The sequence below is a fragment of the Melanostigma gelatinosum genome (assembly GCF_949748355.1).
Source record: "Melanostigma gelatinosum genome assembly, chromosome: 20".
NCBI classification, from domain to species: domain Eukaryota; kingdom Metazoa; phylum Chordata; class Actinopteri; order Perciformes; family Zoarcidae; genus Melanostigma; species Melanostigma gelatinosum.
The window spans coordinates 12,282,176-12,354,264 of NC_136653.1; the positions used below are offsets into that span (position 1 = coordinate 12,282,176).

A 72,089-nucleotide genomic window follows, 5' to 3' on the forward strand; every position below is an offset into this window, starting at 1 on the left:
TCTTTAAGTGTGTGCAAAAATCATTGATAATTTCATGAAAGCGTGGGGATTGCGTCTGCTTTCCAATGTGTGCTTTTATGTGGACTTAACAAGTGACTTCACATGAGTGGTATGAATTATTTTCTGTGGGCCTACTGGGAGAAAAGTGCAGAGGTTAGACATATTATTTGATAACATTTTCAACTAAAGATGATTGAAAAAGTCCATGCTCATGAATGTCCACTGAGTGATACAATGTATGTCCCCGGGAGGACATACAGTTAACTTGAGCATCACAAAATACTTCAGACAAACTCAGTCGGAGGGCAAGATGGCTGCAAGCAAGAAAACCATCTTGGTGAAAATGAACAAATAAAAAAAACAATATAAACCCGGGCAAAAATCACAGAAAAGGAAAACTAACTCACATTAAAGTATATACTGACTGGGCAAATGGTAACTACACAAAAAACATATAGAGATTTAGATTGTTGGATAGGGTTGCTTACCTTGAAATTGTCTCTTAGACCCTAGTTGTGTTGTACTCTGATTCATGTTTGCTCAAAGAGCCAATGAGGCAGAACCTGAAATGTCATGGCTCTTTCATTTAATATCAAATTCCTTTTGCATAGAGAGGTCAGAATGCATAATGTGCTACATAACAGCAAAAAACAAAAAAGTCATTCGTGCTTTGCTAGTCACTGGGAGCCTCGCATGCAGACTTGTAGAAAATGAATAAACAGTAAAGACCACTCTGGAAAGTGCACATAAAAAGTGCATGCAGGAACATATTTCCCCCCAAAATGTACTCCGATAGCTTCACATAGTGTTTTTGTAAACATATACAGTTACTTTTCAAGCAGTCATGGTGCAAGTAAACAATTAAATATTATTTTTTAGATAGAAAATCTTGTTCATGCCAATATGTTAAGCTATATATATATATATATATAATATAGGTTATATCATTTCAGTATCACAGTTAGGAATATAAATGCATATTTTATTATAATTTGCATTCATGTCAGTGAAGTTAGTCGTCTTTACGAGGCACAGATTCAAGCCCTTTGTGTTCACTGTCAAAACTGGACTGAACTAAAAATAATTCATATTTTCTAAAATGAGGTCTGCATTTGATTAAAGAGCTGTAACAAACCTCAAAATACAGTAGAGTGAGCTAAGAATCACTGAGATACTACAGCAGGGGGCACTTGACATGTAAAGGGGGGCACATTTTCTAACATAATTTAGCCCTTTGTGAAAAAAAACATTTTTAATGACCGAAAGGGGAGAAAGAACAAGGATCAGTGCAAAAGAAGATGCTCATCATAATACTTAAAAGAAAAGAATGAGAGGAAGAGGAGGAAAGCTAAAATAAGAGGAAAACATAAATGTATGTAGGCCTAAGTATCCCACACACATTTCAAACATCCCCCACAGTTAACTCTACGGTTGCTGTTTTTTCCTCATCAGAAATCTATGGATACTGACCGCTGTACTGCCTTTTCATGGCGTGAAAGCCGGTGGCTGGTGGTGGGAACCTCTTCCAGGTCGTCGTCCAGGTCGCATCCATTGTCCGCTGCCTCTTGCGAGTAGCTATGCTTCATGACCAAGATGCTCCTGCGATTCCCAGAGGACGGCAGCAAGGGCCGCACTGCCATGGGCGGCTGCGGGAGGTCTGTGAGCAGAGTGGCGGCCCCTGCGTCTCGGGCACTCAGGTTCCCGCGACTTCCGCGTCCACTCAGGGACAGCTGGGATATGTGGGCGGAGCCGGGGTTGGAGAAGGAGCCACAGTGGTGATCGTGGATGCAGCGAGAGGAGGCACGGCGAAGAGCGTGGTAGTTCTCAAAGTCTTCTGCCAGGTCGACTAAGTCGGCTGAGGCCGCCGCAGCTGTGGTGGCGCTCCGTAAAGTACACAGCTCATAGTGGGGCGGCTCAAAGACCTCCTGGAACATGGTGGGGTCAAAATCCTCCCGCCGCAGGATGTACTTTTTACGTGGCTGCTTGATCTGCACGATGACTGAGACGATGAGGAGGATGAGGACGATGCAGCAAGTGACACCAATTATGGTCCCGTTTGTGTTGTTCAGGTTGTCCAAGATGTTGGCTTTCCTCTTCTCTGAACATGGGTAAGAAGACATCACAATAGAAAGGGAACTTTAATGAGAACATTAACTACACGTCCCTTTGAAATGCTTGGCAAAACGTGTGAAGATAACGATCACGATGAGACAACAGAACTGTGATCACCAACTCTGTTCCCTTGGCTGAACCCCTCGCACATACAGTGGTTGTTCAATCACAGCAACCGTCATCAGGCCTTTCAAGCTGCGCATGTCTCAGGGGCTGTTGTATGAGATACTCTGTTTATAAAGAGTTTGTGTATAAAGAGTTTGGATGGTTTCTTTTTTTAACTGACTGACAGCTGAGCATGCACGCACACACACACACACACTTCATGTCACTCGTGCTATTTTTTCTCTCTTTTATATGTTATTCGGTCCAGCACCAAGTATTTTTCATCTGAATGTGCATGCTTTTGTAATTATTTTTCTTTCAACATTAAAAGTGAGCTGTTTAGTAGTTAAGGGGGGGGGGGGCTTAGCAAATGGTCAAAGATTTCATTTGCAACAGCTCAAAGAAGGAGATAACATAGCTCACATGTAAAGAAATCTCCAACAAATGGACCTCATCATGTGCAAGATTAAGGCCATGACTGCCATTAGCTATTGAAAAGACGGAGAATTGGTCTGGCATTGAAACGCTGGATGATCATGTAGCACAGCACACTGAGCTTCAATGACAGCAAATGGTTACATTAGGAATGTAGAGGAGAACGGAATGAGACTTGACATTTTACTACTAATGAGGACAAATGCGGGCACTGCAGTACCACTACGCGTTACTACTAGTGCAGAGAGAAGGTGGAAGACAGATTAACAGGCTGAAAAACATGGACTCTTCAGACTGAGTTCTGCACAATTTCAAACTCAGACTGGAGGGTGGAAAGGTATCTTAGTCTAAATGAAGAATAGGCAGTGTAGGGTTAATTAATTGAGGCAATCTTTCATTTGCCGTGCTTAAGAAAGAGTTACAGCACTGTAGCATGTCTGTGTGCAGCTTTTCTAGGTTCTAGGCCTCCAGGGGAGAGAGTGTGAATGTGCACATTGTATATGTTTGAAGCGAAAACAAAACTAGAGCACAACTTAAATGCAAGTGAAGCTCAACAGCGATACGACCATCAAAAATAAATTGTAGTTATTGTCGTACGGTGTTCTTGGCATACGGTGATGGCTCAGGAAAAGCTGAGGAACAGAAGACTAATTAATTGGCGGTATAATGCAGATGTCTTCACACATCTCAGCTAATTATTGGAACAGCATCATGTGGCAAAAGAAGACGCTGCAACAACACAATCTCAGTTTGAGGTGCAGGTAAATGATGGAGCTGCCAGTGGCTCTGTTTTCCTGTCGCTCTCCGTGGTGCTGAAACACTCAAACAGATCTCTCATGGTGTTTCTCTTCTTGATGCTAGAAAAAAAAAGCAACATCTCACCTTTACATTGGTTCTCATCCCAGGGGTAGACACAGTTCTGCATGCCATTACACACCAGGGTGTTGTTTATGCACATGTTGCTGTGACAGAAGAAGGCATCTGCATCACATGGAGCTGGATAGGACAAACAAATTACAACAACAGTGACGGAATTATAAAGTAGAACTATCACTCAGTTGAATCACTAGCCTGTACTTACTCACTTGTAATCTAATCAGAAGCCATATCAACAGTTGAGTGAAAACTTCTACTTTTTAGTGATTCTCCGCTCATTAACAACAGCAGATGTGGAGGACACTTTAGATATGCTGCAGCACAAATCAGTATTTACAGCTGAAGACGTGTCCCAGTGTGCCAGATTTTGAGGAAATGAATTTGGATGGGCATTACTCAAATCAGACTTGTTCCCCCCCCCCCCCCCCCCCCCCCCCGAACCCATCTGTTCTTCATGAATTTTCATCATCATCCTCCTCTTCAAACATTTGCAGAGACAACTTCTGGATATGAATTTCTTGAAATGTGAGCGTACTGTGTGTGTGTGTGTGCGGTGACCAAAAAGCTAGCCATGGCATTTCGCAATCATCTGCACACAGAACAAACCTACCAAAACAAATCATTTCTATTCACGCAAGACGTTGTTTATGTCTCCTCGGTGCACAGCCCACATCAACACAAATTCAAACCAGGCCATGAACACGAGCTTGTCCTCAGACACATGATCTACCATGGCACCCGCTCTGCCTGTGTGGCCCGAGACACAGCGCTGCCTTCGCGTCATAAGAGGTAGAGCGATAGGTAGGTGATCGTAAAATCAGTGTCCTACGGTCATTAACAGTGAGGAAGAGTGCCACGGCACGCTAACGACATGCTGATAGTTTGTCCTATTTAATCTACAGTGTAGAGTGCCGTTTTACTATCACCTGCTAGATAATTGTAGTGTAGTGCTCTCTCCCCTCAAAACACAACACGGGCACCGGGTACTAAAGCAGCTTGCCAGTGGTATGGCAGAGCTGGGGACTATTTGACAGTGATGTATGGCTGTTTTCATCCCAGCACTCATCCCAAGTGAATAATAACACAGTAAATTAGTGTGACTTATCTCTACCTCTCTGTATCCCATCCTGTCTGGGCCTTTGCCAGCACTTCCTGAGTCACGCAGGCTCTCTGTGTGTGTTTTCCGATACCCCTCCTCTCATTTTCTCCCCCTACCTCCGATCGCCTCTTTCTCATCATTTTCTTTTTCTTTCATGCATTGTATGCCAAAGATTGTTTTGTTAATAACCAGCAGAGGGAGTCCACTCCTTCTTTCGCCTCCCGTCCCCTCCACACACCACAGGATGAGACGAGACGATATGAAGAGTGAGATCCACACTCATCTCTTGCGAAATTAATTTCAAGACATTCTGTAATAAAAGTGCCGCTTCGCCCACACAGAAACATCCCAAGTCACTGCTGGATGCATAAATGAACTCCTAAATGAGTGGCTGATGAAAAAAGTCTGGGTGTCTCCGTAGAGGCGGGCTCCAAGAGCGAAGATGTTTCTATAGTGAAGCGCTAGAAGCAACACATGGTTATCATGATTGATTCTCATTAAATCACACATATAGACCTGTCTTTTTGTTCCAGTGTAGGTCGGCTATTTCCCGAATAAGAGGATGCTATCTCTTTATTTTGTCTGATGTTGTTTTCCTTTTGCAATGATGATGCTTTTTCCGCGCTCACGTCTGCAGTGACATAATCTCTAACTTGCTCTAATTTGGGACATTACTGTCAGTTACTGGTTATGCGTTACCGATTCTTGTTTTTAACCCATAACGTTGACAACATATTTTTATTTTCCTGCCTTAATTAATTACCATATGCTCCTCACTGGTAACAGACCACATCTACCCGGCACTGGCCTCCTTTCACTGGTTACCAGTGAAATATACTGTAGGAAGTATGTTATTGGTTTTTAAAGCACGGCATGGACCGGCACCTTCATAGATTTCCGATGTCCTTCCTCTTTCCATTTATTACTGAGCAAAAACAGTGGGCTTTGTCAGCGGATTAAGTGGAGTACATTACATTTACTACTTTTGTTATCAAGCAACAAAATCTCAGTCCATGGAATTTCTCCAAACCCTGGATTTTCCAAAAAGCCATCCATCTCCATCCACCTCCATCCATCCATCCCTGTTTCCTATCCTTTCTTCAATCTCATCTAATTCCCTCACTCCTCTTTATAATCCCAAAGTAACCAAGATAACAAGTGTGTAGAGATGATATAATCCTAGGATCTAAAGATCAGTATGCTAACAGACATTAGCATACTAATGTGTTGTGTGTTGTTCTTAAACTCTTTCATGCATTCAGCAAAGAAGATTAGCAAGAAACGAGAAGTGATGTGTGTAGTGAAGCCAGAGCAAATTTCCATCTGCAGCCCCAGAAACGGGTATCTGTTGATGAGGCGTAACAATGCTGACAGACGTGATGTCACACAAGCACATTTATCACATAAGACATAATTGCTTCTTGGGTAAAGATAGGCTTCACTGACTTATACTTCACATTAGTAATCTTACACTGTAGTTCTGCACAGCAAGAGTGTGTGTGTGTGTGTGTGTCTGGAAACAGAGCAAGATCAGTAGTATCTGCAGGTGTGAACGCAGCACGGACAATAAATGTGGATTTTTGCGTTTGGGAACGTTGTGGTCCCCATCGGAGCATCTTGCTGGGAGTCAGCAGCTGTGAATGGTTCTCTAAAAACTGCTGGTCCCACTGGGAACCAGCAGCTGTGAACAAACATATTTAAAGGCTTGGGATCTACTGAAGCAAGGGGACGCTTATTGTAAAAACGGCCCTGCAAATAGAGAGTGCACCTGAGAAAAGAGTACACGTGCTCACTCGTAGTAGTTACGCATTGTCTTACTTTCGACCTTATTTAACTTCTGCGGTACATGGTGCACATTGGACCTCACCTTACATTGTCCCTTCTGTCAACTGCTCTCGCCTGCTCTTCATCTTTTCCCAGAAATGATTTAAAAAATGTAATAATGTTTTTATTCATATGGTAATGAATTTGTATTATCATGAAATGGTGTATTTTTTTAAGTTTTCAAAATTTGCTCTGGTGAACAGATGTTGGTAGTTTTCGGGTAGCATGGGTCTGTTTAAGGTGGATCGTACAAATGTCAGGGGGCATCTTGTATACTTTGTCAGTTTCTCAGGGAGCTGCAATGTAGAATGTACGACTTTTATTTCTACTGTTTGTGCTTCAATGTCACGACTGTAGCCTTTCAAAACATGCTCTTGTTTTACATTATGAAATCAACAAGGTAAAAATCTTCCAAAACCATGTGCATATGATTAAAATGTCATTACATCTTGTCAACAAATCTTACCCTGTGATGAAATGACGGTGCACGTTGGAATAAGCAGCGTTACTTCGCTATTCCCAATGTACTATAGTACGTTTTACTGTTTGAAAAAAATAAATAAAAAGTTGACTTGCACTCGCAGCAAGTTCAGACAGCATCACTCGACTGTATTACCTCTCTGGTACACCTGTTCCAGGGTTGGTGCAGTGCTGCTGAGCTGTGGTGGATGCTGCTCTAAAGGCTGAGGTCTGGCTGGGGATCGCCTGAGTGACTGAAGCAGAGGCGTTGCCCTGGCAACAGCACATCCTGGCTCTGCTTGGTGTAAAGGCCTTTACGAAAGGGGACCATTGACTTCACAACACTAACAACTAATACTGACGCTGTTCGCTTATTCTATAGAAGCGAGACACTAAACGAATCGTATTGCTACAATATACACATACGACCGACATAGACATGTTGTAGATATGTGAGGAGCGACAACGGATTCGTTAAGTGTGTGAGTCTAGTTTGTGGCGTTCAATAAATCCAATCGACCATGCGGTAGGATGAGAAAGTAAATTCAGCTTACTTTTAAATAATCACTGGCTTTTGAATATATTTCTTTATCCATGATGCATTATTTATTCTTTTCAATAGCCACAATCTCAAGATGACGCACTGAGGCAACAATAAAGCAATCTCAAAGGAAGCATGGTGTTTCCTTTTGCCAACATAAAAATGAAAGAGCATAGCACCTCTGGAATATCAGTGGAACCGCAAATGATGCTTTTGAAACTCATTGAATTGATTTCACGTATTTCTTGTATTTGAATCATGTAACAAAAAAATTAAAAAATTGAGCAGCCTTTTACTGAGAGAGATACCTCTTCAAGTTCCAAAAATGAAAAGATGCAATGTTTAGTGCAGTGTGTGTGTGTGTGTGTGTGTGTGTGTGTGTGTGTGTGTGTGTGTGTGTGTGTGTGGCAGTGAAAAGGCTCTGAATGACATTGACAGACTGTATACTCACAAGCCGGAGACCCTCTTCATTCACCTCTCTAGTGCAAAGAATGCCCTCTGCAACCCCTGTCAAACTACAAGCTCCATCAATGAGGAGCCACTGGATGAGAAAGAGGAAGAGTTTGTGTGCTGTCGGCTAAAAGAAAATGGGGAAATGTGAACATACTGTTGCTCACCCAGATATTCCTCTCTCTCTCGCTCTCCCTTTCTGTATCTATCTATTAAGAACGGTGCTGGTAGTGCTGCAGCACTGACCTAAAATCCACCAATACTATCATCTCCGTAATAACCCACAGGCAATATTCCCTATAATGGAAATCACATTCCTTGGTTTCCTGCTTGCTGCTGTTTAAATGGTCATGGAAGTAAATGGAAGCCTCCGACAGCATCTTTTCCATTAAAAGCATCCAATAGAAATTGCCATAAACATGGTCACTGTGCCTCCATCTTCCTTTAACCAATAAAGACCAGACCTGTTTTATTTTTGCCGTCAATGCCGCTGTCATGGAGTCTGATTAATAAAGCTAATCAGCTTCTCCTAGGTGAGTGATGCTGCAGTCAACATCTTTATGATAAACAGCATGAGTGTGAGTGTAGGAATCTTACGCTCTTGGTAGGTCGTGTAAAGGATGCGGAAGCGGCTTTTGCGGCTGGCCTCGTCCGCCCACATGCGGATCACGCCCAGTGTGGAAACCAGCATGATGTCGTTGGCCACCGTGGAGCAGAACTTGCTCTTCAGGTCTTCCACCGAACTGAGATGAGTCAGGATGAGATAACACATCTGCAGTTTATTATCAAGTATCATGGACAGTCACTCTGAATCTCAACGTGAAACTCAATTATCTACATTATTTAACAGCACCCATGGTTGCTCCGATTATTTTAAGGCCCAATATCATGTGATCACAACTTTATATTCAGGTAATCTCAAGATAACAAATGAGATTGTTGGGGAGCTCATATTTGTTGAAAGCGTACTGCAGTTCATGATTCAATTAATTCCTTATCTCAAGATATTGAATGTGGTTTTCTTTCATCATGAATTAAATATCTCATGATCTTGAGATAAAAGGAAGTTTCGGCTCTGCAAGTGAAGTTGGGAATAGTTTGATATTCTAGAAAACACACTTGCTTTATTAATGTTCAATTGCTTCTGCCAGCAGACATTAAACCAGGAGGAAACAGCTAGCCTGGCTCAGTCCAAGGGTCACACAATCCACCCATCAGCACCTTTAAATCTCGTTTGTTTAATCCGTACAAAAAAGTGCAAAAACGACAAGTAGTGGTGTTATGGGGGATATGTGCTTGGCTATTTTTGGGCTGGGTGCAGTGACTTCCTGGGGTTTATACTGGTTGCAACTCTCCCCAAGAGAGCAAACAAGTGTATTTCTTAAACGATAACTGACAAAGATTTGTCCACAATTTGTCTTGAATATGAATTTATAATGATAGGCTCTTTCTCCTTGTGTCAGAAATTGCGTCCTGTAAAGTAATTCATCTTATTTCAGCCTTAAGTTCTTAGTGCTACCCATTAAGACATGAGAGGTTAACTTGACATGGACAGACTGGGACAAAGGAACTGTATCTTGTCAAAACCATTCATTTCATGTCATGACATATTTAAATATTAAAGTCTTCAAAAGAAAAAGCACAATGGCAAGTTGTTATCTCAAGATAAGGAGATGATTAAGTCATCATCACAAGATAAAGGGCCTAAAATGAACGAGTAATTATGGCCACTTTGAGCCTCTGTGTAATTTATTAAAATGAGAGGTTCAAAATGTCACACCTGCCACCATCATACACTGCCACGAAGTTGCGCTTGCATTCGTTGGAATTGGCCATCTCATAGTCGAGAAAACGCAGGTAGATCTGTCCAATGCACGGAGGAGGGAGGAGGGAAAATACAGAGAGAAAAGGCAGAGATCAAATGAGGAAATTGAAAGATGTGGAAAGAAAAAAAGTTGAACTGAAAATATTTCAGCTCATTTCTATTATGGCCTGTGCATCTCACTCATTATCCCAGAGCCTGATTTATAGGCTTTGTAATGAAATAAGACGGACAGACTGCAGCTTGTACAAAGTCATTACGCACGCATATGAAAGGAGGACTCAGGGTCCATTCGCTTTAGACTCATTATCTGTTGGGATAAAAGCATTACATAAAACCTAAAACCTTGTTAAACTTTGAGGAGACTTTGGACATTTTTGCCACAAGCTTTAGATTATCAAGAGAGAAGATGTCATCCATGCACAGTTAACTTCAGACACTTTCTTTCAAATTCATGTATACCAAACATATACCGCATATATAACGAAGCTTTTAAAACCGTGACAGCTGTATGGACTATTTTATTCCCTTAACGATCCCTTATTGAGTGAAATATCCACCTTGGTGACCACCTTGACTCTTCACAACAGCTATTCTAGGTGAAAGTAATACTTCCTTATTGCCTCTGCATCATCTGTCACTCGGTCATCTGGCTGAGATCGCCCAATCCCGGCTATGGTTCTGGTTGGCTGCGCACAGCACTTGCCATCATTACGGTTAAGGAGTGGATCGCTCCCCAATTGTGACAGGGAAATGTGACGCTTCAAATGCCCACAGACGAAAGCTGCAGATGGAGCAGGATAATGGACCTTGGAATGTCAACTCGGCTCCAACAACATGACAAGTGAAATGGATTGGAGGGGGGAAACAAGCTATCCAGTTCCCCCTGGATTCCATATTCAAAAATATTCCATCGAATAAAGATGTGTCATATATTCAGCCACTCTTAAGGTTTTTGTCACAAGACTAAGTACATTATTTTGGTCTTCAATGCTGTGGTACTGGAATAAAATAGAGATGTGCCTTTCATAAAATGTATGTCTTAACCCCTGCAGGAAGGACTGGAAGATGGAAGATGCTCTGAAAACAATTTCTTAGCAGACGTCATTGGAGAGTGCTGTTGTGGTCTATCCGATACAGCATGAATTGTCAGCACAGTGCCTTTTAAATGTGATGGAAATATTGAGATGGTGGAGCCAACATTTGGTTTTGAACAGGGTGGATGAACAGGGTGGATGAACTCAGAAAGACGTCACATAAAATGCAGCGAAGAATATTGTTTTCATCTGAAGATGAAGAGAACTGTCAGCAATCCCTTACAATACGAAAGAGCGAAGGACAAAGTTGTTGTTATGGGTCGATGGTGTTTAAAAATGGCTCAATTTCACGTGGCGTACTGCCAAAGAAGTCTGATTTGATGCGTCATCCTGAAGGTTATAGTCAATATCAAGGTTCATGAGGCCAGTAATCGGTAAAATGTATCTATAAGCATGTTAATTAGGTCACTTGGCCCAATCGTTCTATTGTCAGCGCAGCCAAATTAGGCTGAAAGCTAATTCCATCAGGGGAGACTATTTACAATTACAAAACATTGTTGATCAAGTGTCCACTCAACGTTTTCAATCGACTTCATCTGGTGATAATGGCTGGTTAAAGCGATGAACCGACTATTGTTAAAGAGCATCATCTCCGAGCTTGACCATGATACAGTTTCTGGTTCTCGTCTGAGTCATCAGGCTTAAGTGGTGGTGTCGGGGACTTCTTTTTTCACCAGAGGACGAATCCTACTGACTTTGGTAACCCTTGAATTTTCATCCACAGTCACCAGCAGTTCAACGTTTTCATTTATCCTGTGAAATATGGAAACATCTATTGGATTGACTGGCCCAAGATTTTAGACAGGTCATTTGGTCATAATTTAAATTTGTCCAATACTTTGCTTCATGACTTAATACAAAAAACACCGATGCCGTTCTCATCAGCCTCAGATGTAATTTGTGTTTAGTTCTAATTAGCACATTATACCACAACATGATACATTATACCTGCTTATAATCAGCATGCACTGTTACTGTGAGCAGCACGATGAGAGCTGCGAGTGTGGCTGTTGACTCTTGGCCATGCCATTATCCACGTGACATATTTTAGAGCTGCACTAATGCACCAGTGCAACAATCTCGATGTGAGTTGAGTCTATCATCTATCTGACCGAAGTCTTTTCACAGCTTATAAGAGCTCTGCATTAACATCAATGATGAATTGCTTGATGATACTTGCTGTATCTTGTTGCAGCTGATAGGTTTGTCCTCCACAGGTCTAGTTTAAGTCGAATAGGGGTTGTGGTGCAATAGCAGCAGTACGACAGAGAGATTTCCATTTTTTTTAATGTATTTATACAATGTAAACCAATCCAGCACTAAAACTATGGCACTGTTGTCCTGCTGAAAGTGTGAACTTCAAAACCTTCAAAATGCTTGTGCAGGCCAGATGGAAATGCGGCTTCAGGACTACCTTTGTAAGTGCTGGTAGTTTCAGGCTAAACTTATTTGCTCCACATATCTGGAACAAAGTCCCAGAAAGCTGCAGGTCTGCTGAGACCCTCAGCTCATTTAAATCAAGATTGAAGACTTTTCTGCTTGCTGCTGCCTTTAATTGAACCACATTCAATTGATATATGAATCAATTTCCTGCATTTCTGCATTTTACTGCTGTATTTTATTTCTTACACAGTTTTTTTATGTTTTAATGCAATGAATGTTCTTAACTGTTTTTAAATCTCCTTTTCTTTTGCCTTGTGTTTTGATGCTTTTAATGGTTTTATGTGAAGCACTTTGAATTACCTTGTTGTTGAAATGTGCTATACAAATAAACTTGCCTTGCCTAAACTTGAAAGAAGCAAAAAGCAAAGGTCTTTCCAATTATTGTTAGAGGGCCAACACAGTGATAAAAGAAACATAATCCTTTACCCCATACTGCCACATGCACCCTTTTATGTTGTAAAAGATGACAGCCTTATGGTCTTCGATCAAGAATGTATTATTTTTACGAAAAATCTGACTGCAGATGGCATCACGAAGCAAAATGACGGTAATGGATCAGATAGATACGATCACCAATTTGTAAGGCGAGAGATTGGCTCCAGCAGGAAAATAGGCTGCCTCCTCATTGATTCTGCAGCGTCCAATAATGACGCAGAATCCATCACCGACTGGGGAGGAATATGTTCTCACTGCTGCTAAAAGGCGCCCGTAACAGTGTACGTGCTGTTCATTACAGTCAAAATTAAGGCCCATATTTAGGCCATTACCGTCATGAAAAGACACAAAAGGTGGCAGACAGTGCAGGCTGACGTGGTGGAAAAATCCAGACAGTGTAAAACAGACAAGACACAAATGATGGCTTGGAAAATGCAGAAGCTGCTATGAGTCAAAACAAGGCAACTAAAAGTATTCCTCTACAACTAACTGTCAGCTGAATTCGGACAGCTGTCCAAACAGAATCACCAAGAAGTTGAAATGATACTAGAAATATACCGAATGCAGTCGACGAGAGTTATTATTGAGAGTTGTTATTTTGTATGTCTGTCTGTATGTAAAGTGTGATACTGTGTTGCACAGCCTTGCCTCGAGCTGCATGTTTGTTGGGTTTTCTTTTAAGTTACGTTGGATGCTAGTAATAGCTAATTAGTGCGTTTCTTCAAGGTAGTTTCTGTAAAATCTATTCATAGGATGAAAATAAAATGACACATGGTGGTGTAAAGCCATAACATTATAGCATGATAATTGGTGCAGTGCTGTTATTTCTGGCAACAACACACGGTTATTATTGCTCACTTTCCGGTGTCTCTTTCAGCCGGTCTCCCCTTTAGTTACCTTTCACGCAATCCCTTCTGCCATCTTGATACTGAACTCCCTCCCTATACATTTAGATATTTGATGAAATGCATTGTTAAGTACATCTTTCCCTTATCCCCTCCTTTCCCATTTTTCCTCCTCCCCTGTCCCCTTCTCCTCCCTTCTCTCTGGAGCACTCCGGTACAGTCTAATTAGAGCCTCCGGTATAGGATGTCATGATCTCTCTTCTGTTTCTGGCACAGTGCAGTACTGTATCAGCAGAGGGAAATGAAAGCACGCAGCACATACACTGATGTGGTGGGTGGCGTCCTTTGCATCCCTCGCTGCGGTAACATGCGAGTGTGTGTGTTGTAGAAAGAGAGTACAGTAAGTTATATGTATTTTGTGCGTGATTGAGCATGAACAGTGGATGTGGGAGCTTCAGGACTGTATGTGACTGAAGATAGATTTGTGCTAAAAAACGTATTTGCTGCCTTGTCCATCAGTGCCACTGACTGTCAGCCTTTGGCCCATGACTTGCCTTGTGAGACACTCCTGCAGGGCGGAAAATGACACTGATTCAGACCAAGGAAAATACATCATACTGCCAGGCTCGATCCCTCTGTTGCTCTTTCATGCACATACACGGCCTTAGCCAAAGACTTATGATCGTCTGTGGTGCTGTAGCTGCAATGTACTGGCTGAATTACTCACTCCACTTAGAGAGACTGACGAATTAATGCTGCCTTTTTGCATTGATTGTAACATTTAACCGGGAACAGGGTCCCTCCTAACACCTGTTTCAAAGTCTTATGGTTCCTGTGGCCTTGGGACCTAAAGAAGCTGAATACGAAGGACACTCTGAAGGGAGTCAAGGCGTTAGATGGAAATATGCGACCCCGAAGAATGTGTCAGATAAGAGCTAAGTAACTGCTGTGGCCATGAATCACAGTCACAACAATATTATCAGCCGGTCATATCATAAGTAGGGGTGTGCATAGTAAGAGCCTGCAGCACCGAATAAAAAACCTGCAAGAAAAAGTCATATTTTTTATCATTAATGGAACAAAGTTGAATAGCTTCCCCAACGTGGACTGTATGACTTTAATAAAAGATCTCTACGGCCAGTGATAACATCTTGGAACATTAACAAGTGCTGAATTATTGAAACAAGTAGTGACGGTTAAGCTGACATGGCAGCTGCCTTATCTCACTCTTGTGAGTAACAGAAGACTACACACACTCTGGGAACTTTGCCTTGTGCTCATGCGGCAGTTACAGCTGATGACGCCGCCTCGAAAGGCTCAGCTGTCGCCATGTTGAGAGCCGCGTGGAGGCAATAGATAGATGTCCTCTGATAAAAGCCCTTGCACTTGCAGTATTACAAACTGGAGCAACAGAAAAATCTCATGTGGCGCTCTCTGGGAAGTAAGATTCCAAAACACACCTGCAATTAATGCTCATCACCATGGGTGCCGCCAAAGGAGAACAAAACACAGATCTCCGAGATTGTAACTTGAAGCCATTATAACATAAGGTATATTTTACCTCAGCATTTAAAAAGACAGTATTATAAATGTGACCATGCCCCTTTAAATCCTCAAAATGCAGGCCTCATAATACTTTGACTACCAGAGTTGCACAGGCAACTCTGGTAGATAAGGCAGCATGTCTAGTGTGTGTAAGGGGATGTAATAAAGGTGTGTATGTGTGTGTTTGTCTGTCAGTATTTGTATATGCATGCAGGGCTGCGTGGAAAATACTGGCGGAGCAAACATATGCAGACTGTCGGAGGCCTCAGGGTCAAACTGCACAGCAACACTATTTCATCAGCACTGACGTTCCCCCTCCCCCCTCTCTCTCTCTGTCTGTCTGACCAGTCTAACCCCCCCCCTCCCTCTCTCCATTCCTCTTGGCAACAGCTTGCTGATTAAAAAATGGGCCAGACCCCAAGTAAACCCTTCTGCCTATCTGCCTGACCCCAGCAGAGGAACAAGTTCCCCCACAGCCACAAACGCTCACATTAGGATACCGCTAACAGCTGCACACAAACCTACATGCAACCCCTGATCTTACTGCATGTGTGAATGAATGCCATATGGAAACAGAAAATGAACAGGAAAAATACATAGCAAAGTCTTGAAGTTGAAGCTGAAAGTTTGGAATGAATGAATGAAGATATGCAGTATTTCCCAAATGAACAGCAGTCTTGCGGCATGTTTTTTTTTTTTCTTAATTTTTTTGTCCGATATCACTGTGTTCTGCTGTCCTGAACCCAGCAGATGGGAAAACAATTTCAGTTCCACTTTATTTCGTGTGACATTTCAAAATGTGTCAGTAAATGGAATTCACAGTTAGTAGCTTAGCGTCACTAACCTTGGAGCGCGGCGGAGCGCGGATGTACCATTTACAGTCGACGGCCTCGGTGGCGTCAGCCTTCCCGTCTCTGGTGATCTGATGGGACTCAACGATACCTTCTGGACCAACCATGTCATACTGACAGGCTGAAAGAAACGCATATGCATAAACACACACAAACACACACATGCACACATACTGTATGCACGCATGTGCAGTTCAAGCTAACAAATACCACACAGGTAGCCTACACACATGGACATACTTTAAAAAACTAGAATGCAAATAATACAAATAACTTGAGGAACCACAGCATGAATCAGCTTATTGAGATAAAAAAAAGAAGAAAGTGTGAATGTGATAGTGAGATAAAGACAGAAAGAGAGAGAGGAAGACACAGAAGCAGACAGAGAGACAGAGAGGGAGTATACCTACAGGGCAGAGGTGGGGGGACTCCCATGTCTGCAAAGTCCGCATCTGTGGAGAGAGCAGAGGAGGGGTGGGGGGCATTCATTATTAATACATGATTACAAAGTCAGGATCCGCACAGAGGCAATACAACCAGGTGTAACAATGTACAGAGGAACTTCCAGAGAAAGCTACAAATTGCTGCCCTCACTCCTAAATTATTTTTGCTTTGCTACACCCTCTAGTTTGCAGTCGCCTTAAAAGAAAGCTGTTGGCATGTTGTCTTCTGCCTGTCAAATTCTAGCCTGACGCTGGTGCTAGATGAAAAGTCAAGAATCACGAGGGCTGTACCTGTCAGGATCCAGGATCCCTGTCTGACCCGTTGTGTGTTTCCCCTGATCTCATCTACTCATGTGTCCTGTCATTCCCCTGTTTGTTATTGTGTGCCATGTGCTCTGTGTTGTCCTCTGCCTCCAGACGCCTCCCATGGCCACACCCGTGATTGTGCACAGCTGAGGACACTCCAGCCGATCGCCTCCTGCAGCCTGACACACCAGACTCAGGTCCCACTAATGAGTCTCCTGTCTCTATATAAAATCTGGTCCTGCAGTCTGGGGTTGTCAGGTCGTACCGTCTTTCACCCGCTTCAACCCCGTGGCATCCTCTGCCCTTGTGGTCGATCTGCCACTCGGGTGTCGGACCACGGGCTCCACACCTTCCTGTCTTAGCCAGGCTAAATAAAACCTGTTTCCATTGACTTCTGTCTCCTGTGGTCTTGCGTTTGGATCCTACCTGTGAATGCCTGTGACAGTACCGAAATGAATGACAATCACTTTTTGTTGATATATTTCAGTCTGGACCAAAGTGGTGGCGCTAGTGTGGCTAAAATGTTACAACAATGTGACATAGCATGTGCATACAGTCTGCATTTGATAGAGCAATTAAATCCTGTACTTCTTCACACATATACCTCAATGTGTGACTTTTACACACATTGAGGTCTATGTGTGTAAAAGTCTACTCCAGGCACATGGGAAGTCTGTGGGAGTTTTCTAACCAAAGGTAACCTACTCTAAATGACTCTTATGCCAACCAAATGAAGAGAATAAGCTCCCCACAGTATCCCCACTCCCCTACAATTATGTCGAATACCCTCATTAGAGCAATTACCGTACTTCAAATCTGGACTCAACCACATTTACTGGCATTAGAGGCTTTGCAAGCAATTTTCAAGGATCAAGGCCAAACTCTTGTGCAGAAGATGTTCTCTTTGGGTTCGATTCAACATGCTAATCACTAGAATTTGCAGCTGTAGTTTACAGCGACTTTGACAGTAATTTGGCTTAATTAGGTTTAGTATAATCGGACCAGATTCATTTTCTTAGTGCAAAGTAGCTGTACAAACCATGCGTTTTCTTTCTGGGGGAAGAACAGCCAGTCCAACTGAATGGGCATGACAATAAGGTCACTGTCAAGTCACTGTTGACTTATAGGACCAATTGCAAGTCTCGTTAAGAACACAAAGGGATAATATTTTTTGGACTGACACTAAATATGAATAAAAACTCCTGAGTTTATCTTTGTTCCCTTTTTGCACTGTCTGAACAACACAGAACTGAAGCTTAACAGAAATAAATGGAAGAGCAAAAAACATTAGAAATATCCTCAAAGGTCTCAGAAAATTTGAGCAGACCGTTGGGGACTACGAATCTAATCCTTAACCGAACTTGAACACGCCGAGTATAAGAAAAGAAAGTTTAACAAAGCTGAGGCCGTACGTTTTGTCGGCTAAACAAGATAATCCTCTGCTGAAGTTTTGAAAGTCAGCTTGAAGCGAAAAGGTTTTTACATTCTTTTTTCATGTTGCAATAAATGACATCAACAGGCCCGGCCTCGCTGAGGTGTCTTACCTCGTCTTGCTAGTGAAACATCACAGTCTCGTCTCTTCTCCCCATAGATTCAATATCGCTCCTCGGATGACTTCACACGAGACAGAAATTGACTCTTGAACAAACTCTCACGTCATCAGTTCTGTGTGTGCTGTGCAGTGATGATTGTGCGTTTTTATCAACCGTGCTCGGTCAGAATGTCAGACATATCCACTTCTCCAAAGAAAATGACTGAAATAATTCATTGTGTGTATGGAAGAGTGAATTTCGATGACAGTTCACCTTAATTTCATAGTTCATAGCCTTCCTCTCACATATTTAAAACCTTTACCTAATAGTTCTGCCTCAGCTTTCAACACGATAAAAGGAAATAAATAATATATAACTATTAAAGTAGCAGGATAATTGTTCTTCGACCAATTTCTGAGCTTGTATTCCACTATAATGGCACGGCAGGCCACGTTTGTCGCCATGCTATGACATACAGCATTGTCTTTGGCATAAAAACACCCCTCGGCATTCAATACATTCCTGCTGATTCCCTTTTCTTTCCAGCCTAGTGACAGAGCAGTTGTGCTTTCAAAGATACGCCGTCAGCTGTGAGCTCTGGGCTGCATTCATTTGAGGACGGGGCCTGCGGAAATGGGAAATACAAAAAAGGCTTCACATTAAATCAGATTGTTCCTTGCCAATTCGAGACATGGCTACCAGTGACTGAGCTCAGTGTGGAAAATGAGGTCTGATTGCACAGCGTGAACACCTTGCCTAAATGTCACTGTTATTTTGTCTGTATGTATGCCCTAATTGTTCTGTCTAGACATGACTCAGAGCTTTACTGTGTACGCAGGACACGAGGGAGAAGACCTCTACACCTGGCAACACTGCACGTCCTGGTGATAGGATTTTTGAATGAAACGGCACTTGCTGCATGAAACCTATAATCAAAGGAGAGAGATTCTTGAGAGAGATTCACCTCCACTTAAGGTTAAAAGAGGAAGATAGCCAGTTGAATGCCTGTAACAAATCTAGCAAGGTTGCAGAAATCCCTCTCTCCCTGGCGCTTTCAGTACCAACATGGTACTTCGTAAAACATTCATGTGAACACAAAGGCGGTCAGAGGAGGTGCTTGGAATCTACTCAAGAGCTTCTTCTGAGGCTTACACTAATTCCCTCCCGATTAATTGTTGCTTTCAACTAAGGCTCAAATGATACGAACTATAAAAAGCTGAATAACTATTTGATTTGTCTTTGGGAAAAGCAATGTTTGCTTGTACAGTTCAAACAAATCCAACCACGTGGCCATTCTCCACAAGGAGAGGTGGTGAGCTGTAAACTTAACACGGACAGTGACTTTTTTTCTTCTTCCAAGAGCAAAGTGCTGCTAACGACTGTAATGCTTTCTCGTTTATTATTTCCCACAGAAGTGAACATTTTGGGAAAATGTCGAACAAAAATTTATTTTTTCAACAGAGTTAAATGAGAAGATTGATACCACAAGACGGTTAGCCTAGTTTAGCACTAAGACTGGAAACAAAGTTAACAGCTCGTCTGGATCTGTCGGAGAGTAATAAATAAATAAATACAAAAAAATGATATGGATCAAACAAACAATAATTAAACAAAAAATACAATGTGTTATTTTGTGAGTTTGCTGGTAGGTGGATTGACCTTCTGGGTAGCCTGGCTAGCTGTTTCCAGTCTTTACGCAAAGCTAAGCTAAGCTAACTGTTTCCTGGCTATAGCTTCATATCTAACAGATATGAGACTGGCAGCAATCTTTTCAGCAAGAAAGTGAATAAGCGTATTCCTCAAAAATATCAAACTATCCTTGCACATTTTCTTTTTGCGTAACTACAGCCTCCTTCCTATGTCTTTCCATGTTGCCCTCCATGGGATGCTTCAGAGTGTGTAGCTAGCAGGTAGGCCGACAGGGAGGCTGACAGGAACGAGGGATGAGAAAATCAAAGTGGAAGACAGTTAATGAAACAGTGACCTTTCAGGTCAGCTGTCCTGGTTGCGCCAGAGATTTATTATTGGGCTTTGGCATCACTTAACCTACCATGAACACAAGGCCAAGCAACCTCAGAGGAATAGATGCAAGATGTATGAAGGCACACACACACACACACACACACACACACACACACACACACACACACACACACACACACACACACACACACACACACACACACACATTCACTTTTGATAAAGGCTATTCTTAACATGGCAACACAGGTCCCACTAAAAGGGCTGCTGTGCCTATAAATGCCTCCCATGCAACCCTTGACCTTTGTAGACTCTTGCTCCTGAATTTCAATCAGGTGAGTTCCATCCCCTCCGTCATCAATCACCCCCCCTCTCCTTCGCTGCCCTCCTTGATTAATCGATTCAATTAATTACATGGATTGATAAAATAATTGATGTACCAAATAAATGCTGTGTACTATTTCCACAGAACGGGATTCAACCTTGCCTTAGGCTAAGCTCGCTCACTGTGTAATATTTGATTGAACATGAAACTTCAAAAGCATCGCCGTATGTTGCTACGATGAATAATAAATACCATAATAACGCACCAACGCGAGCACAGACAGAAATTTCCTATGAGAGCACGCTGTAGTGCTGACATGTGGAATATGTGCTTCCATTGTATTCACACTGCAGCTTCTCGATAGCAGTCGCCACTGCATTGTATAAATGGCTTTGCCTGACCGAGCTGAATTCAGAGCACATCCACACAAGGCCACACCCTCTCTTCTCTTCATAATGCTCGACTGAGAGTGTAATCTTCTGGGGCTTACTGTATTTACCCGTTGCAACACAGAAAATGCTCAGTTTAAAGCCGGAGACTTTAAGTTGCCCCGCAGCACCGTTCACGCACATATTGAGCTCCTCAAAGAGCAAAACCCTGTCAAAAATGTTCACACCAATGTACAGCAGGTATACACACCTGTGTAAGAAAGCGCTGCCTGCAAAGTTAGAGAAATGCACAGAGACAGAGCAGAAATTACAGAAGTTATGTGCAAATGCCCCCATAAGAAAACACAAGCAGCTTCGAATTCCAGGTTAAATATTCTCATCATATTGCTTCAAAAACACGTTTATAATGCTTGCTGTGGGGCGACGGTAATTCAGTTTGGCAGCCAGACATAAAAATAATCATTCGGAATTTGTTCTCGTGAAAAAAATCTGAAACAAATGATGAGTAGGCCCTGATTGGCTTCGTTTGGTGTAGTCATTTATTGAGAATACACACGCACGCACGCACATGAAACAGAGCATTGCAGAACTCTCAGGAGATGTTCATTTCTAGTGACTGTACAATCCCAGATGTATTGCTCTTCATAATACAGGCACAATGTTTTATTAATGAGACACACCACTGCTCGTTCGGAATTGAACATTAGGCTCCACTGCATCCCTTCAGTATTAGCTGCTGAGCCCAATATGTGTTAAACAGCATACGGAGGAGACTCATGATTATCAATGTGTGGCAATATTCCAGGAACCAAAGGACACAAATGTGCAGAGTGCGCACACATAACCAGCCCACACAGAAAAACTCAATTTCCCAGTGGCCTCATTTCCTCTCAGCTGCTCAGCCGTGACATTTAAAGAAGCATCTGATTAACAATCGCTGCTAAAGTGGTTGATCAAGCTATTGAATGGCCGTCATTAATCACACTCGACACAGCTGTGGACGGAAGTGGAAAGACAGACGGATGAAGAGGTACAGAGAGATGTGGAAGGAAAAGAAAAGGTTTTCCAGGTTGATTACTTCCATCCCATTCAATCACAGCTAAAGCACCATTTTGGCAGAGGTGATTGTCTCATATTTCCACAGTTCCCTGAATCGAGTGCGTGTCTGCAGTTTTCATTCGAGCAAGTCACCCAGCTTTCAACTCCCAGAACAAACATGCATGTTACATACTGGACTATTCACAAACACTGCCTGAGCAAACAAAAGGCTATTGTGAAATCCCCTTTTTGATCAAATGGTGCTGTAGAGATTAGCTATATAGCTAATACCCACTCGAAAGGGCTTTGTTGACCATGCGGATGCCAACCCAACTACACAGAACAGTAGCAGTGAAAAGAGGAGGCCACGGGATCTGTCGGGGACTGATATGATTCAACACACCCTGGGTGTCATGGCCAGTGAGCTGGGTCTGTGCCCCAAACAGCGATTAGCAGCGATGTGTAGCCCAACGCCACGCAACGTGCAACACCAGTTACACACCAACGATCCTGCGAAGAACTGTACCGAACTGGTCTGCAGAGGAAAAAGTAAAGGAGTGTGTCTCGTGCTTAAGGTGCACAAAATTGACATGAATTACAATTTTCCTGTTGTTTATTCAGGCAAGCTAAACTCCGCTTCACATCCAAACAGGCGTTAACACGGCCTGTCATTGACCTGTTTATATCACAACAGTCACCAAAACTATCATACGCTGAATGCAAAATATCATGCGTGACTCAGTGAGAGGAGCTTAGCTGGGAAATCTCAGTGTAAAATAGCTGCTGAGTAACCCCAACCCTTATCTCAGCCATCAATGGCTTAATTGCCCTTGAGCAAGGCACTTAACCCCGATACTGTGTGTCCCAGCGGCAGTATCCAGATGGTATCAGTTTCAAAATAAGAGATCTCCTGTCGGAGCTTGGAGGACGAACTGTCACAGCATTTCAGATAGATTACAAGGACTGTGTGATCTCCGCCCTTGTGTGGACTAATGAGTCATGCAATACATTGTCGATCTTCATAAGGGAAGCAGCTGTAGGACAGTTCTTGAAGTAGATAAGGATACAGTGTCTTGGTCAAATCTATCTATCCATCTATCACTAGCTCTCTCTCTCTCTTTCTATGGTATTCCACTATATGTAAATTGATATGACGTATCATTGATGTGATATGACATTTCCATAGATGCACAATTGCAGTAATAGATTTCTGTACGGGTACAATGTATTGCATTCTAAAAAACGATGTGGTGTAATGTCTTTAATGGGTGTTTTGTTCATTTACTTCCTTCATTAGTTTTGATTTCATTGACTAAAATCTCACTCTTGGCTCCAGCCCATTGAGCATATTGCCGTTGTAGGAAAAAAACCTCTTGTTTGTTCATTAATCTGCTCATTTGCCCACGAATCCATCTCTCTGTCCTCACATCTCCCTCTATTTTGTTCCTGTAACATTTACTGCTGGAGCTCGGTACATACTGCAGCTACCGATACACTCACAGTGTATATGCCATATTGAATGAAAGTGTCCCATCAAGATTTTGGCTTGAAGAGGATAGCAGGGAATTTGGTCGCTGGGATGGAGTTTCACTTCATCTTGCACCTTCATCCACAGTGATGGATTTCAAAAATCAGTTTGTGGCTGTGTGTCTGTTTGTCCACAGTTATGTGTGTGTGTGTGTGTGTGTGTGTGTGTGTGCTCTTCCATCTCCTCCATTGGCCAAACTGTTAACTGCTCTCCTTCTCTCATTCCTTCCTCCCAGAATGCCTCTGGGAAACAAAGACAACGCTGCACCTTGCGAACAAAGTACCCTATCTGAATGTGTGTGTATGTGTGGTTGAGCATTAGTATGCTGCAGTGGTGTAGTGGTGTCTTCACAGGCGGGTATGCTGCAGCACTTTTAACTCTCTTACTTTTAGGCAGTTTTATTTGTGACAGTGAATTAAAAGGGCAATCATATGTTTTGTTTGGAGTAGCTTAATTCTCCATAACTGGAGTTTCAGAAGAACAAAATATAGAGGAAGGACCAGCTTGCTTGTAATGTGCTTTGCTGCGTTGGCTTCATATTTGTAGCTGTACATCTGCAGGATTTACTAGCTACTAGTGATAGTGTTTTATAACCCTCCACAAAGCTGGCGGGTTATGAAGGGATAACAAGGGAAGGGACTTTTGTTCCTGAAAAATATCTTCAATAAAATACCACAAACAAATGCTTTCTATTTGAAAATAGATCATTGTATATCGGCCGCTATCCATTCACACGTAACCAAAAAGTTCTGTCGCCTGAGCGGACACCATCCCTTTATTTCTAGTGTTGTCTGTTGTAACCAACCAACTTCGCAGGTCCAGTTACACTGCACATGTGCCATACACCTCAAGATCATGTCCCATCCTTCGTTCAATAGCTTTGCATTTCAAAAAACGAACACTGATTTTACCCATACAAGTCTGTTTACAGGTCTTAAGGGAGTACTGCTACATACGTATGTGAAAAAAGGTTTATAAAAAAAGTGCAAAATATGAGACCCATCCAGCAGGTGAATTGCATTGTGGGTAATGGGGCCACCAGATTTTAGAACTGTGTATTGCGAGTCCGGCTATATTGTAGGAGTGTAGCGCTAAATAGACTGAAAGACTGTTTTAATGCCACCTCTGGGATACTTTATATGCGGCCACATCTGATTGCAAATCAATTTTTCGCGAATGACTGCGCAGCTTTGTCAATGCCGAGTGCACGTTTTGTTTTGAGTGCTCACGAATTTCGATTGTGTATCTGTTTTACCTGTATGTGTGTGTGTGTGTGTGTGTGTGTGTGTGTGTACAACGTGGCTCAGATGGGAATCTATTCCTGATGGAGAATTTAGCTGTCCCTAGGCATCACAGGTGTTTCTATCTAAATGACACCCCAATGAAAGACACATTCCATCCAGGTTCCATTTGGGCAACCATGCAATAAATCAACACAACATCACCACTCTACCACTCATTACAGAGTGTCTGAAAGGCACAGAGGGAGAGAGAGAGAGCGAGAGAGAGAGAGAGAGCGAGATACAATGACATAAAGGGACAGAGCAAAGACAGTTCTGCTGATCTGCAAACAATGCACCCCCAAGAAAGGTAATTTGAGAGTCTGATTGCTTTCTTTAGATAGTGTTTCATTTCGCTGTCATGGAATTATGAGAGGTAGCAGACTCCGGTTTCAATTTTCCCTGCCGCTCTGCATCTGTTCCAGAGGGCCCATGGGGGGGGAATCAATGGCTCACAGACTTTTCTATGCCAACAACCGGCTACAATTTGACCCAGCGGGGCGAAAAACTGCAGTCAAACGCACTTTAGCTGGTGGCCAATACAAACACAAAGTGGATTTAAATGAGGAATGCGGAACAAATTGCTTGCTACGTTAGCGCAGTAACAGTTACGGCAACGCTGTTTAAGATTAGAAGCAATGTGATTTAAAGGTGAATTTGTGTGCGGAACAAAAAAGACTGAATCGGTGTGAGCAGAGCAAAAAAATAAAGGAGAGCGTGGGTAGAGGCGTTTAAATCTGTGGTTGGAGAGAGATGGAAAGACTGGCAGAGAGAGATTATGTGAGGGAGATTAAGAAACAGGGAGAAAGATGCAGATTGACACTTTGGCCTCAAGAACTCCACGGTTTCTTTCCCTTCCCCATCACCAAAGTGACTGACACATTGTTGAAAAGAACCGTAAAAGGATTTACAGCTGCATTAAGGATATTACACCACCAGTGCAGCTGTGTAGCACAACACGGGCTCTAAAGGAAACTGTCCATGAGACCAGAGGCAGAGAAAGCTGTAAAACCGAGAGTTCTTGTAACAACAACAACTGTCAGCCGTGCTGGAGACATTTCCAACATTCATGTTCCATTTGAGAACATAATCCCTACAACGCATGGGCTACTACAACAGCTACTTCTAAGATCTGTTTCTAGTAACGAGGCTGGCAATATGGAGGGCAGTTTACTACTGTAAACTGTAAACTACTGTAGTACACAAGCAGGGCATTTATAGAGTAACATATTGAAGAGTAATCTAAGAGATTTTGAACAACGAGCACTTGAGAAAACAGCAAATACTGAATGTTTGTTGAATGGCTATTAATAAAAACAGATTTTGAATGAGTTTCTATGAATGTATCGCACCAGTGGTGAATAAATCCATGTGTAGGCTATTCTAAAGTAATCATGAGACCTTTACGCTTGAACACACATACCGCTTTGTACAGTGAATTATAACATCTCAACTGTAACTTCACTGATTCAGAGTCAGTTTACTCGTCGTAGGGAGTACTCCTCAGCCTCTGAAAGCAGTTCATGTCTTCTGTGGCTCTGAAAGGAGCTTCGCCTAGCCTGAGTAAATAACCCTTGTTATGTCACCAGAAAGACTTGGATGTGGACCAGGCAGGAAAAGATGCACGACGGGGAATATAAGATCTCGTGATTTTGGAGCTTTACCAATTCTCAGGACTAAAATGCAGGATGTTTTGGCCTCTTCTGCATTTACGTTTTAGAGACCAGCCAAAAGCAGAGCTGAATGATGCTAGAACGCTCTGTAACACTGAAGGGAATATGTGAGGCCCTCGCTACAAATGTCCCTTATACTGTGAATACACTTATTGCTAAATATTTATCACAGCAAATATAAGTACTAAATCCTACAAGAGCTATTGCTGTATATCACACTGCAACAAAAGGGGGCTAACATCTTGTGTGCAGCTTACAGCCGGCTGTTAACAGTTCACAGTTTAGTTCGCACGCAACCACATGCACACGTATGCACACACACTCATACACAGACACATTTTCGTTCTTTTTGTTGTTGGTAATGTATTGTTATTGTTGTTATTGTCATATCTTGTAAACATACTTTGTCAACAGTATTAGGTAGTCATATATTATGTTAATTTTGTGTTCACTATAATATTGTGACATTTTAATATTATATAAGTGGAGGATTCAAATAAGCCCAACAAGCTTTCTGCCTTTTCCTGCACTGTGATATTATTTATCTCAGTTAGGTTTGTGTAATTTTTTGAATTGTGCAAAAATAAAATAAACTAAAGTTGAAAGTCCTACATTATATAATATCAGTCTCCCTTTGGCTTCCTCCCACCTGATTAGATGTTAAATTGCCACAAGACCTTTTTCCTTTAGAGACTCCTTGGATGGTTTCACAACCAAACTTTCTTCCCACATGCCAATTGAAAGCAGCAACTTGCCTGAGTCTCTCTCCACTGAGCCCAGAGGATAATCCATGCAGGGCTGGTGTCTCTTCAACCAGTGTTGGAAACAGCAGCTGTATGGAGACACATAAGGCCATTTTTTTCAAACTGAAATGGATTGATTTTCTCTTTTCCTGTATGTGCTGTTTTTACAGAACTGTTTGTTCATGCCAATAGAAGTAGATTTGAATTGGATTTGTTGGATTCATCTCGCCCCTTCCAAATCACAAGCTCATACTAAAAGTAATCTTCTCTACTTATTGTTATAGGGGCCATTGTCTTTCTCAAACTCTGTCTTGCTCTTACCCTCCCCGAGTCAGTCTATGCAGTCTATTTCCAAAAACACTTTTCCTGCTAAATTTAGCCAACCAATCCTGCTTGTGCATTAAGGCCACAACAGGCAGAACATATCTACGCAAGTCAGCAAATTATTCTTGGAGAGACTGTTTGACCGGGTGACTGGCAGCAAACTGCCAAATCTGGCTTGGCACCAACTGGAACGCTCATTTCATTGGGTGTTATTTCAAGAAAAAGAAAATTCCCTTTTGTGATCACAATGTCAAAATGTCACAATAAATAAGAAATCGCATGGAATTGCCATGTAAGTAATCCCCCAGAGTGGTGAAACATAATGATGGCAAATACCCAGGCTGAGTGCTTTCCTTGCAGCGTAGCGTATTTTCGAGTCATGGCCATTATATCCAAATAAATAAATGCAATCAACAGAGACAGAGAGGGGGAGGGATGCTGAAGAAGGGCAGGGTGGTACTACATTTCTATCTACACACTGAAAACTGCATTTACACTGGCAACCTCAGCTTTTACTGTTCCAAACAACTCCGAGCAGAGCAGACTAGAGGGTAATGGAGGGTGACCGCAGTGTTGGGCTTCATTTCGCCAACAATTTGGGAAAAAGGAAACAGCTGAAATGCCTCAATTTGAAATGGGAGTGGCTTTAGAACCCCACATTCTTAAGTATTTTAAATAATTGTGAACCTTGTATTTAATTCCTTTAAATGTGTATTACTAGTATTGACAGTTTGACAAAAAAAGACTTGATCATCAAGTTGTTTGTGCAAAAAAAAAGGGTGAGGACCTTTCTTGTCTCACCTTACTTTACAGAGCCTATGAACCTGCACCAGCACCGATTCATCACATCATAGAGTCACTTGAGATAAATACTGTATGTGCTCAATAGTCGCGAGAGCCAATTCACATAACACAGAAACTGTAAAATGTAGAAGCAACTGCAGGAGTCCCACATTTGACATGCTTTCTTAACAGTTGCTTTACCCTGAAAAGGACCTGAAAAGAATGGGTTTCACAAAGAGAGAAAAATCTTCAACCGCAGCTGCTAACCGTGTGTAAAAAAAGCTGAGTGAAGCATTTCCTACCTGGACTCACTCCCTCTTTCCCACTGATCCAGCTCTAAAAGCTCAGCACTTCTGTACTTTTACACTGTTGGTTACTCTGCTTCCATCTAAGACGGCAATCTCACTTGATGGCACTGGCAGCCAATAATCAATAAAAACAATACTGTGATATCAGCACTTCAAAGCCAGTGTGTGCACACATGCATTTAAATATACTGTGGCATGACAAATACAAATAACTGGGGTTTTATGCAAGTTGTGAATGTATGTTTAATTTGTTTTAAAGGAGCCATAGAAAACATAAATGTAAATTAATTTGAACCACAAGTTGGAGAGGTAGATGGCACATCGAGCTTACATTGACACAGGCATCTCTAAAAGAAATACTTTGACCTTTTGGGAAACATTAACATTTTCTTGCCGAAAGTTAGGCGAGAATATCGATACACCTCTCGTATGTCAAGTAGGAAACTACAGCCAGCAGCCTGATAGCTTAGCAAAGCCTAAAGACAGCATGAAAACAGGGGGAAACAGCTATCGTGACTGTCTGAAGGTAATGAAATCAGCCAAGCAGAAACTCTAAAACTAATTTATCCCCTTACATCTCGTTTGGTTAATCCAAAAACTACAAACAGCATGTTGCAGTGTTATGCTGGTTGGTGAATTTTGTTACCTCTAGACAGAGCCAGGCACGCCGTTTCCCTCCGTTTCCCTCCGTTTCCAGACTTTATGCTAAGCTAAACAGCTTCTGGCACGTAGCTTCATATTCACTGTACAGACAAGAAAGCGTATTTCCTAAAACGTCCAACTGTTCCTTTAAATCAACACCCTCAAAAGAGGATGGACTTCAGATTTATTCACTACCACAAAACAAGATGTTAAATCCATCCACTCTCTCGTACAGACACAAATAGGCTTCCACACATAAATACACCTCCACTCACTGCAGTGACACCTGATTAAGTCCCTGTTGGCACAGCAACAAATATCAGCATGCACATTGAGCAAGTGATGAACTATCAACTGAAATCCACCCACACCGCTGTGTCCGTCTTTTGCAGTCTCATTACCATCGTGCTGTAAGAGAAAGCTGCTCCAGTGTCACACAATAAATACATTTCCGTACACCCCTATCGCTGCACATGACTGATCACTTCCAGCACTGATTTCATTGAGAGGACGGTATGACGTATGGCGTTGTGATCAATCATATTGTGTCTAAGAGCTCCCAGAGACAGGGGTCATGCAGGAACCTCATTTATTTATTTGTTTGATGTTTCTATGTATGAAAGTATCTGTAGTACCCACACCGCACGTGTATAATATTTGCATGGTATGCTCGGTTTTGAGCATCCAGATGTTCCAATTTGTCGTACCACTTGCTGTCAATGCTTTTATGACTGTTCTGACATGATCAGCCTGTCACCAAAGATGCGTCCATAATCCCACATGGACGCATCTTTGGTGACAGGCTCATCATTTCAGTCAGCCAAGGCCACTGAAATGCCTTCTAATAAGACTGGACCGCTGCCAGAGCCAACACTGTAACTGCTGATGGACAATCACATCGCGGTCGGAAAAGCACTCATACAAAGAAAATTTAAAAAATCAAGCATTGTCACCTTTCACTGCTTAAGAAGTGAGTATATTGCATTAAAATAGATTCTACAATCCTCAACGAAATGCAGGAGTAGCTATTTTACCATTCGCAATGGATTTCTCTTGCTATAGAATAAGACGGTGGACATGGAGAACTGAACATCAGCATTAAACTTGATAACCACATATGAATGCACAGCATGTTGTCACTGGAAAAAAAGTCAGTAGTTGCTGTGGGCTCCCAGTGACAGCATTTAGTGAAATATTTACAATAATCTTGACTGTGACTTTAGGAAGTATCCAGTGGCACTGTCCCCTTCCACTGCTATCCTGATGCAGGAGCCGAACAGTCAAGCTGAATCTATAATCAGCCAGTACCAATGGGCTCACTGTGAGACTGCCTTTGAGGGGTAATCTATATGTGTCCCTAGTGCTTAGGATGTCCATGAAATGTAGCGACTCCAACCCTGGACACTTGGGAGGACTGGTGTGAGAGCAAAGGGGAAATATCTAGTAACTGATTTGTTGCTCTGTGTCTTTTGGACCTTGTTCATATCATGTTTCTTTCCTTTTCTTATCCACCATTTCTTCAGCCTCCATCTATTTTCAATCCTGTCGTAAGCCACTGCAATCAACTTCCGCCACCTCACTGACATGTCTGCTTCTTTCATGGATAAAAATAGAAAAACCCGTTGCGGTGGCAATCAATAGAGTGATCTGTTTGTACCTCTGTTTTAAGATTGCAGAGTTTTTACTGAAGCTGATACTGTGTTTATAACTGAAGAAGAAGAAAAAAGGTGGTTATTAAAGTCATCATCATCCACAATACAAACTACTTATTTATCATACATGCAGTAAAGGTTTGGTTCATTTTAATCTGGAAAACAATGAAAGAAAAGATAATAATTCTTGCCTGATCCTTTCTACAGGCTCTGCATACTTCTAGTGTTTGACGGCTTTGCCCTCTATCAGCACCTGCAGGACACTTTTAATATCCTCCTGCAACAATATTTTAACAGTGCTCTTCAGGGAGGTCCTGGCACACTTTGTATCCTAAAACCTAACTTGTTAAAGGTGATGGTGTTGACAGGGCACCTATGTTTTCTTGACTAAATTATGATGAAATGAGACGTATCCAACCTCTGGCAGGACTTAGATGGTGCAGAATCTTGTATTAACAGTAAGTCCTTCTTCTCTTTACGTATATGCTTATATGTGTGTGTGTGTGTGTGTGTGTGTGGAGAGAGAGACAGAGAGAGAGAGAAGCTGTCAACCTGCCAGCCCCTCTCTCTCCTGTCCTGTCAAACTCTCCCCGCCTGTGTTTTGTATCTCATGGTGCAGAACAGAAAGGGGTGAGGAAAGCTTTTCTTTCCCTCCCTCTCCTTCATCTTCCAGCTTCTGACCATCGTTCGTGAGTCGGAAGCGCCAAACAGGCCGCCACTGAACCATCGTATGACATACTGTCAACTTTTCCACCCATCAAATCGAGTATCTGGCACAAGCGTTGTCTTGCTGACTGTTTAACACCCAAGCCCTGCATCCTGCAGTTCACGTGTTTGACATCAAGAGTTTCAGCGCGTGCTATCTGGATCTGTGGTGTCTGTGCTCTGCTGTCATTGTGAGGGTCTACGGTCACTAGCCTTGGACTCATGAGAGTGACGACAGCCCAGAAACAAAGACTTTGCTCAGACCCTGAGGTTTGTATCTCCAACAACAACATTTCCGTAATAGCCCAACGGCAATCAACAAATAAAAAAATTGGTATCTCTGGCTGTTGTAGAACCGTAATAAGCTCATCCATTCAAGGTAACCTGATGAAACAATGACCTGCTAGTCTACCTGCACTTATGCTGCTTGTGCACTCATTGTCTTCCACAAGCATGCTAGCTTGACCGCTGGGAGTACTAACAATAGCCCTGCTTGTTTACATTCATTATGTTTATGTTCATCATGATAATTTGGGGGGAGAGGCTTTGGAGAGGGGCCCTAAGTGCTGCCAACTTTCACGGGACATTTTGCTACTTTTGGAGCTAACGCTGCTAGCTACTTTAATGAGAGAGGTTGGATCATTTCAAAAGTCTAGCTCTAGGACTATTGTTAGTTTCTCAACATTACCAGCCATAGCTTGAACGAGTTGATCATTTGTTTGTTTGATTTGATTGTTAAAAAATGTTGTAAGAAGAAAATCTGACTTTTTTTTTTGAAGTTACAGTGAGCTGCAATTTGAGTCTGAAGGAGTTAAAATGTTCTCCAACCTCGTTTAGAGGAGTGATGGTGCTCTTTTCCAAATACTACTTGAAGCTGGAAGGATAAGGCCTACTTGGCAGTGGGACACTCGTCTGCCACCAGCACAATAAGAAGGCAACAGGAAGCGAGCCAAACACTAGCTCTCAGCACTAGCTGTAGGGGTCTAAGCAGCAGGAAAGCAGTACTGCAACATAGCTTTTGCTACATGCCTGCCAGATTTGAGCATGAATAAATAAACACAGCAAGATCTGTCCAATTCTTCCTCAGCCCCCGGCTTTAAACCAGAATACTTCTGTCACCTGCTATGATCATTCATTATCCTTTCCTCACATGCATTATTTCACAGGTGCCAAGTTAAAAATAGTTATATCTATTTTTCATGGGTTCCAACGAATAAGTGAAATAAAGCCCACTTGCCCTTGACACAGCACATCGTGCCAGATGAGGAGATTACTGCTTGTTAAGCTGTTCCGACTGTGGATTCCCCCCAACCAAATTACTCAACAGGTCACAGTTCACTTGTTAGAAAACTAGAGGGCCTTCTGGGGGAGAAGAAGGACGCCGAAAACATAATTTACTCCACCATCAATGGTCCAGTTTAACAGAGACTTTTTAACAAGGAGTTGTATCCATGTGGAATGGTTCAGGAGTCGCATCATTTTGCCGTGTGCTTTGTGTTTGTGACTTCATTAAAATCTGACTGACGCTGCATTAAGGAGCTTTCTTGCATTAACTGCAATTTGTAAAGTACTGCATTCAATATTCATTTGAATTCATTACGAAGCTCCATTTCCTCCACTGCTTATTTCTCCAAAGGCGGTCTACTGTCTAAAAAACTGGTGGTGTGCTCACTGCTGCAGCCCAACCAGCTCCTGAGCGAGAAACATGCTTGTGTGCCGTCTATTTAAAAACAGAACAGAAATCTACACTTTTCATACGTTTGTCATAAATCATGGTGCTGCTTTAGTTGAGCATAACACAAAAATGTCACAGGAGCACTGAGTAACACCTTGCTGAACAAAGCTATACCTGAATCTGCGTCTCAAAAACAGCAACTTGCATCTTTGTGGGATATCTTCCAGAACTTCTGAGACATACAGTACAGTATGTGCGGAGCTACTCCGTAACTTGTAACCTTCAATATGCACCAATTATTTCATGGAGAAATGAAATGAAAGCTTAAGATTTAAAACAATGTGAGGAAATGCCATCAACGTTCTGGCCAAAAGAAAAAAACGATGGTCATTGATTGTTCAGTCAATTATGAAGTAAAAATTTCAAAAATTCTCTTCAGATGACTCAAAAGCAGAGATTTCCTGCAATCATTGTAAACTGAATACCTTTTGGATTTTAGACTGAAGTCTCCTTAAGGTCTAGAACATTTTACACACGTTTCAAAAATGTTTGCTCCTTTATAGAGTCAACAATCATTTGTTTTAAAAATTAAATAACAAACTGATTAATCAATGATGAAAATAATCGCGAGTTGCAACTCTTATTTCGGAAATAATCAGCACAAAACAGTTTGTGATTGGTAGGAAACATTTTTTCTCAGTGCTCTGAACTACAATAAAGTTTGGCAATGAAGCAGAAAAAACGAAGACAAAGTGCGGCAGCTTTGTGAATCATCCAGTAGTAGACACAGACCGCATCAACCAAGGGTGAGTGGTAAGTCAGCGAGACGCCCAGCTTGGTGCTAAGAAGCGGGGGCAGTGTACAACCTGTCTGCTGCAAAATGGCAGGAATAACAGGCTGAAACACAAAGACCGGGCGAGAAAAATTGATCTTGGCTGTCGAGAAAGTGAGACAAGGAGAGAGACAGAGACACAGAGGGGTTTTTTTTGGAGTAGAAAGAGAATAAGGAAACAGCAGATGGTGAAGAAATGGCAGAGGCTGGAGAGAAGGAAGGAAGTAGAATAATACACACCTTTAAACAGAATCGAGGAATGTGAAAAGCAAGTGATGGAGAACGGGCAAAAGAGAAGCTGATAGAGGCAGAGAGAGATCGGGAAAAAAGACAAATGTGAAGGACTGCAAACTGTCTCAATTCAAGTAGAGGCAGGTGATTAGTGATGTGATGACTTGAGGTGAGCGCGTGTGTGTGTGTCTGGGTGTGTGCCCGCATGTGACTGCTGATGAAGGATAGCTAACTGGCTCGAAAGGGAGAAACGAAAAGGAAGAAAGAAAGAGGCCACCAGCCAAGTGGTGTAGTACTATCCTGGGAGAAACAGCATCTGTCTCAGCAGCATTGGCCTGTGCAGATACATACTAGTGGGGGAGTTAGAGCTGAAAAATGAACTTGTCAGCACTCTTTGGTCGACAAACTACGTATGGCATTTCTGTTATTTATACGACAGTATATATATATATACACCGATACCAATATTTCTCCAATAAGAAAACGGTCGATCTATTGATTGATTGATTGATCTAGACTGAAATGCATCAACAACTACTAGATGCAATTTTGGACAGACATTCACGGTCCCCAGCAGATGAATCCTACTAATTTTCGCTTTTGACTTTTCCTCTGGCTCCACCGGCAGGTTGACATTTTTGGCTCTCAGTCAAATCTCCAGACAACCATTGGCTGCATTGCCGGGAAATTTGGTCCAGATATTCATGGTGCCCAGAGGATGAATCCAAATGACTCTGGTGATTCACTGATATTTTATATAAGGCCACCATCAGGTCAGACTCATCCTGTAAAATATATGCCTAGTGTCCTTTGTGTTTCAGGTTAAGTTAGTACATTAGTAAATGTTAGCAAAGTAAAATGCTAAACTAAGATGGTGTACATAGTGAACAATATGTCAGAGCTGCTACCATGGCTGTCGACACAGATACATTAACTGCATTTCCTTTTTCATTATGAGGCATCCTTGACATGCCAATTATTTGACTATGTTGATTTGTAAACACTTTTAGGAAATCATTTGAATTTATTCAGACATTTTACATTGCTTCTCATTAGGACTGTGCTGTTTCCTGCTTGACCTGGCTATAAACTGAAGCACACGGTCAATATGTCCCGTTTATCTGATCTGTAACCTCTCCTTTCACAGTATTTCAGCCATAACTACAAACAAGAAGGGGGGACTGTAATCTCACGGCACAGCAGCATAACACCAAAATCCATTTCTATATGGTGTCCAGTCCTAACTACAAAGCTCCATTTAAAGAGTGGCAGCATGTGGCAGAAGATATATGCTGTTCAAAGTGAAGCATGCAAATATCTGTTTCTGCGACCAGGGGAGAAAGCAAAGTGCAATTCACATAATGGACTTTCTTCCCTTTACATGGGCATACTGTGCAGAGTGTCGATATATTTTTCATTCATTTTACAAATATACTTTCATTTATCACTGCCAGGAAAGTATGCAAACATTACTCTCACGCACAACACACACAGATTCATGATGGACTACAGTGTGTCCACGCCTATCAAAAATATGAATATATATACTGTATATACACTGCATATATTTCTGTGTCCAACCTTTGAAGTCTCATATAAAATGGGGAGAAAGACTCTGATCTCCCAGAGAGAATAACCCTGTTGGTCAGATTCACTGCAATCAAAAGGACCGTCTGTTTCTCAATGTGTGTCCGGGGGAATTAAGACCCCTGAATGAGAAATCAAATCACACAGCACTTCCTTTCATCTTCTCTTGAATCGATAGCATGTCATAAAGTATGTTGGAGGACGGCTGCTTCTTCATTCTTTCACACGGTTTCAAAGAGAGAGGAGCTTCTTGCAACAGACCTTTGAGAACTCCCCCGAAATTTCAGGTTTTATCACCGTCAAAGTGACACGCTGGGATTAGACCTTCGTCAGAGTATTTGTCCTTACAATGCAAACATTTCCGTCATCCAATTGAGTCAATTTAGGATCTCCCCTGCCTGAGTGTTTGATGGATGTCCAGTGTAGTTGGCAGTGGAGTGGAGACTACGCTTTGATGTTCAGGCCCAGACTGTTAAGAGTATTCAGGTTGACTTTGATAAACTCCATTAGCGTGTCGCTACATCTCCCTCTCTTGACTTTCTCGCACACATTTACAAACTATGCGCCTCAGAGGAATGGGTGCGAGGGAAAAAATACAAGGTTGCTCCGGCACTGCATAAAAACCTGAGCAAGAGAGTCAAGAAGTGGATGACGAAGAAGATAAATTTGCTGACAGAAAGGGGATGCAAATTGATTGAGATGACTCAGAATGAATACAAAAAATAAATCAGATGGTGGCACAGGGTTTTGTTGTCAAAGATTTCCATCTCCACATCATTGGAGGCAGCTGCTTCTTTGAATGTGCCAGCAGCGCTGCAGTGGGTGAACATGAGCTGGACCATAAAAGAATGAGTGATTCGTCAAGAAGTGTGGCGGAGGTCGTACTCTACATGCACGGCAACGCAACCAGTCGCCACTATCTAAATTGAAAAGAGTATTTATACCAACTTAGGGATCAGACGTTAATGAAAGCAGTCATGCATCAATTGAGTTACATAAAAATGTCCGTTGGAAAACGGGTAAGATAACTATACATCCTTTTAAAAGATTTTTAATTTTCTCAAATTGGCTTTTTGTGTCTGATCGAGGGAGTGCGAGTATGTGTGGGTGTGGGTGGAGGTTGAAGGCACATTACTGTCAGAGTTTTTATCAGGCATCAGAAGGGGTATTAACGGGGAAATGTGTTGAAAGAGTAGGATCAAATAAAGATCTCACTCCACTGTCATGAAACGCTGCTCTCGATGAGCCGGCTAATCACATTTCAGGCCAAGTTGCAGCACAGATTGCTCAAAGCAAAAAATAGAAAAAAAGGGTGCAATGACAGTGGTGGGAAAGTGATTAAGATGGAGTTTGCACTGTTCCTCCATTACTGAACATGTAATGAAACCTTTGGCACAAAAGACTGATTGGTGGACTTACCCTGCCCTCATGTAAACTCCTTTCAGTCACTCGGTAGCTAATGCGTCGTTCATAATCCCATCCGTTAGTTTATAGGAGGGAAATAGTATAATTTATGTTGCTTCACACATCTGAACCCCAGCCTCTAGCTGATGAAATCCCTCTCACATTTAATGAAATGGAAAACCCCCAATCCTAATCAGGATTACACCGAGAACACCCAAAAGAGATTTTAAATTGTGTTGACAAAACGCAAGCTGTGCCAAAAGAAAATCAACACTACGTCCACTGTCAATGTCTTTATATTAATGTAAAGCAGCAGAAAACCCAAAACTCTAACAACTAAACTGCCAACTCAACAATAGGCATCATTGCTGTGGATGATACATAACATCATTGCAACTGCGCTTCCTGCTGAATAGGGCAGCAATGTTTGGAAACTTGTGGATTTACCCTTCACATAAAACTTTATGAGGGGCGCGTTGAAGATTCAGTTCTTGGCAGCGTAGCTTAGGGTTGGCTGCACATTTCAACAAACGCAACTGATTGTGGTCACGCTGTGGGAAGCCAGTTAGGGATCACGTGCACTTGGCACTGCACTACAGCGACTCCTGCAGTTTGGTTGAGGTGCCTCCTTGTAGAAGAGGGGTGGTATCTTGATGATTAGTGTAAACCTACTACTGTACATACGAACTTAAACACTAGAGCAGACATGTCAAACTCAAGGCTCGCCACGTCATTACATGTGGCCCGCGAATCCACCAGTATTTTTAATTAAAAAAAAAACAATTGTCTGTGCTAGTTTGGACCTCAGTGAGGTGTGCACAGCACATGGGCACATGCTGTGGACAATATATGAAACGAAGGTCTCGCGTAATCTTCCCCCCCACACAGGAGTTACTCAACTCAAAGTAGAAAACTCCTGTTCTTGCAGCTTCCTTCCCCATTCAATATGACAGAGCTTCACCAAGCTACACTCCCTGTAAACACAGGCAATTTACTACTTCAGTGCAACCAATCAGAGTGGAATATATATGCTCAACTACAACTAACACGCCCGCCAGCTTCAGGCTTTTGAGAGGCAAGAGGGAGGCCTTCCTTAACAGGAAAACCGTAAATGCTTTGCAACTCAGCACTAAAATGCCAGATTTCTTAAAATCACCTTTGTTTCAGCCGGAAGGGCGAAACACCAGATGTTTGACAAGTAGCGTGTCAAGGGGTTCCACCGCTAGAAGCTAAAACCTCACTGCAGAGCTAGTGCCACCAGCAAATTAATATTTAAGCCACGCCAAAGCCATGCTCCCCACACACTCAATTTAAGCATTTCCACTGAGCTCTTTCTAGCACAATTTCCACAAAGCCTTGCTTCTTCGGAGGCAGAGCAGGATCAAATCAATGACTCCGACTTCCCTCCAGATCAGCCAATTTCTCCTATAAACTACAAACACACAATGAGGATTCTTTTTTGGTGGATTTAAACCTAATCCCACCACCATCTCATACCCCCCACTTTTCTTTATTTCTCTGTGTGACGAGTGATCCTGGGATTCTGTTTAAAGCCCTCTTACCTTGCTCTTTGCTGTGTTGAAATACAATGCTGTAGCAGTGGAGATTGGTTCACAAATGCGTGATTACAAACATTTGCTCCATGCTTATCGTAGAATGGCCTTTTGCATGTCATTTTAGATGGAATTATTTGTACCGAATGTTTGCTCCACCGCAAACACCCCAGTCGAGCAGGTTAAAAGGTCTTTGAAATGATAAGTGCAGTTCATTTGGCACAAAGACAAATTATTTCCCTCTGGTATTAACCACCAGTACAGCCAGCACACATATTTTCACCTCATATCGAAAAGGGACAGAGTGAAATATCAACTAAGTCAGAAGGTAAAGTTGGTGTACTTTTGAAATAATAAGAAATAAAGTGTTGCTCAGAGGGCGACAGAATTCTCAGTCAAGTCCCGCAGATTGGAATCTTTTCTAATTTAAGAAAAAGAAAATGATGTCCTTGTGGCACACGGCTATCTAGGGAAGGGATGGTGATTTCAATCTCACTTGAATTCTACATTTTGCCAGAAGAGGCCCTAAATGATTAAGCCTGCATTTTTAAGATTGCTATACATGGCGAGGGTGGTTATGAATAAGTATTTCCAGGGAAACGGATGTTATTTTCTCTTCCTTACAAACACGAACATTTTTACAGCCAGCACACAGCATTTCCTAAAACAATTTGATCCCCCTGCTGCAGATCTGATATTTCATTGTACAGAATTGATAGTGCATGCATGAAAGATAAAGTCAGTGTGTGTAGAACATTTTAATCCTGGAGATATAAGGCATCCGTCACAGAAAAACTAGTTTTCTAGTGTTGTGTTTTTCAGCCACAACAATCCAACCATACAAAGAATAAACTGTAAGCTGTAAGTGCAATAAGCAGCTTCAAGGCTGTTTATGAGGAAGTGCAGAAATGTGTGTGTGTGCATCACGAGGAGTCGTTTGTATGCATGTTAGGCACAGAGGCTTATTAGTGGCCACAAGGTAAAAGCCAATTGGCATCCTTTTATAGACGGTGGCGAGAAAAGCCAGTGTCAGCTCAATGAATATTCAGATAGAAGCAGAGCCTTGAGGGGACATGGAGCAGTCCCAATCTTTTATCAGACTTGCGAGGACACAGCGTGGCCATAACCTATTCACAGCAATCCAAACCTCTCTTTGTATATCGCCAGATTCTTCTTTCCTTTCTTCTTTCTTTGTCTCTTTGCGTCGATCACATACTGTATGTAGTGCGCACATGCAGCAGTATACTCTTCCTCCACATCCGCTTCCTTGAGCTGTACATTTTCCCAGTGTGGGGGCATAATGAAAGCCAGCAACGATGGGTGGCCATGTGCGGCGCATTGTATAGGGGTGCTGTGATTAATCGAGCTTGCCAAATGGAAAATGAAATGCCAGTAAGGCCATGCTGTTCAGCAGGCTGTTAGTGTTTGTTTGAGGGAGAAGAGAGAGAGATGAACACACATGACCGACTTCCTGACCTTTCCAGGTCCTTGCACTTTGCAATCTCTACCAGAATGACGTCCAATAGAAGACGATGGTCTTAATTGACTTGCTGGGCTCAATTGGTGCACTGAGAAGAAAAGAAAATTCTTCTCTCGCACCCTCCCGCACCTCAATTGTCACAGATGGATGAGCAATTTGAGCTTTGAGAAGGATAAACGACGCCAGAATGTGCGAGAGAAGCTGACGGAAACCAACACCTTGCTGAGAACATGTTTATGTTTGTGGCGCTATCATCTTGAGAGTTCTTTCAGTTCTTCGTGACTCAAGGTTTCGGAAGGCAAGCAAATGCTTGCCACCTTCAGCAAAGTGAAGTGAAAACAACTGCAAAGAACATCGCGCAATCTGTTTCACACCCCCAGAAAACCAAATGTCACATGCACATTCAGGACCACAAACAGTAAACATTGAAAGTTAACCTGGTCTTTCCTGTAGGAGCTATTAAGCAGCCCGCAAGCTCACATAATGGATCCTCCGGGTGCAATATCAATCCTGCAAACAGACGGGTGGAGAACTGGGGGGGAGCAGTAGAGTCAAGCAGGTCTTTCTGTATAAAATGTTGCCTTGGCCTGCTTCAAAATTCTGCCATTATGGGTATGAACGAGCAGGCATCAATTTAACCACCTCTCTACACCCAGATACAGACTGATACAGACTATTCTGTTCTGCCCTGTAAACATATTGTTTCATTATTATTACAGTGAACATTCCTTCCTTGGTTGAACCTAGGGAACCCTAGAATATATTAAATATGATGGACTCGGAGAATTACAGTCAGTTTTTAAACCATAAACCACTTGTCATGGTTTTTCTATAAGCCTATCAAATGGTAATGATATGCATTAACCCTACAGGTCCCAACAGTATATGACCCAAGCTGCACTTTCATGTCATGAAATGTACCATCAACTCATTTGATTGTCATTTCCTATATGGGAGTATTATATGTTGTTGTCGGCGTCTGTTTGAATCGACAAATGTTTTATTATTCTGAAATGTTTTGAGGATTACTCAAATTCCACATTTCATAATCCCATCATGGTTTTATCCTCCTTAGTTGTTGAACGTTGACATACTTCTCCTAGCGGATATACAAAAGCTTGCCATTACCTTGATGCCCAATGTGATTTAGCTCCCTTCGGAATCAGACATTTGCTCTGAGATGATAAACTGGGAATGCAAAGTCCAATCCGCTGCCAAAAAGGATGTAAGAAAATGGTGGAGAAACATGTGGGTAAAGAAAACAGACCATCATTCAAACTCCTTTTTAAGGCAGTTATTAGCATTTTTATCCCCATATGTTAATACAGGAACTCCCAAAGGAAGCATCCTGATAAGATGAAGATGAAAACAAACGCGAAACCCATCAAGCATGGAATGCAATCTGCTCTGCGACAACCTTCGAAAATCAGGGGTACAAATCAGGAGCGATGAGCGAACAAAACATTCAACTTCCAAAAATGAAAAGACCTTTTCAATCAACCCTTCAGAGAATAATTCTCTAAGACGTTTGAGGCCTCAATGTATGCAGAGATAAAACACACAGGTCAATCTCACTGCTGCCTAATACAGCATAATGGAGAGAGTCAGGCTCTCAGCGTGACAGCCAAGGATCCACCACGGTGATAGGCTAATGAAACAAAGAGCCCTTGGCGAGTTGTTATGCCTACAGAGCAAGGGAACAGGGCGAAAAAACACACTTGGAACAATCCAGCTAATTTCCAATGCAGTTCTGAGAGCAAAGACCATATGGATCGTGTGTACAATGCAGCAAACACGGTGTGAATACACAATAGGTCGCTCTATTGTGGACGCAGGACGGACACAGGGGATTGAATAGGAAGGCAGCCAAAAATTGTGCTACAGATTGGAGAGATGCATGGTGTAGAAAACACACACACACACACACACATGTTCCAGCATACTGTAGGTACACAAGGGTATTGATACATATGGTGCGTGCAGTCAGTCAATACCAGACACAACCCCTTTACTCGAATCCCCAAACCGGGCAACAAACAAATACACCCCCACATCCAGCATGGTTTACATTACTGCAGTCTTCCAGCGACAACAGAGATGCGCCCTGACCCCCACAGCGTCTGTAGCTGAACAGCATGCCTGGGTAACACACTGCCACAGAGGATGGAAGCAGGAGACAGGCGGAGCCGCTGATTGATCTGCAGGGTAATTGGCTGGGAGCGGCTGAAACAGCCAAAGGACGTACATATCAGCCGTCCTGTTGGATAGTGAGTTTAGTTCCTCGGGGCGATAAACTCTGACTGGTTGTCCCCTGAGTGAAGGTTCGTAGTCTGATAAGCTGGTGAACATTTTGTGCCGGGACTTCTCTGCTGAGCAGTATGGATCGAGGTGCGGTGTCAGAGGAAGAAAAGGAGAGGAGTCACATGAGGCAAAAAAGAGAATAAAAGCTGAAGGCACACCAGAAAGTGGTTCAGCGAAATTCATCCAGGCGCCTTTGTTAAGTGTGTGGTTTTAGAAACGTAGTAATGTACTGACAAGTTGCAAGTCGGTGTCGCTGGCAATTGAATTGCTAAAAGCATAGCCAGTTGGGAACATGCTGTTGCTAGTCGGTCACAAAAGCTCTCCACAGTAGCTAATGTTATCCTGCTGAGCTTTGTCGTCAGTCATCATACTAAGTTGTCAGTTAGCGAGCTAGCTTTGTTGCTGAATATTTTTTTTTAAAGACCGTATTTAACTTTTCTTTATTCAGGTAATCTTATTGAGACACAGGGTCGCAATTTCAAGAGGAACCTAGAGACATGAATTTACAGTTTCAAAAGACGTAGCTTATCTGTATCATTGACGCCTGCCTCTCAACCGTTAACAAACCAATGAACTGTTGATTCAAAATTTAGAAAACGCATGAGGTACAATAGCTTTGTGTGTCAAAGTTAAACAAAGTTTACAAAGCAATGCCATTTCAATTTATTTGTTAATATTCGTTTTAAATGCTGGTGAGTAAACCTGATCGCAGGTTCATGCTTACAACTTAAGAGATTTGTTTTGTCAAAGTTGAAATGGGAAGTTTGATCCATCTTTATAATGGATCTTTATTACAAAAATGTTAAGTTCAGTGTAATTATTGCAGACAGAAATCATGGCCAAAGCGATGAAAAATAAGAACCAGGTTGTTAAAAACTGGAACTGTCCTTTAATGCGGGTTGCATGAATATCCTGGAGCGCCACAGAAAGCATGTCAAACACGTACGCCAAGGTGAGTGAATGGGACACCTTGTTTCACATGGATCTGGTGCATAAAACATGAGCCATGCGTGTCAGGGAGACAGGCCAGGAGAGAAGAAAAGAGGTAGTGTTTGCTGAAAACAGAGAGACAGAGAGATGAGCTCGGAGAGCGAGGGTGAGACCGTCCTCTTCCACAGCTGCAAGAGGTGTGCCTGCAATGCTAACTGACTCCATCCATCTCCTTTTGCGAGGGTGGGTGTCTTCAGCTGAGCTCAAACGTAGCAACCGTCATTCTTCCTCACTCACATTGGAGCACAGGAGATTCTTTGGGAAATGAGATTGATGTGGCAGCCAGAACTCAAAAACACGAAGGTACGAGGGTCTCCACGGGAAAACCAAACGAGATAGGCATGCTCTCCAAACACAGGTCTGACCACCATCAACTTTTTAAAATTAAATGAGTTAAGATTAAACAGTCCCGCATCATTTCTTCAGTTTATTGCGTTACACATGGGGAGTATACTTACGCTGTGAGTAATGTTCACCTACAGATTTTCCCAGCAGAGGAAAGACAGACTCATAACAATCAGAAAAACAGTCTGCAGCACAGAAGAATCAGGAAGAAAACTCCCAGAAAATGTGTTTGCAAAAAGGATGGAAGATAGAAGAAATTTGACATTTCCATGTTTTCCTTTTTTGAAAATCAAAAAACAGTCACAGCCCCCCCCCCCAATCAGTCAAATATTATACTGTATAAGTTTTACTTCTTTTGCTCATTCACCCAAATCTTGACGGATAAAAGAGTCGGAATAAGAACTCTAACTCATCATCTCCTTGGCCATGCTGCTATGTATGTTTTGGCCAAATTCCCAAAAGCTACTTCTGTCTCATCATGCGTTGGTCGGAGGGTAGGTTCAACTCTGTCCTATATTACAGTAAATGACAACAATCGTGAATTATGATATGGCTACTGCCAATCGGTTGAATGTCAGGGTCTTTAGGGGACTTCATTCTGGGAGTTCAGCGGATGCATTTGAACAAAAAAAAGGGACTGAAACATTTAAATGTCGGGTGTTGCCACTGGGAAATGACTTTGGAGGCAGATGTGAAACTGGGAAGTTGCTGAACTTTCTGTTCTGCCCCGGCAATGCTGCTGAAGTCAGTTCCTTCCAAGAGCGGAGGGTCAATCTCTACGGTTCAATTTTCCATTTTGAGCCCATCTAGATTCAATATCATTGGTCCCGTCTCCTTTATGATAGGCTCATATATCCTATTCTAGCAATAATCCTAAATGTCAATCGACTCATTTCATTTCAAAATGATTCTCAGTCCATTTAGAGCTTGGTTTGGCATTAAGCGGCTTAGATCAATCAGTGTCAGCTTGATCAGAAATAAAATGGCCTGAATTATTGATAGAAGAAAACATACAGTGCCAGTGCTACTGAAGGTGACTCGGGCAACGTATGCGACTGAATGGGATGCTGACCAGCTTTCATTTGACTATTTCTTTCCACAAGGGGAAAAATAGGATGCTTTTTTAAAATGTTTTTTTTCTTTCACTATCGTGAATATGAGTTTGTGTTTGGCACAAATTAGGATAATATTCAAATTTAAATGACAAATTACGAATTGAATCAAGCATTTTCCACAGTCCACACCTGATAACCACTAATATGATTTTTTTTTAAACATTAAATATCACTCGTCCTTGGGTCAAGGAAATGCACATATACTGCCCTAGTGTCCAAAGACCAGCATCTGCCTCACCACCAGGTTTTGGCTCTGCACACAGCCAGTGATCAGAGTGCAGAAGCAAGAAGGGGACAGCTTGCAGCTTTTATTTGCTTTGGCTTGAGGTGCTGAAACACCACTTCATCTACCAGTCCACAGGGCTCTAAGGTCACGGCGCACAAGGACGACCTGAAAAGCAAAATGCTGACCAAATAGAAACAGGAATATACACGCCATGCTTTCTCCACTCTCTAATTTGCCTTGCTGCACATGCTGTATTCAGCTATTCTATAGCATGTGTGGGAACATAGGGCTGACAGTCACAATGTAATACCTTGTCTTTGTCGCCAACCTCCAGAGGTGATGTGAATCTACGGAGGGACTCTTCATGTGTGCTATGAAGCTTGTATACTGGTCATGACAGACAGCTGCATTTGACTCTCATTATGCTTTGGTTCTGTTAGCACATAGACAGTGGCTCAATATCATACTTGCACCCTTATGTTGACACAATTTATTAAACTATTACACTAAATTAATGTTCCAATTTGAATATGTTTGGGCAGAATAGTGACAAAGGCAGACTGGATGAAACAATAAACAATAGAAATCATTCCAGCTTTTATTATGCAAATTCAAACACATCCTTGGCCTTTGGCTTCCAGCCCTTTCCAACTACCACTCCTCTAGTTTGCTACTTCTATGCCAAGCTTCCCTCACTTAATTGATTGAGCTGCCTTTTATATTTGGACTTATGGAGCAGTAGAACGTGATGACTCCTGCCATACACTTACAGTAGCCTCTGCTTGATGCTTCAACGTGCCATTTGGATAACGTGGCATGGTTAAATGTATTGCATCCGTGCATTTTAAAAGAGACACTAATGGTGCATCAATATGCACTTAAAGGAACAGTTTGACATTTTTAAAAACGCCTATTCACTTTTCTGCCAAGAGCAAGATGAGAAGCTGGATACCTTGTCCATGTCTGGATAGTATTAACAGCCAGTTAGCTTAGCTTAAAGCTAAGACTGGAAACAGAACACAGCAAGTCTGGCTATTTACACCTGGTGTTAATATGTGATTTGTATCTGGATATTGATATCCAATCCACAGGCTTTTGCATTTACACCTGTATTATTGAGCGCTCTGGTTGTCTTGATTCTTCCTGTATTGTGATCAGATCTCAATATACTAGTTTTGGTCAGACAGTGCTTGCAGACTTGCACAAACCAGTGTAGAAGTGTTCCTGTTTTTGTGAGGGACAACTTGCTAGCGACTGCTACGATCGTATCTTTTTTTACCAGGGTTGCTTGAGCTGTCCGGAAGGGGAGGAGTTGAGTGAGCTTTTACAGCGGGATGAGTTTCCTCTCAAAATAGTGGTCCCACTATGTGGATTGCATTTATAGCTGGCTTAACCTGATCCAGATGTGTGCATTTACAGCCGCATTACGTTTGTCCTCATCCTGATCAAATATCCAGAATGCACGGTAATGCAAGGTGTTAATGGGTTGCAAATCTTGCTACTTAACATGTCTTGTTTGTTTTAGCCGCACAAAAACAGTGCTTTGGGAGCCCTAATGTGTCCGGTGGACAGAGGTATTTCCTCACTTTCATGTAATACGCTCATTCAGTAAGGTAACAAACCAAAAGGTAAGGTTGAGGAAAAATGTCACAAACGCGTCACTTGACAACAACACTTTGGGACACGAACACCGGCCTCCAACAGGTCTCTCTCGTGGTTGAAAGTCCTGTGTTTGACCCCTCCACCCGCTGTCCAGCCCACCACTAAATACTAGCTATATGACCATTACATAGTCACGTGGGTGTGTTTAATTACTTCTGTGAGTCACACATGCAGCCTGCCGGTTGGACTCCATTGCCTGGTGAGCTTTCTTTTACTGCTCCACAGGTCGATAGTCTCATCATTTAAAGTGTGTCTTCGTGGCTGAATTAAGCAAATACGAGATCGTCGCACGTATGATTTTCACATATATATTGAAATGGTGACAAAAACAAGCTACAACGTAAACAAAAGACTGCTATAAAAGATCTGTGACGCAAGAAAAGACCAAGCATGACGCATCTGCGTGTAATTTGTTTGACAAATAAGGTGCGCATCACATCACTGGGACAGACAAGTTCATCTCTAGAGACTGTTAGACCGGCATCTCTCACTTCCTCTGGCGCCTCAAATAAACTGCATACGTATAGCATCTGCAGACTTTAAGTGGTTCACTGAAGTACCTCCACATTTAATATGATTATGAGATTCTAGTCACTGCTGGTTCATCCACTGGCTTCTGTACTAAACACATTAGTCACCAGGAGCACAGTTTTTATCTCTCCGCTGCTAAAACGACAGCGAGAGAACGAGAATAAGGGGAGCTGATTCACGTCACCTTTGTTGCCTCTTTTTTCTCTTCCATTCATCAGAGGAGGGCTGTGTGACTTACCATGGTTTGCAGAGCAGCTGCGGATGTGAGACACTGTTCAAGGATTGATTCGAGTATCAAGTAAAGTGAATTCAGGACTTTTATCTCCTTTAATTATGTAAATCATATGCCATAGATATTTCCTATCAAGTCAAGAGGCAGGTTTTTTTTCCCCCTTTCCTCTCAGCAAATTTTCAATGAGACTCCCGGGAGAAGCAGGCAGAAGAAACAATACTTCAACTGCACATTTCAGAAAATGTAGTCTGTAAATGTAGCTTTATCTCTGACTATGAAGAGCTGGAAATAACAAATTATCTTTCATCTGTGTCGCTTGAAGTATTTTTGGTCGTGACGTTTCTTGCAAAATGCCTACTGTTGAATTTCTGTTGAAGACATCCATTGGAGAAGCCAGTTTTGCAGATGATCTCGTATGTAATGTACACGTCAACACAAAAATACAGTTACTATAAATGCTTATATTTATGAAAGAAGTAGTTCAACATCTTGGAAAATAAAGGCAAGATGAAAATACCGATGTTGACGGTGAGTGTGAAGCTACACCACCTGCAGCTGGTTAGCTAGCCAGATAACGTGCACCATTGTACACACAGTCTGTGCATTCATTTCTAGCCAACGTCTATGTTGCTGATGAATGGGCTCTTTGGGGGGAATCAACACGGTCTGCACAAGAGGTTGAATGATGCAAAGCTTAAAAAAGCTTATGTGTAGAACACAGCTGCAGGTTCAGAGATTCATGACTCAGCAGACAACAAGCTCTACAACAGAGAACATATCCATAACTCACACTCTCTTGATTTTTGTGTCAATATATATTGAGCTTTTTTTCCCCCCAACTCATCACTGAAATGCATGAGAAATATTGTAACTGACAGTTTCGTACGGTGATGCTTTTACACTGAATGCTTGGAGGTACAGCAGCTTTACCTTAGAGTCGTTTTTCATAAGCACTTTAACTTCTAGCAGTATTTCTGCTTTATTTCCTTCCTATTGACTGCACTTCTTCACTAAGTTCCCATAGCTTCAGGGTCCTGATGTCTTGAAAACCACACACACACACACACACACACACACACACACACACACACACACACACACACACACACACACACACACACACACACACACACACACACACACACACACACAGCCTTTAGAGATACATCTATAGTCCCACTACATCTCGATTGTTCTCTTTTCAATAGCCTGTCGCTATTAGCATTCAGGTGAAAGATTGACGGTTGAAGGTTTATCATATAAATAATGACACACTTACATCTTCGATGATAAAACACCATTGAAGGTGCAGTGGATGTGGAAACAAATTGGCATATGCTGTTCATGCTTCTTGGCACTGTGCCTTTCAATGCTCTAAAAACTAAAAAAGAAGTCGACCGTGTTATTAGTCCCAGTCGAATGGAGGCAAAGGAACATTAAATGGTGGTTATGCCCTGATTCCTTGTCATCGACCCTCACGCTTCTTCAGTAATGGGATCTCAACCGAAGATGAGGCAAATTAAGAAAGCCGAGGTTTTACACACAACCGTAATTGCCACGATTGTGTTGGACAATACTGATTCGTGTGCTTGCTCTGCTTCTTCCAGCACCATCAACTGTGGAGTGGTGCTGCTGAACTGAATTGAAATCTGAGCTGCTTCACATCAGTCCAGATATATAGAGAGAGAAGAAATAACAGCCTTTGCCAGTCACAAGAGTGTCCCCGCCAATGACAGTATATTGCCATTGGAAATACTTGGTGTGTGCAGACAGACAATCAATAGAACTGCAAGAGGCTCCCACAAGGGAGAGTTTCTGGATGATGTTTGTTACTCATTTGGAGCCCTGCTGTTGGGGCCACAAAGCATTGACATGCTCACAAAGAAAGAAATGAATTGACAAGAGCAGCAAGAGGCGAAACAGCAAGAGAAACATGTACCTGCAGTGAAGTTGTAACTTGCTGAAAATCCCACCGCTTCCAGTTCACCATCCGTAACAAATTTTATCCACAGATATCGGCCGCTACTCCTGATATCAGGCGGGCTGTGCTGACCGCAGTACCGTCCGAGAATCGGGGAGAAGCCAAACGGTCCATCCCGAACCTCGATGTTGTCAAATTTACATTCCCAAGAGGACTCGATTGAATAATTCTCCTCAAAGTGTAGATCGATACACTGCCTTGGGGGTGCTGGAAGACAATACAAATAATTACTACCTATGCACACAGGAGGGAGTGAAATATTAGTCATGCTTTAATTGATGAAGGTTCAACTTGTTTCATTATCAGCACGCCCATGCACTCAATACCTGGCTGTTCGTCAATTTATCTCTAAAACACCCGATCTGTGATAGTTAATGGCCTCAACATTCACTTTGGTGATTTTATTAACAGCACTGAACAATCAAATGCCCCCCCCCCCTCCGAATGTGAAAACAATACCAGCCTATCTAATAAACCAACAAATCGCATCACTCTCTAAGGATGAACCCAAGAAATGCTTTAGCTTTAACAAATAGCTGAATCACATTGCTTCGGGAAAGACAATATTTACCTTCAAGGATGTACACACACTCTGTGTCTGGGGGGTATTTGTTTGGGTAATTGGGAGAAGTGAAGAGCCCTCCTACTGGTTCTTTCACCCACGTTCCACATTGACCTGCAGGCTTCACTCCAGAGTTGTTCTTCACTAAAGATGCATATACAGCAAAGAGAAAAGAAGAAAAAAAACTCATCGATTAAAGCTTTGAAGAGAGGATTTTTAGGGAGTCAAGTCACGTGGATGTGGTGATTGGGGATTACCTGATGTATCCTTCCTTGTTGCTCCAGACAACCCAAGTATGAGAAGACTTGCAACAACTGTAAGAACAGAAAGACAAATGCATTTTGACTGAGGACCAAGACATGCAAATATGTTTGTTTTTTTCTCTGTAATTTCCTTTGTTTTGTGTACAGCTTTATTTCAGCTGAGGGAAGGTTGAGTCAGCAATTAACACATTCCAGGTTTTAGTTTACATGTACTGCACATCAGCAATATACCAATTAAACCTGTGCCTGACTGTGACCTTAAAGAATCCCCAAACAGCACACAATAACCAAAACAATTGCAATAACCGGTCATTATTCGCATCTTATCGATTATGATCATTTTTACATGTAATGTAAAGTAAACCTTTATAATGCTAATAGACTCAGCGCAGAACTTCACCTCTGTAGGCCGGTGCTGTAAATCTGTGTGCACACGTAATCTGAATGACTCATATGTAGTCTTTGTCAGCCATAAACCTTCACCGAAAAAACAACAAAAGCAATAGATTATAGTGGGTAAGAAAAAATATGTAAAGAAATGACTCAAAGTAATTTAAAAAAACTAAACTAAACAATTACCACAATGTATTACAAATGATGAATATCACAAAAGATATGGTTAAAAGCTTCACAATAAATTACTATAAATAAAAAAAAACATTACAATTCCCGAAATATAACAACTTATAGAGTGACCTTCAACATTGAGTTTACAGGTTGCTGAATACAGTGCGTCTGTATCACCTCCTGATATTTAATATCTTCACAGCATGCTCCTATTTTGAGTGAAATCTGATGTTCAGCGTCATTTAACGCCGATTTAAGGATAAGTACACTTCTCTTTCGTTAGGGTACAAGCACGCGCTTGGAGCAAGTGTGCCTCAGCCGATGAACACGGATGACTTACCGTGATGGAAGCTGTGCCCATGTACCATGTCTGTTCCTTTCACAAACGGCTTCAGACTCAACTAATTCCATTTAGATTTAGGAATACTTGAAGAGAAAAAAAAGATTGAGATGAGAGTTTCTGAAAATTCACTCCGGGAAACTGCTCATATCATGCAATCTTTCGGTGAAACAAAAAAAAAAAGCAAATCTACTCCTTAATTAAAATCTTCAGAGGAAAACAAAATATCCTTGCTGATGAACTAATCACCAGTTTCATATAAAACCAAAACACTCGCCCGATTTCCATCCAAGCGTTTCTAATACCCTTTGGTGCTTTTGATGCACTGAAAGGATTAATAGTCCCGTCATCAGCCCTTCTCTAATCGCTCCACCTTTGCAATCTTCTTTGGGGAAATACCAGGGACAGCGTTTTGTCCTCGTTGGTCCCTTTATCAGGAGAGGGGATCCTTCAGGGGCATGTAAAACCACGCAACACTCATCCCTGCAGCAGTTTCTTCACTCCTTTGCGGTGCGTAAAATCCCTTGGAAAACACCAGCTAGGCAAAACAAATTATAATTAAGTGCGTTTTCGTTTGAGTTCCATGTGTCTGCTCCAAAAGCTGTCAGTGTTGCTCCGAGTGCATCCCTCTGCCTGGCTTCTGTCGGAGAGTCCCCGCAGCCAGCAGGAGTTAATGTACGATCTCCCTCCTCCTTCCGTTCATTCAACACTACGGCCGTCCACTGCGCCACAGTCCCCACGTACTTCTGAGGCACGCATTGAAAACTTCTCCAGGACACGACTTCATCTGCGCGCGCGCACACACACACACACGCACACACACACACACAAGCACCAGAGAGAGAGCGTAGAGAACGGAGCGCTTATGTGTGTGTATGAGTGTGTGCTGGAACAATATAAGCACGCGCCGCAGAATTTATTTCAGTTCGTGGAGATCTGCCGCGCAATGGAACATGGAGAGGTAAGCAGTGAAAAGCAATGAGATACGAAATGGAAGCACGAAGACATACGTGTCAGAGAACGAGTTCCATCAGCGTGATCCAACACGGAAAAGGCTGCAGAGTTATGTTGGAATAATGTGGCGCTAATATTGTTAGCTTTAGAAGCATCAAAGCACGTCTTTCACCCTGCGTTTGCTCATCCAGTCAGAGCTTTGTTTCTGGTTAAAACACATAATTATCTCTTTGTTGCATTTGGGATGCACTCTAAAATGCAGCCACGCACTTCAAGGTTATCATGGTTGAGAATGTTCCTTGCCTCTCCATGTTTCCAATATCGACACGGAATGGAGAGGTAGTGAAAAGCGCATTTATTTTTTTCAGAAAAAAAATTGGACAAAGACCCATTACTTTCCTGAAGTGTGAGCATCAGGATGTATTGTGTAGCCGCTCTCACACTTGATGACAAAGCTGATCAGAGGGTGCCCAGGGACAAGTCAGGGACTCAGGCTCCCAAAATAGTCTTGGCACCTAGCAGACAATATCCATCTTCACATACTCCTGCTGCAGAGGCAGTCTTGGACTCAGTTCCCTATGTGTGTATGCTGATGGTGGTTAGGGTATGCTGGACAATTTGAATCAGAATTTGAACTTCCAATGACTTTCTCTCTTTTCTGTCTCTCCTCCTCCTCTGTAAACCCTCTTGAGATTTCTTAGATAAAGACGCACTATTATCTCCAAAGTCCTCCTCTTAATTACATCCTGTCCCAAAGATTGGCCTGTTATTGGTTCTACAGGTGATGCAGACTTTAAAGGGGCCATGGTGACTTCCAGAATACGTGTGGGAGTGGGAAATCTCAGAAGTCTTTTCAACTAATAGGCTCCTGCTAATCTGTTATACAGAGTGATTTAATGGACTTGGGATTTAGACCCCCCCCCCCCAACACAAGACCTGAAGCTTAAGTCACTTTCTTTCTACCGAACAATCCACTCTCATATAGCTCGAAGCCCACAGTGTAGCACGGCTCACACTGGTTTCTCCAAAATTCCACGAACACACCTGGGCTGAAAGGAATTTAAAATGTCAATTTCTCTGCAAAGCCCATTATAAATCTCACAGTCTGTGGGGACTTCAACAATATCTGTGCCAAAATACAATGCAGTGCCCAGAGTTATTGATTAGCAGTGGTGCTGTGATGTCCGACAACGTTATGAGCACAACACCGCACGTTTCTGATGGGTAAACTCTGAGATGAAACAGCAGAGCTATATGGGAATTATTCAAATGAGGCTTATCGGGGCCCACTGTATGCAACAGTAGCCCTGGAGAGTTTAACAGCAGCCTCTGGTTTAGCTCTCCGCCATGTATGTTTGACTGAGTGGCACCGAGGCAGTGGAAGCATCTCAGAGAATAAATTCAGTCAACAGCAGCCTCAAAGTCTTGCCATTTTTAGTTAAGGAAGTCTATCATTTGGCTAACGATATCCATTGTGCTGTTCCGGGCCTCGCCTAAATTCGTAATTGTAATCAGTTTGGGGAAATGAGAAATCCGTCCGTGCATATGTTTTGCAGCACACACACACCACTACATGGACAGGTAAACACATCAATACTTTACACATGCATTACTCTTGTTTTATTTGAGTTACATCTCCTGATGGCTCATTGTCAAGCTTCGATTGAATTACCACCTTGTTTTCCCAAACATCAAGCCTCACCAGCTTCACTTAAGCATGCAAAAGAGCGGTTGCAACAAGTATATTATCCTGCAGCATATACAAAACAGCAAGTACTTTGTGATTGCACCCTGTTCATTTGGCTCAGACCTGATCAGCAAATTGGGCATTCACCGCCTCCTCTGTGCCATTCTGGTGGCACTGCCAGTACTGTTTCTTTTCGTCGGTCGAACAAAGGACAGCGCAAAAGCGGATACACACTTAGGCTAATGCCTCCTGCCCGGTGGGACTCAAATTAACCTTATTAGTGATGCATTGAGCAGTTTGTTGACCTAAAAAAAAAACACCATTTATTTGTCATTCAAAGCGCCTTGTAGTTCATTAAGCAGCACCCAGTTACAAGACAAGGTTGCACCGACCATGGTTGAGTTCTGAGCTGCTCTGCAAAAAAATACATATTTAGAAAGAATAGTTTGTTATCAAAATAGTTTCTGTTGATCGACTCAAGTTGTTTATTCGACTACTTATTTCAGCTCTAAACTGTAGATTTATGAAGGAGATACCTGCAAATAATAATACATTAAACACATTGTAATGTACATAAGTGCAATTGGTGCGTCATTCCTCTCTTCTCTTGAAGACGCATTGAGTTCACTGAGTTCAAACAGTCCATATATGTTATAAAACATCCAGAAGGTAAAATGTGCTCCATTGCCTGCGCGCACACCATTTTATTTACATATGCAGGCAACATGCCCTTCAGTGGCTTGCTAAGGCAGGGATTTCTGGTTTGAATGCCAGAAAAAAAAAACATGGACACTTGTTACATCGATAAGTTGCCCAGTGTTGCTAATGCTGATGACTAAAAATCACATTTTGCAAGATAAACTCCAACTTTGGTTCTAGCATACTTCCCTTCGAGCAATTCAAAGTGCTCGATGCTAATTTCACTTTGAACTGCTCCGCATTTATCTCTCTCATGTCTCCTCAATGCTGCAACTCATCTGTCAATCACTGCGGTTTTATCCATCCAGCAATTAATCTCAGCCCAAGAGGGGCAGCTGCACTGTCTATGAAACTAAACGTCTGCTGAATTGCTACGCCTGGTCTGCGCATTTTTGCTCTAGTTGTAGCATGGCGAGTAACTATATGAGATGGCATTTTTCGAAAGCACGGCTTAGCAGATCCTTTGTCCTCGTGTTTCCTTTGCATGTCTTTCACGTTGTCCTCCTGTCCATATCGTTGGGAAAACAGTGACTTGCTGCTTCACAGGTGTCCTGGATTTGAGCTAACATACCCTCTGCAATCTGTTCTGTGTATGAAGTCCCAAGCCCCTGGGTTAAACTGACCGTGTAATTCATCATCTGACCTCATTGGCCACTTGGTAGGGGTGCCATAGACACTGTGGAGTGACACTCTGTGGGCCATAACACCCCTGATGGAGGAGTTAGAGTCAACAATGTCATACTGCCACCAAAACACCGATTATTTTGGGTAGAGGCGAGAATCACAGCCGGCACTGATTGTTTGCTTACAGCATCCAATAAACCATGGTACCAACGGAAGAGTTATTTTCTTCCCCTCGTTCAGCTAGTTGATCTTTTGAACTAATATACATTGCACATACATCAGCAAACAGATACATAATGACATATAGATTTTGTTTCATGAATCCGCTCATAGTGCTCACATTTAGTTCAATTTGTATTTAACTTTGAGTTCCCAGTGCTGAGGGTGCCACTGCTGGAGGGGCCCCCTGAAGACAGATCTTAAATGCAGGAAGTGGCCAGTGTTTTGGGGTAATTGCTAAACTATTCATACTGGATCTGTCCTGTTTTGTTTGTAGATCAGGTGGTAGTGTTTGTCTTTGCTTTTTTTTTTTTAAAACCCTCTTTTTTAAATTCCACCTGCTACTCCTCATGGGTGCCCATTGTGTGCATCAGAGTGAGGCTGCATTGTTGAGGTGAAGTGCAGGGTTGTTCGGCGTCTAACCAGAACACCCAACGTGAAGAGCATCACAATGGCAAGCGACTGCGAAGTGATTCCTGTCTTTGTATTCCCTCATTGCAGGGCTGCACTACTCTGGAATGGTCATCAATTCAATTACACTCCATTCATTATTGAATACATTGGCAATGTTGCCAAAGGGTCAAGTAACAATACGATGATATAAAGAGCGGAATGCTACGCGGTACACTATTTACGTGCATCATTACCAGGTGAGTATGCTGATTTTACCTGCGGCGTATTAGCTTTAGACGCAGAAAAAACAGGTCATCAAATCTGCTGTAGATGTCGTCATTTCAGCTGACAAAATCAGGTCATTGGTGCAAAGTAAGCATTTTTGTTGACATTTGTGTGAAATCAGTTCTATTGTTTCAAACAATTCATTTTTAGTGGAAAATTTGCCCACTTAGTTATTCTGTTAATAAAAGTTATTTCGTTTTTCGTAGTGTAAAGATGTAATTCATCCTGTGTTCAAGGAGCCCCACTGCACACTGGCCTGGATAGAGATCGTTTCTGCTGAAATGCCAGGTATAGTGGTTAGAATGACCTTTTATATTGGCCAAAATGTTTGAAGACAACTCAGCTGCTAAAATCCTCTCGCCCTTAAACATCCCACTCCGTTTCCACACTGTCAGGTACTGCAGTGTTTTCTCACGGTACATTTCAGTCACTTGAACTGCAGTCGGCGATGTGGCTCTTGAAAATGTCACAGTGAAGAGTATATTCACTTTGAGGAAGTAAGTCAGGATTATATAGGTGATTTTGGTTGTGAAGAATACAATTCAGTGGGGTTTCATTTCTTTCAGCACCATAACATACAATCTACACTCTGTAAATGTTCAGTTACGTAACATAACTTGATTTTCCAACAAGAGCTTTTCTTCATCTTCCTTACAGGCACTGCTGGGTTAGAAGCTGTGCGAGGTGAAAAAGTCCGAACCTACTCATTGATATGTGAAGTCAAGTCGTTGGTGTGTGACGAATTCAGTTTTCTGGGGCACAGGGCAGCAGTTAACGTCTATAATGGAAGGAATGATTTTGTCAAAGTGAAAGAGGAAACTTTCACTTTGAAGTTTGATCTTGCAAGTTTTATTTTGTAGAGAAGACAAACGGCAGAAGGCACCGAGTTAAAAAAGCCGTCTAGCTATCGCTGTTGTGGATGTTAATCGTTTGCGTTTCCTGCATTAATAAACGCAGCTTTCTTTCAAAGGTATCCAATACTTGCAGAAAAGCTATTTCTCTGCTTAGCTTCTAAAGTGTTTGTACAACATGAATTGCAAGAGACACAAGAATGAGAGGAATCAAAAATCTGTAATTTTCTCTCACATTCTTGTTGGCGCTGTAGTTTCTTGTTAAATCAATTTCCCAACGCCTTATTGTCAAACACCAACCCTGTCTCCTAAAATTGACATTCATACATGTTTTGCCAAATACTTTTTGAGACAATGTGATTGCTGCCTTGATTAAATTCAGTGAAAGAAGATAAAGACATCAGTTGGCCCATGATGGAAACAACCATAGTCAGACCAAGGTTGTTGTGAAATGAACCTAACAAGGAAACTGCATAGGTAAGCTATTTAGTTAGACCTTGTCCCAGATGGCAGCAGTCAAAGATCAACATTAAAGTTCCACAGGATGTACATCACAGTAATTTATCTATTAAATATACATATCCACGAGTGTAAAAGTGAAAAGAGTTCAAAATACATCATTTAAAATAACAGTTTTAACATTTACTGTGAGTGTTGTGTTAGTGACACATTCGCCTCAGGCAGCTACTATCTACTCTGGCAAGCTCGGTTGACAGTAGACGGATGACTTAAAACTGTAGCAAGAGATGATGCTCCAAGAAGTGCATTTGGAGAGTATATCAAGGATTTTCGCTTTTGGACCAGAATAACTTTTTCACATCTCTAAGGACCCCCTTTTATTATTGTTTTCACCGCAAGAGCTTTGAATGATTATTGTACTTAGAACGCCATTTTTAGGGAACTTTGAGCAGAATACATATTCTCCAACCACGAGAGAAACCAGACGGACACATTAGCGCCGCTGCTCAGCGAGCAGTTAAGTAGCTCAAGGCTAGCCCAGGAGCAAAAAGGGAACCCACTGAACCAAAGAATGATAGCCGAACCGGAAATCACAAAAGATACTTTTGTGACGGCTATTTTGCTTGTATGTTTATATTAATGTGGCATTTAATGGAGGTGATTATTTATCCTTATACAAATAAAAAAAACAGCAAAGATGCATAAATGCATTTATATCTAAATAAAACAAACAAAAGGACATGGTAGCATATGGATCCATGAGTTAGTCGACCTGCGCAAATGTTGCAATAAGGCAGTTAAATAATTAATCTCCGAGGCAGATCTTGCCACATTGCTCTAATCTCATAACATGTACACTTCATGAGATGCTGGTAAGCATGATCTTCCTTTGATCTAATATCTGAATTAACCGATTCTTCATCACGTTTTCTCTACTGTATCTGTTCCTTCAGTATGAATCGATGATTCTTTTAAATATAAACAGAAAACCATTTTCTCAGTGTATATCGCCATTAATTGTAATGAGAAAGAGGTTGGATATGTGTAGTGGTCAACATTCTAGCCAGCAGCATATTATTTTTGACTTGAATCATAAAAAATAAACATGATTTTGTGGTTAACAGTGTTTCACAGCTGTGTAGCATCACATTATCTGTATAATTTGCATGTAGCTATAGGTTCTTTGTCAACTTTATTGCATTCTTTCCATTAGGCCTGTTGGTGTTATCTCATCGCTGCAGCTCGGACACAAATGCCGGAGCACTCGGCAGCAGAAGAGAGGGTAAAAAAGATAGTGGAGAGGAGGAAAATAAAGGAGAGGATGTGGGGGAAGGGTAGAGTAGTGGAGAGAAGAGGAAAGCGAAAGAGAGGAGGGAGATGATTAATGATGACTGTAGAGAAGATGGCCAAGGTGGTTAGTGAAATTAACAGAGGCTTAGCCAACAGCAAACCACTGGGAGTAGAAGGAGTCTCGCACATGCATACTCAGTTCCAGCTTGTGCGCGTGTGTTTATAATGACAATCTTTCAAAGTTGTCCATGATTTCAGTCAGAGGTTTCTCAATTCTAGCCAGAGACCATCAATAAAGAAAACTGAAATAACAATTGTCCCTCGTATATTTAATGTAGCTAAATGGCTAATGATCGTTAGCTCCACGAGTTGATACAAACCTCTTTGTCCGGCTGACTTGTTTTGAAATGAGAAGTTAATGTGCACTGGACAGCTTCTTATATGGTAAAAGAGTGCGGCTGAAGCTGCAGGATAAGTACACGCTGATCAACCATGGAGAGGACATGGACATCCACACGACTCCGTTTCTGCATTTCTCCGTTTCTGCAGGGCAGCGCTAGTTAGCCCAGGAACACGGGTAGAAGAAATGTTGAATGAGAGACTGCATTTGTCATGACTCAGGAAATGTAAGACTTGACCCGGACGCAGACAAAGCAGGCAGACATACATCAGTTCAGTGATTTAATAAAGGTAGGCTTACTGGCAGGTTCAGGAATCATGAGGTCTGCAAGGGTAAAAATCTGACAAGGGTAAAAATCTGACAAGGGTAAAAATCTGACAAGGGTAAAAATCTGACAAGGGTAAAAATCTGGCAAGCAAATCTGACAAGCAGGCAACCGATTTCAGGTTTCCTGTATCTACCAATGGAAACCAGCAGCCAGAAAGGACAGGCAGGATCGCAACTTTGACAAACTGTCAAGCAGTGGGTGGAAAGGGGCCGGTTCTATACTGCAGGGCTGAGTAAAGTAAGAACAGGTGTGAAGGTGGGAGGGGATATTTCAGGTGAGCCAGAACTGGCAAGAAAGGGTCACTAGTGGATGGCTTGAGGATGGCAGGTCTGGGGAGTGAGGGCAGAGGACATGGCCTGGGGGGGATGGGATAGAGAACTAGGTCAGGCAAAACAAACAAACAACTAGAACGTCTTCATGATAGCATTGAGTTGAACCGGTAACCCTAGTAAGTAAATGTATTTATTCAAATGTATTAGCTAACTATATGGTGCTAGACTTATGAGCTTTGGTCTTGTGGAGATATCCAAGATTTAGCTTTTTCCTTTGAAAATGTAATGAGTCTAATGTAAAAATTGCACTTACTTTGGTGAGGTGTCATCAACCGAAAGCTCCAAATCCATTGAAATAATCAACGAATCGGAATGGACAAACAACCAATGAGGACAGAAATCTCTTTTAGCCGCCCTCTAGAAGATCAATAATTGTAATTGTGCTGCGAGACACATAATTCTGGTGTTTTAATCAATCGTTTCAGCATTCAACGAAAGCTCATCACAAAAGCAGCTGGACCCCCTCGCACTGGAGGAGCACAGTGCTGTGTCAGTAGTAACAGATGTGATTTCTGCTTGCTAATAGAAGGCATCAAGTGCTCAGAGGCTACTCTGATGTTAGAACACATGTTTAAAACCCACACATCAGACAACGTATGAACATCTGAGCAGTTAAGTGGAAAACATTTGTAATTGTGTTTTTAATACAAGAAGGAAAAAAAACACGATTACACATTCTCTAGCACAACTCTGATAAACGAACACAAATGCTTTCCCCCGAAATATAAGCTAAATAAAGTATATTCTATTCAAATAATGTAATTGAAAGTCTGTTTACATAGTAAGGCTTTAACGTTATAGATGTGAGAAAAAAAAAATCTTATCCTCACTGATTATCGTTGGATTTTCCAAATATAATTCATTAACTCAATGCAGCAGTGCTGCAAGTAACAGTATATTTCACACTCATGAGAGCAATACATTGTAATGTGTTTACAATTTGAATTTAGAGGTGGCAATGAATTAATGTAAAAGGTTATTTGTTAATTGCTGATTTGGGCTGACTGTTGCTGTTTGTCCTTCATATTGACAGCTCAGAACCCAGGAGACAGCAGCGGTGGACCCCAGTTGACGAATTGATGTCACTAAAGACTGAATGTTTCCAGTAGTTGAGTGCCGATAAATAGGTCAAGCCACATGGCCAGCGCAGGCCGTTTGGGGACTCTGCACTAATAGTGTGATTATTTTGGAGGCATGCAGTCAGAAGTTTGTAATTAAATGTTTAGGCATCGCCAAACAACCTTTTTACTGCTTAATTCATCTCCTTTAGTGGTGTCGTTTGGGCAACAAGCACATAACAAAACAAGGGTGAACGCACACACAATATCCCACCATGACCTCACAGAATATTCTGATGATTGTGGCCCAGTTAAGGCTGATTTTACAAAAGCTTTTCTAAAAACAATTAGTACAATTTGCACTTTTTTCCCTTTTATTTTGCCGTTACAGAAATGATGATGGATGCATGAAAGATAACCAGATGATCACAATATTCTTTGACAATGATAAGTTATGCTAGCAGTCGTCCAGCAACCTTTTTGGCACTAAATTGAATTAAGTCTCAAGTACAAGGTAGGTAATCCCAAACACAACTTCCAATAAACTCCATAAATGAAATTGGGGGTGTTTAGCTGATATATTAGTGATTGAGAGAGCTGGTATAGGGTTACATCTAGTTTTCTGACATCTTAATTGGTGGTGCGTGCTGGGAGATATCAACAGAAAGTAAACGCTCTCTGAGCAGCCTACTTGAGAAGCCCCGTAGAGTGAAGTGGATTTTTTGTTGTTGTTGTGGTCGCCGTTGATTTTATTTGACTCATGATAGAAGTTCTGAATTGGGTGCTATTTGGCAGAAATAATAACACTTTTGCAAATAATCTGAGCACAACGATGACGTAACAACACATCTGGAGGTGCTGAAATATGGCTACTAAAAGAGGAGAGAAGGAAACACACAATGCGATGGAAAGCAAGTCTTTTCTAGCACTTTATAATCTAGATGAATTAAAGATTGTATGGATGACTTTTATAACACAGCATCCTGACATTTTTACTTCCTAAATGTCACACCACGGCCAGTCTCTTTCCACATGGAGGTGAAACTACAGACCAAAGGAGAGAACTTTACTGAGCTACAGAAGGAGCCTGGGTCCATTTCCGGCTTGAATATGTTTATTCAGTTGTGGAGACTCTTTGGCTGTAATCAGCTTGCATAAATCTCTTTGATGATAGCCACTAGAACATCTGCTGGAGCAATAAAAAAAATCCAAGGAGGCAATAAAATGTCTGGCTGAACATTATGCTCATGGCAATGTGAGTTGTTCTGAAACGTTATTCCCAAAGTAATTGTCACAATGTGTCTGTTATTTATGAATTCATATGAGGATCATATTGAATGTCGCAAAGCGGTTTCTGTGGCATGATGATCACCCCAAAGCGAGGTGAGGTCACCTGTTGAGGCGTCCTTCAAAAACAATACAAACAAGCTAACCGTCAAAGTGTCAAAGTAACTGAGTGTTACTGTGATTGATTGTAATGTAATGACTGAATTTAAAATTGTAACCTCCTTACACTTCTTAAACCTATAAGAGATCTATTGATATTCAAAATAAGAGTAAGGTTAATCCAAAAAGAGATGACAGAAGCATGATTCCAGGCCTGGCTATAAACCCGCACTAACTCATCTTTTTGACATATCAACTTTCAACGCTTGGCGCTTTCTCGAGAGCCGCTCATACAAACAACTTCACACGCAACATTGTGCTTCCGTGAGTCCTGAGCAATACATCGGTCATGACAAAGTTGCGTCACACACCCAAGTTGAGGCTGCTCACGGTCAAAAACACCAGTGAAACACAGTCTGGTTAACATAAAAAAAACACAAAAAACATGGGCAGACTTTACCACGAGGCAAGGTACACACCCCTGAGCTGTCATTTTTTAGAGTAAGTCATCACATTACTATAACGTGTTACTAAATAATGATTACCCAACACGGATCCTTATCAGTTTATGTCGGCGTCTGTTGTGTTTTATATGATTCGACCCACACTGAAGGCCATGCTTGTTACTCTGAAACTTACTGCATCATAACAAAAAGGCATTTCCTCGAATTGTTTTTCTGTTTGTTGAAGAAAGTAAACCTCATGTGATTACAGTTTAATTTAGGACAACTAGGACAAGTTAAGTCAAACATTATGATAACATCTCTCCCTGCTTGCCTCAGTGTGTCCTCACAGTGTGGCCTCAGCAATTAGAGCAACGTCGTGTTCTCGGTCAACCTCATGAGAACAACCACACGGGGCGTACACATTCGGGGCACACCGCTTTGTTATGAATATGTCGATCGGGTCAATGCTGCAGACTGTGCAAACAACTGTGCATCCCAGTCGTGGAGCTTTACTCGCATCTAATTAAGTCCAAACTGTTTGGTAGTCACATTCCTACATATGCCAGAGTTAAGGCAGCATCGCCTCTACTTGTACAACATGAGGCAACTGCAGACGGGCTCTGTTGTGACTGAAGAGGCGCTGGAGTAAAACAGAAACCAAAAAAAACAGATTTGTTATTTTTGGGGGAAGGTTGAGAGGGTATGCATTTAGATCTGTTTTACAACTGGGGAAGCTGTTCCCCAAGTCATCCAGTCCCTCTTGTCGTGTGTCAGGCCGAGTTAATTGTGTGAGAGTGGTGTGGATGGGCGTCTGTGGCTGGATAATTGATCCATTTTGTGGGTGTGAAAGCCACCCGCTGAGCAAGGGGCGAAGATACGACTTCAGAAAGCATACACAATGCTGTAATCGCCCCCTCTGCTCGCCACGGTGCGGCACGGAGCTGTGGAATTTCTGCCATGTAGCAGCAGAAGCCCTGCTGAGAGCTGAGGAACAATTTGGATGCCTCGCTTCCAATTTCAGCCTGAACTCTCCCAAGGGAATTGCCAATGCATCTCCGTACAAGACCTTAAAAAAAATAAAATAAAATGAGAAAGCTTAGGCGTACTTAACTAATCCTGCACAATTCATGGAACTGCAGAGGCGTCATGCAAACTGTGGAATATGTCTCTGACTCCTGTGAATTATTTATTCGCTTTGTATTTCACAAACACAATGCAATCACCTCCCGCGACACGGGGCAGCCTCTGAATGTGAAGTATTTATTTGCTGAAATTGAGTTTCTAAGCTGGGACGTTGATCAGAGAGTCTAGCTACAGTGTTGTGTCCGTTTGCCCTGGCTCAAACAGGATAGTTTGCTTCCATGTGTTTAATGTCGCCGCCACAGCAAGCTCCCACGGTGCCTTTGGAGTGCTAGAGAGAGATAGAGTCTGTTCATTTCTGCATGTGTGTGTGTGTGAGAGAAAGCGACAGAAACAAAAGTATGTAGGGGGTGTGTAAGCTTTCTCGCTCTGGCTTGTGTATGAATGAAAATGTGCTGGAGAGAAAGGGCCAGATAAATAAGTGTGTATGTGCAGAAAGTGTGTGATGCACATGTACACTCGGTGAATGACGGTGTGCTAGGCAGCCTCCCAGACCCATGTCCCAGTGCCAGCTTCGGAGGAGTAATAGAAAGAGAACCTCATGTACCGAAAACCCAAATGAACCATTTGATCGGCCAATTGACACTACAATTTTCTCTGGGCATGTTCATGGCCATGAATATGCCTCATCTGTATGGATATCGCTTGTGTTATGCTGCCACCTCCACAGGTGCACACAAATTAGACTGCTTATGCCATTAAATGTTTATTTTTCTCATTCTTGTTTATGGTCTGCTGTTATATTTTATCTGGTATGGCATATGTGCTGTGGCAACCCACGCTCCACCATCTCCAATTCCCACTAACGTGATCATTTGCTCGAGGGGTTCCTCAGATTGATTCAAACGTATCCAGCCTGGACGTTGTGTGTTTTAGTGACTTGCGTGTGTGTGTGTGTGTGTGTGTGTGTGTGTGTGAGTGAAAAAGACAGAATGTGTGTGTGTGTAAAGTGTACAATTTGTGTGTGCATACATGCATATTTGTGCCCATTCCTCTGCATGCCGGTCTCAAGGCCACATCATTAGAGTAAGAGGGCTGTAATTAAAGAGTCTATGCATATTAAACAGCACCTCGCATCTCCAGACCCGGCAGCCTTGGGAAAAAAAACCCACTCTGCTGTCACTTGCAGCCAATAAGCCACTGTCAATGTCCAGAAGGTTGCACATATTACCCAGAGAGCACTGGGGGGGTGATTATCAACCAGACTCACAAGTCAGAGGCTCTCCTTTTAGCCTTTCACCTTTTATTGTTATATCTCATTATACTTTAGCAGGATTAAAAGAAGAAAGGGAAAGAAAGTCTTCTGATAGCTCATGTCAAACGCAAGATAGAGGACTGTGTAAATGAAAGCAGAGATATGACGGCTGAAACAGCAATCACAAAGTGCAATCGGTGTGTCAAGTTATGACAGAGGTGCGTCCATCTGAGCTGTGCCACTGCACTCAACAGAATGGAGAGGAAATGAAGTGGCTCCACTTCTGATTCAACGCGTTTCAAATAACAAGGTGGAACACCAGCTTCCATTTAAAAGGTGCTTGGCTGTAGGAGATAACAGATAAAAAAAAGAAGGCGTATGCACTCCAGTCATGGCCATGTGGGAGACAAATTAAAGCTGAAATTGAGCTGTTGAGTTCTTGCTCTTTCAGACATTCATGTTTGAGAGTCCCCATCCACATTTCCTTCCAATATTTATTCCCTCCGCAGACCTTTGTGTTGAGTGAAACAGCCACACAATCAAACTCAAATTATTGGGGCCAAAGGAGCTGGAGCTGGGGCCACTTGTAATTTACAAGCCTATTGGTACATATAACACGTGCATGCACACACATACTCGCCACTTGGGACTTATTTCTCATAAACTGACATGTAACTGACATATAAAACGCCACTACTTGGTAGTGTGTGCACACACTACCAAGTAGTGGCGATCAGTACAGCTATATGGCTAAGACGGTTATTTAGGACTTCACAGCATTGATTTGTTGTGCAGTGGCACAATGTCTAACCATTTCCACTACAGTTATGCTCCATTGTCCCTTCAGCATGTGTAATTTATTGAATAAATGATCATTTTTATAATAGATATAACTATATCAGGGGTGTCACAGATGTCTGTTGTGATGGAGAAATAATTAGTTTGTTGTCACTGACTGTTATATTGATGTATTTAAGCCATTATACAAGTACATAGTACAGTAAGAAAGCATCAATTCATGTCATTTTAATGACGGTTGGCTGCCAAACGGCTCCATTAAACGAGGGATTAAATACATAATCCTCCGCACCAAGTCTTTGTTTGCTCATTGTAAGTCTTCCAGGTTGTATTTTACAACCTACATGGATGCATTGACAGCTGACAATCAAATGAATGCAGCAGACACCATCAGCAGACTTTGCAAATGAGTCCACAGATGATCCCACATTTGAAAAGGTAGATAAATCATTTATTTTGCTCAGGTTGTGTTTTTCAATAAAACTGGTGGAGAGGCAGTCTTAGACAAATGACACACAAAGTGCGGCCCTGTTGGTAACGAGGTTACAAACACAAACCCTCTGTGCCATGGCGGCTTGAAGGTGTGAAGTCATTATGATGCCTGACTCATAGCTGATGATGAAGCTGCCCGCTAAACACAAGTCATAAATGTTGGCTAAAAGTATATATGAGCATACCTCTTCACCTGTCATTACTCTTTCAGCTTCAGCTTCTTCCTCCACAGCGCACACACACACACACACACACACACACACACACACACACACACACACACACAGAAATAAAAACGGTCAGCAGTGAAACTGAATCAATGAGTGTGGATATTAAGCTTTTCCTGGTGAGTCAACATTTTACGTTGAAGTAAAAAAAATACAAAAAATATCAAACTGTGAACAAAAGAGAAAAACAACAACAATGTGGAAGCATTGTATTTTAATGTCCAATGCAAAATCAATAGGATGAAGAGGATTCACAGAAGCTCAAGAGATGGATGATGCTGATGATTCGTAAAGAATCCCAATTCACTTCTCTATTAAGATGATATATAGATATTTATATATCATCATCAGTGACTACAGGATGTAATGGGCTGGACACACATTCCTCAGTGAGTTTTAAGATGAATTGGTATTTCCATTATTACCCACAGAGTTCTTGTAGTTCTAAATGATGAATAACTTTCTGTATCTTTATGCTGTTCATTCAGATGTTCTTGTAATTGGCGAACTAATAGAACTCATCAGTCAACTCACCAACAGCTTCTTGCTCTCTCGACCACACTTCAGACTTCACAACCCGCTCTCACTTTCCTACTAATCCTGTGTCCCGAGGCACATGTGTTGTTTTTTGGTTTGCTAAAAATAATGTGAGCGTGAAAGCGTAACAACTAATGATGACCGTTTTCTAATGTTGCCATTTCATAAAATGCCTCTGGAATCAAGAAGCAAGCAAGTTTTTTGTTTTTTTGTTAAATTAGTTGTCACCTGTAAATGTAATTTGTAAGCCTGTAACGAGCTTGTTGTTGATATTGTTCACGCTCAAATGATTTCTAATTAAATGTGGCTTTACATAAAACACAAAAACATGAAATTGCCATACCTGTTTTTGCAATCTCCTGAATATGTCTCCTGAGTTTATTGGGTTAAACTTAGTGTGCAAGTAAATGTCTCTTATTGGGTGTCGTGCAGAAATGATGATGTAGAGTACTGTAGACATTGTTGGACAGTATGTTGCCCACAGGGGCACAAGATTAAAGATAGAGAGCCAGACATTTCACTGAGGAGTAGGTTGAGACCAAAAACAGAGCTAAAAGTAGAATCCGGTGGACACAATTATGAATTCAATTCTGCACCATATCTGCTGAATATGTAACTCGGCAACTATTTGTTAACAAGATGAGCTTATTAGTTGGAAGTATGGCCGAATGGCCAAAACATCAGATATTGCAGGTTTAAAAAAAGCTCACCTGCAGCCGGTAATGGACAGAGCAAAAGAGAGTGATGGCAGGAGTGACCTCCCAGTCCGTCCTTACTGAAATGCTGGATTCTTCTTGGTCTGCTGTGACCCTCATGATACTGTACAGGTGTCCCAAGGGCCACTGTCTTTGATTTGTTGAAGCTCACAGTCAAGCATGAGCTGCAACAGAGACATACAACAAAGGTCAGGCAGAAGTCGGCCGAATTGAAGCTGTACCTGTCCACAGCGTGCACTGACCCCAACTCTCGTTGTCAATTCACTTTTATTCTTAAAGTCTTTAATAAATTCCATCTTATTCTGCCACACTTGTCTGAGTCCATACAGGTGATTGGGGTTGTAAGCACTGAAACACATTTTGGTTCAGAATACCTGTAAAAGAATCACAAAAGACAGGTTGAATTGATTGGTCTTGCAAGTTGTAAAATAAATTGGTTTTGATATAAGAAATTCAGCTTTAGAGATTCAAATTAGATACAGAAAAAATGTTTCACTTTTAAACTGGAAATCTGGTCAGGGATGAAAATGGACATGCACTTTTGAGGTCTTATCCCAGAGTATTATACAGACACTTAATTGCAAAGCATGAATGATGCATTGGGAACAGTACTCCATGGTGGCGCTACAGCCGTTGTGGAGTTACAACGGGTGCCAATTGTCCTTCGGAGACAGCGTTAATAATAAAAGACATCATTTATTGCCCACAGTGGGCGTAATAAATAGGTCAACTCCAACAGCAAGAGACATACTGTTATGCATAACTCATTTTGATATTTGCAGGCTGTGCAGGACATTTGTTCCTCACAACAATTCTGCTGTTTCGTAATGAAGGACCATATTTAATACTCAACCTTATTGTGAACCCAGTGCGATGACAAATAAATTCTGGCCGGCACTCTTTTGATTTCGGGCATCTCTCTCTTATTTATGTGTTTTAATTGCTTGCTCCTCTTCCTCACTGGGAGATGAAATCGTTGAACCTCTTGGCCAGCTGATGTTGTGCTGGCGAGTTTAGTTCAGCTGGAAAACGGAAGCCGGAAGAAAGAAGAGCAATATATTGCGACATAATCATTACCCCAGGGCTTTTCTTTCACAAAATCACAGACTCAGCAGTCTGCGGACACTCTCTATTAAACGTTATCAGGCCGGTGAACAAATGACCGCAAATCAAATGGGCAAAGAAAGATGTCTGAGTGGCAAGATTTGGAAGTTAACTGAGATAGCTTCCTAAATAATTAAGTGCTAATTGTAAACGTGGAATCGAAGCAGTCTTCCCTTGTGCATCATTTATTAGTCAAACGAGTGTAATAAAATAACGAAATGGAGAATAAAATAAAGTAAGATAATGTAAGAATCAAATCGGGAAAACTTCAAGCACTCATTTCCAGAGTCCAGGCACCTGATTTCTGTAACAGCTGCAATTTTTATTTGATTTACAAAGACTGACTTGGCAGCCTGATTCTATTCATGAATGAAGCAATTAGTTCTGAAAACATCACAATAAAATGGGTTGTTTGTCAGTATCTTCGAAAATCTAGGTCACATATTTATGGGGGTTGAAGCTCCACGATTACAAAAAACACAATGAAATTGATTAGTCGTGATTTAGTCGTTAGCAGTTATCGATTCTGACTTTTGCCGGTCCGTCCTCGTAAGATTGGCATCATGTCTTTTGATAAGTGACTGGGGCACAGGAACTTATTCAGTCATGAGACCAACATGTATGCAAGTGTTTGAAGAAGTGATGAGTCTTTTTTAGCGCACACTAATCAAATACTGTGACGCCAGTTCACCTTTAGTCATTCCTCAAACTCCTAATGCCATAGAGAACCGTTTGGAACATTTCTAATGTATTAAATGAAGGAAACTTTGAACAAGCAGCTGCCAGCTGTGCATTGCTGAATTGGAATACGGGAAAATATCAGGGTCCAAAAAAAACATTTTACAAATCCATTCAGAAATTGTGAAATTGATTCAGCGCAGAAGGACAGAATAATGCATCATTAATTGACTGATAAATGAATGAATGTTTTGCTAATTTTGTTTATGAACTGCTTTATTGGTTGTGCCATGTAAATAGGCACTGCAAATTGTTTTTATTTACCTATTAATCTGTTGAAATTAACCACTGAGCTAGTAAAAGCAATGATCTGCAGAAGTAAAACAGCAACAAAAAATGCAAGAAATAAGCAAAAGCTGCCATTGCACAGCAAATGTTAATATTTTCAAGGATATGGAGATGAGGACTCACTGCTCATATCCTCCTGGCAATCACTGTATCTACTGTATACTCCGAACACAATGCAGTTGATTTTAAAGGACCAACGTAAGATGTTCTTCCCCGTTTCGCTCCTCCAACTGCAGGGCCAAAACCACGGCATGTCATTTGAATGGCTGGGATGGTCATTGTCCGACAGCCGCGCTCAGTGTCAGAGCGAGCTAAATGGGGAAAAAAAGGATTACATTGACCTCTTCTATTTGAATAACTGCAAGTTTGACATAGAAGCCATTTCTGGGGCCTTAGTGTCAGCGGCACCACCTGCATCTGGACAGCGTCGCTCCCACACTGACCTTCCCCGCCCTGCAGAGCAAAGAAGCCCGCTCTTTGTTGCTGCTTTCTCAGGCAGAAAGTGTGTCCATCATGTTCTGTGTAACTCTTTCATAACAAGAACAATTCATACTCAAGTCAGATTTGTTTTGCAACTGTGGTACTGGGTGAATGCAATAAAATCCCTGACATGTTTTGGTTTTAGTTAAACTAAAGTCCAGGTACACGTGTTTAGGTTCTGCTAATTCAAACTTGGAACAAATGTTGAACCCAGTATCCGAAGAAACGCATCACATTTTATGTCCAATGCCAAAGCAGGAAGTGTGGTCTTCATGCAGCAAGGCAGACATTTGGGTTATGGAGGTCGGGATGGTAAATGGTTGTGTAGCAATCATCTTGTCAAAAGACCTGCAATTAACATTTGCCTTTTTTTTAAATCACTATTATTACCATACCGTAGTTTCTAGTGGTGTAACGGATTGTTGTCGATCCGTGAACCGTACGGATCACCCCTCCCGGTTTGGCACACATGGGAAGAGGGGATTAATTACACAGTTTACCTTAACCATCACAGTGTGAAATACAGTTTTACCGACTTATCTGCCAATGTTCAGTAAAATATGCAAACAGGACATCGTCATTTATGCTTTCTTTTCGCAGATCTCTGATAATGTTTCATTGCAAACAACCAATCTGTGTTGAAAATGACCGGAGGAGAGCTAGCAACGTGGCTAAAGGACAGCGAACGAAGGTTCCGTTCAGTTACATCATGATGCGTTCAAGCTCTGTTCGGTGAAAATGAAGATTGGGGTGAAGGTAAATTATAACGTAATCATGATGTGTTCAAATCTTATCTCGTAAAATGTGGTGTTGGTGAGAAACTGAGAATCTGTATCTGCCAATATGGATGATAAATGATCTGCAATTAGTATCAGCCGCAAAAAAAAACAGATCAGGGATCTCTAAACGTTATATTCGCTCCTTTTTTCTTTTGTGCTGATCCAATTTTTGATGTGATCCAATTCTGATCTGTGATACGATCTGAACCGTGACTTTTATGATCCGTTGCACCACCGAGTACTTTCCATGAGCAGCTTTGAAATTGAAAAAAATAATTGTTGACAGGCTGTACTTAGGCACTAGCTGAATGCTTAGTAGTGTAATAGTTTATCATTTGAGTTGGATAACATTAATTAACATTAAATGAATGGAATGCTAATCAGTAAACATTGAACTTTGACTTCATGATGGCATTAGATGAAAATTCAAGGGGTCTCCAAAGTAATCAAAATTCATCCTCCAGGAACCCCAAATGTAATCCACAGAATAATTGTTGAGATATGGTCCTAATTACCAACCGGCAGACCAACACTGCCACAGATCCATGCTGCTGATCTGGCTACAAATGTCATTCAAAGTGTTTTGGGGTTATCAAGTTACTTGTCTGGCAATATGATGTGTGGAAAAAGTTATTACTGCATCAGAATACACCAGCATCACCATACTTCCCGCAAACCCTACTTCATTCAGTTGATGGTTAGTGTAGTTGTCCTTTA

The 72,089-nt window shown here is 41.9% G+C and overlaps 1 protein-coding gene across 1 annotated transcript; it reads right to left on the bottom strand.

The window, feature by feature from the left end:
• Nucleotides 1-502: 502 nt before the first annotated feature.
• On the bottom strand, nucleotides 503-51,537 carry neto1l (neuropilin (NRP) and tolloid (TLL)-like 1, like; the record flags this gene model as incomplete). Its single annotated transcript, XM_079291696.1, has 11 exons — nucleotides 51,468-51,537; nucleotides 50,555-50,611; nucleotides 50,307-50,441; nucleotides 49,694-49,942; nucleotides 16,350-16,391; nucleotides 15,933-16,060; nucleotides 9,682-9,764; nucleotides 8,499-8,644; nucleotides 3,535-3,648; nucleotides 1,471-2,098; nucleotides 503-563 (listed from the first exon to the last, which is right to left on the bottom strand). Exons 1-11 carry the CDS (start codon nucleotides 51,493-51,495, stop codon nucleotides 503-505), a joined length of 1,671 nt encoding a protein of 556 aa, XP_079147822.1. The 5' UTR covers nucleotides 51,496-51,537.
• Between the last annotated feature and the right edge of the window lie 20,552 nt (nucleotides 51,538-72,089).